A 72089-nucleotide genomic window follows, 5' to 3' on the forward strand; every position below is an offset into this window, starting at 1 on the left:
CCAAAAGTATTCATCCTCGCCCCTCACTTAGAACGCTTACTAAAACTTTCTGGTTTGACTGCCTACTATAACCACTTTTATGACTATCCACAACTCCTGTTGGCCTTCATTACATAACATGTGAGACCTTTAAAAGTCATCAGAAGCAAGAACTAAATCTCAAAATGGACAAGAAAGAGTCCACAGTGATTAAATATCTGACAAGCGAGGTCGATGCACTGAACGAAAACTTCTTTTCCTGTTCCACTTTCTAAAATAAAACTAAGTCCATGGCCATCAGCACAAGGTCACTGCAAACTATTTTGGCTGCTATCTTTCATATGAATATCTTGTATGTAAGATGGGTGAAAAGAATTGACACCAGAAGAGAAGCACACTACACTGGACATTCCCAGTACACTTCTGACTCGTTTCCAGGCTGCTCCAAACAATTTCTCCTGGAGATGAGACATGGTTCTTCTTGACTACTTGGAAAAGAACTAAGCTATCAATGGGGAATACTGCAACAGTAAAGAAAGCAGTCAAAATGAAACACGGAAGAAAACTGTGAGTGAGAATGCAGCAGCTGTAGGCTAATGCTCCTATCCATGCAGAACAGGTGCAGTTACCTGAAGTGGGCAATTGTAAGCTTTGAATAATCACCACTTGCTCTTTTTCCCAGCCTGCCATCTACCCACTTCAGCCCTTAACTGCACCCACGCTTTATCGGCTTCTTAAACTCAAATCCAACCCGTGTGGTCACAATTTTGCAAAGCAATTATAAAATCATCCATGCACTGGAGCGTCTGGAGACCCAGAATCCAATCCTGTCATTTTCTCCCAGAGGGATCGAACTCTCCTCTCTCGCAAAGTCTATAGATGCACCTTTTATAGTGCATTTTTCTGACAAAATATACTGTGCAACGGAAAATCTAAACGCAAAAATAGTAAAAGTATTAGTACTTAAAGATTTTGTTTCAGCCATTGTCAGCGGTCTGTTTAAATGGAACAATCTATTCCTCTGAAATTTCTAAAATCCATCCAAAATGCATAAACGTACATAGAAAAAGCGAACTGTAATCTAATCCTGGAAAGATAATTACTTTTGCAACAAAAATCACAAGTTTTAAATCTATACCTTCTCTAAACAGAGAAGCAGCCGATGAATTTTATTGTCAAAGAAAAATGTAAAACGAAAATTAAAAATCTCTTCAAACTTGAGACAAAGTGATGCATTTTCCACCTCAGCTAAATTATCGTTGTTTCTAACTCAGAAAAATGGCGAAATTGGAAATGATTAATTATTAATTTAGCAATAACTTTGTATGTGGGTGCAGCAGAAAATCTATACGTATGTGAGTAGTAGATATATGCGTATATATACGTGGGTGTATGTATATATATATATATGATATATATATATATATATATATATATATATATATATATATATATACAATATATATATATATATATATATATATATATATATATATGTATGTATATTATATATATAAGATAGTATTTTAAATTTATTCATAACATCCTTATACTGTCAAATACTGAGCCACAAATAACCCATTACCAGCGAATTCACTTTACCTTTGGAATAACTTACACCCAAGGGAATTACACATTACGGTCCTCCTACCCTGACCAGGATTCGAACTTGTGCCTTTTAAGGTTGGAAGTATGATAACAATGAGCATAACCACACAGCCATCAAGAGAGATTGAATTTAATTTTTCCTCTGCTCAAGTCGAAATCTCTCTCTCTCTCTCTCTCTCTCTCTCTCTCTCTCTCTCTCTCTCTAATGGGCTACACACGTCTGATTTGATGCATTTTGGATGAATCATAATATTTTAACTACGGAAACAAGCCACAGTGAAGTTACAGTTGACCTTTAACAGTGGTGATCATCAACCTCACTTTCACCAACACGAATGCACAATATATTTAAAAATGCGATTTCATATTTCACAACAATAGCAGTAATCGGGCGTCGTCCGTCACTGTGAATATATCCAGAGATATACACCACCATATATATATATATATATATATATATATATATATATATATATATATATATATATATATATATATATATATATATATATATATATATATATATATGTATATATGTATGTATAACTGATGGTTGAAATAACAGTACATATCTGACAATGGTATCTCATGACTCCTCTCTCGTATTCGACAAAAGGTTTTCCGTAATTTGTGACCTTTCTCTCGTGTACAGTATGGGTAAGACATCGCAGTCACTTGTGTTGCATAAGGGGTCTCTCTCCCCCTGAAACACCAATATCATTTATGGCATTCTACGGCACTCCTAGAGTGTGCCACCGCCAGATCAAGTCCCCCTCGACTATTCTCGAGAGTTCATAGCTCAGTAAAAATAAAAAATGAATAAACAAACATAAGCCAAGACTGAGCTGCTAAAGTAATAACTACGACTCTTTTCAAAAAAAAAAATAATAAATAAATAAATTCGGCAGTACACGGGACAGATTTTAGTGTTCAAAGATGACCGAATACGGCTACAAAAACCGAAACGGCAGTGCACAGAAATTAACAACACAATCAATACATCATCCGTGATTTTATTCCTCTTTACATTAAAAAGATCAATGAGGACACAACCTAAACGCCAGGTCTTACAAATCAAAAAGAACAATATAACATTATGCTCATAAAATAAATTCCTGATAATACATTTTCATGCGGAGCGACTCGTTCGGTAAAAAGTCAGCTTTCTAATACAAAACGTTTCGTCCACAGGTTGAAAACTGATGACATAAAGTCGTGCTGAGGGGAATAAGATTAATGCTAGTACGGTATTATTTTTCTTTGAGGGACAGTTTACCATTTTTGGCTATGCACATTACTGATTTAGATATTATTTAATCTAACCGTCATTTGCCGTCTGTGATGTAATGTTACCTCCACGTACATTCCAAGTAGTGCCATACTTTACATGTTTAATAAAGCTATCCAAAGCTATTCACTCAAATTTCTGATCTAATTATTCATCGTCATCATCATTCCCAACGCTTATTTCTTCCCTGCGCTTTCATTTCCACAACCTTGACTTATCTCCAGCCCCCCTTCCCTCATCCAGCAGGTCTGGGTCTTCCAACTCCTCTGGCGATCAGAGAACCCTACGAAGTGTCACGTCATTTCTGATTGGTTTGTGTGAAGGACGTGTCCTAGCCGGCTAAATTCCCCTTGCCTCATTGTCGAATCTACACATGAAACTTCACTAAGTCTCTCTCATGACCTCATATCTCAACCTCTCCTACCACATGAGGAGAAACATTCTTCTCCAGTCCTTACAGTATTCTCAAATACAAAAATCTTTTAAGATCAAATTTCTACGCAATGCCATGATTCATGGCCGTCTGACAATATCGATCGTATTAGACCAGTTTCCAATCTATTTCATTCCTAAATTTTATCCAGACTGCGCAATGTCGCTAAATTCCATCTCCAGAGAACCTGCTTCAAGATGACACGGTTCCTAAATATCTGAAAAATTAAACCTCTTTAATTCTTTCTCCTTCTAATGTTATTTCATCCTTTATACACACTCTGACCATATTATTTCTATTTTTCTTAGATTTATACCAAGTACCATCGCTACAGATACATGATGCATACTGTCAAAGCATGCCTTGTACTTAATGTGGTGTTACGCTGAATACAACAGCATCATATACGTAATATCCTTAAGTTTTCACATTTTGATTATCATTCCAATCTAAACCTTTTCTTCCATCTATGACAACTTTCTTCGTTTTAAAATCCATAAGGTTAAACAGCAAAGGTACCATCACATTCCCCTGCGGCACCCGACTCTTTCAAGTAAATTCACTTGACAAGACCCAGTCATATAAATTTTGCATCCGCCTCGTTCACGGACGGTTTCAACTAGTTTTAAATATCTAATGGGAGTACGTTATAATACTAGTCTGTGATTCTCTCACACGGCTTCTAGTGATCAACGCTGAGCCATTAATTGCATATTAGGATATTTCTTTAGTTGAATTTTTTTTACATTTATATAATTTTCGCATGTTATATCATCTCCCCACTTTAATATTTTTCCATATACATTATTTGTGCATACGTCTCCATGACAGTTACGAATACACATTTAAATATATGATGGCTGCTTTTATTCTGTTACACGTACATTTATTCACAACTTAAGTTTGGGCTAAATCATTTTTCTCTTCCCCTGACAGCCTTATGGGAACAATGAGCTGTACAAAAAATAGTGCCACAAAGAGTACATTCGGGGCAGGGACAGTGCCGTGACTTATTATACCTTAATTCGTGTATTTACTTTTTAGGAGACCAACATAGTTTTTGGTATATATACACATATATATGTGAATGTATGTATGTATGTTTGACATGAACGTATGCTATGTGTGTGTATATATGTGTGTACATATATTATATAAATAAATACGTATATTAACTTTATCACGTACACAATTGTTCTGTGCATTAGTAGAATTACTAAAAGGACCTCATTCAAACTCGATGGTATCTAAACTCCATTAGTTACCATACAGTTTGATTGAGGTCCTTTTAGTAACATTGTATATATATATATACATATATATATATATATATATATATATATATATATATATATATATATATATATATATTTATATATATATATATATATATATATATATATATATATATATATATTATATATATATATATATATATATATATATATATATATATATATATATATATATATATATATATATATATATATATATATATATAATACTAAAACTGCTCGTAGACTTTTCCTGATTATTATTAGTAGGGTTAATTTAGATGCGCCACGTTCAGTGGAATTCCTGTTGCTGTTTCAGTTATGTAATAATTATTGTAACTAATGTGGTAAATAAATTATGGAACTGTTTGCGTCTTTCTCTGTTGTTTGTCGCCAGAGAGGTTTAAATCGTTCATTTAATCATTTTCTTATGATATCCCGTCCTGAATGAATATAGCTTCGAAGAAGGATATGAGCACGTTTGTTACTATTATTACTTATATTCCTACTGATATTCTTATTTTTATTAATGAGTATACGCAAACTATTCGATATATATATGAGTATAGAAATTTATTTATGTTCCATACACGTGATTGTGTATTGATGATTTATATATATATATATATATATGTATGTATATAAAACCGCACATACGCGCGGGTTTGTAAGGGATATAAAAAAAATTGCTGTCAAACTTTGTCTGACCTCGTTAAAAATGGACCTTTTGTTGAAAATAAAAATATTCTGTAATAATAATATTTGACGTTTTTGTTAGTGTTGTGTAGAATTCACGGGATTTCAAATATATTCATTTAGTGAATAAAACTACTCATCTGTCAGTGTAAATTTTCGACATCAAGTGACCCGCCGGTCACGGGTGGTCTAGTTATAAATATACTGTATATAAATGCCCTCAACTCACGTAGGCTACGCTACAGTTCCCCATTAACAATAAACAAATACACGTTTACCAATCAAAACATATCAGTGAATTGTCTATCCTAAATTACTTTCTTCTAAGTCCATTCCTTGGCTGCGTAGCTTTCTACAGTTCCCACCTAAAAGCTCCTCTCTCTCTCTCTCTCTCTCTCTCTCTCTCTCTCTCTCTCTCTCTCTCTCTCTCTCTCTCTCTCTCTCTCTCTCACCAAAGAGCACAATCATCTCTCTTTCGCAAAGGCCCCACCTGAGTTCTAATGGCTGCAGGTAAAGTACATTCAACTCTTTCCCCGTCTTTATAGACTCAGTGGACACGGGATAAAGTAGGTGGTAAGTGATGAAAAAAGTAGGAATTAAACCGTAAGGAGGCATTTGACCCTTCTCAGAAGGTGGGAGATTATATCACCGAAGATTATTACGGGGAAGAGTGGGTATTCCGGAGATTACCAGCTCAGTTTGTACATCCTTTCATTATTTTTATCACTTTCTTCACTGTCCGAATGGTAGACTGTGGTATCATTGGTAGGATTAAATACTTACATCAGAAATTACGAGTAATCAATTTTACATTGACATTCAGAACAATAGTAACGATAATGATACAACATTAACATTTAGAACAATAGTAATGATAATGATACAACATCAACATTTAGAGCAATAGTATTGATAATAGACAACATTAAGACAACAGTAATGATTTAGTAAACGAAAAATAGAGATAAAAAAATACACTTTTCGAGCACGCTTGAATTCGGACAAAAGAGGTGCGTAAAATCCCACAGACGCAGCGTAAACAAACAAAAAATGTCTTTCCCCTGGCTGTGGAGTTCAAAACTGCTCGATAGCTGCAGTTTATTTCTATGATGATTTAACTGCTGAGTACGTCACTACACGGTGATTAAAGATACCAAGACTCGCGATGACAAACGTCGCGAAAGATAATTGCAAAATAGCGATTATTTCCATACGCGAAAAGATGTCATCATACCCTAAGCATCCCGCGTTCATTATATATCCAAACAAACGTCTGTTACCATATTCCCCGTCAAGCCATATTTACAAAATCATTAATCAGAGATACCTGCCCATTTGCAAACGATGCTGAGCCTGAGAATGAACCAATATTTTGATTTCGTCTTCGTTTAATAAATGTAAGAATATCTGAGAGTGAAATAATAAGTCACAAAAATATTTTTTATCTTCATTGGTATAATATTAGAATACAACATTATCAGTTAAATAATCATCATTTATAATTACCACTGAAGTAATTACACGAATAATAACGACACACATTATTTCTAACTTCATTATTATGATCCTTTATAACTGCTCCTACAGTCATTCTTAATCATTAATCATTAGCGGAGTCAAAAATTGGCTGTTTTATATCCCCGACGTCAACACTGATGGGGGCGGGAATTCGCCGCTTCTAGAATACGCTGCAGGTGGCGAGGGAAACCGTCGCTTACTGCTACGGTTTTTCTCCGTCCTCGAGTTTTTTATCACTCTCCTCTTGTGGCGTTTACTTGCGTCATATCTAGCACCGTTCAATGTGTTCCTCCGCAAGTTCCTCGCTGGGTGAGCGGGTTCCGTTCTCAGCTGCCACTCTGTTGGTCGCGAGTTCGAATCTCCGACCGGCCAGTGAGGAACAAGAGGAATTTGTTTCTGGTGACAGAAATTCATTTCTCGCTATAATGTGGTTCGGATTCCACAATAAGCTGTAGGTCCCGTTGCTAGGTAACCAACTGGTTCTTAACCACGTAAAAATAAATCTGATCCTTCGGGCCAGCCCTCTCTAGGAGAGCTGTTAATCAGCTCCTCAGTGGTCTGGTTAAACTAAGATATACTTAACTTTGCTCTGCTTCTGCAAGCCTTTGTCTAATCCTCTAGGAGAATTTTTAACTCTATATATATATATATATATATATATATATATATATATATATATATGTGTGTGTGTGTGTGTGTGTGTACATGTGTGTATATACATATATATATATATATATATATATATATATATATATATATATATATATATATATATATATGTGTGTGTGTGTGTGTGTGTGCATATATACTCTATACGCGTGTGTTGCGCACCCTCAAATATTAAGCCACAAACATAGTTTTATATCGAATTCAATATTGTTGGTATGACAACGCCCGGCGTGTACAAGCAACGAAAAATCTTATACTGATGCATATGTATGTTACTCTATTTTTGTTACTTAAGATCAAAGCTACGCCATTGCACAGAGTTAACTGAATTATCACCATTTTTTTTCTGTTAGTAAACGTCGACAGGAATATCCATAAATCCATCACTTAATTATTTCATAAATACAAGGACGCAGTTCCGTCTACCCTAAAGACTTCCTTGGTGTTTAATAGTTAATTTGACAAACGTTTACGATGAATAGTTTTTACTACAGCCTGCGAACGGAGATGTAGTTTCTAACTTCCTAAACTAAAACATGGTCTCTGATGACCTGGTAGGCAGGATCGGTAAACATTGTGTACTCTCTCTCTCTCTCTCTCTCTCTCTCTCTCTCTCTCTCTCTCTCTCTCTCTCTCTACCGGTTGCATCTTGGATCGAAGGAAGGCTAGTTATTTTTTCTAATTTGATTTAGTTCCCTTCATTTTATTTTCCATTTTCCAGTTCTACCGTTCCATTTTATGTTTCCTAAGGCCAGGTAAATATCTGTATGTGCATTTTATACACCTGCCTTTCCAATACGCACAGAAACCTACAGCAAAACCCAAGAGACGTTTAAGTAACGGTGGGAATTGGAAAATCCACAATTATATCCGAGAACGGATTAAATATGCGAACTTCGCGTGGGAGATGACATATTTACAGAGGCGTTCGCATTCCCACTGAATTCTCGAAGAAGCATCTTTGCATGCCAGTTCTTCCTCATTGCCTGCGGCGTTAAAAGAACTAACGGGAAATGCCTTGGAACGTTCCTGGCAATAGTGGCTGAGAGAGAGAGAGAGAGAGAGAGAGAGAGAGAGAGAGAGAGAGAGAGAGAGAGAGAGAGAGAGTCTGCATAACCACCTTTTTTCCTCGGCATTTTCAAATACTTTTATATATAAATATATATATTTTCAAATATATATATATATATATATATATATATATATATATATATATATATATATATATATATATATATATATGTATATATATACAAATTAAAATTTGGGCATTACTCATCCGGTCTGGGTCATCCACTGTAAGACCCGTTTGCTGGACTAATCAAAGCCATCATGCACCCTGTACAAGAACGCTAATATCCGTGTTGTTTTCAAGCAGAACGCACATAATGTCATTTTAACTGCACATTACTTCTTTGTGGTGATTAAGCAGAAGAGGGAAAACGAAATGTGAAAGGGGATTATGAAAAGTGAATATACATCGGAACTGTGGCGTAATAAAGAAGAAAATGTGTTTTTCTCCGTAAAATCATCAAGTCTGAAGCTGTGCTAAAGACTGAAATCTTTTCAGCCTTATTTTGATGTGGCCCAAGTTTTCTAAAGTTCTAAGTCAGCCCTCACAAGGTGTGTGAAGCAGCCCAGACACTTGAGACCTCCGCTAACTATTGAAACGTTCAATTAATTATTATATCTGTTGGTAAATTGGATGTCTCGTTTATACTGATTCATCTAATTGCAGATCGATCGCTCGACGCTGAATTTATGTTTCTATGTTTTCTTAATGCACGGAGTTCCTTTTAATCTAATGCTCTGCAGGTAAATATATTTCAATAAACCTGTTTGATTTTACTTTCATATTTTTACTGATGTATAAATCCCCTTTTGTTTTTATTTTGATATGATTCTTTTGTGACATTTTAGATTATGAAATTGTACTGCGTTTCCATTTTTCCTGATTTGACCTCAGGATTTGTGGATGGTACCACGCACCAGATATTTTCAGAAAGACACAGAGAGTAATTCCGTCAATTGTAAAGAGGAAACCTACGAAACGAAAATAAAAATTAATGTTACAGGATATTAAAATGAAAGAAAAGAAGACAAGCGTCCATGAAATACTGATTAAAGTCTCTAAGATTCTAGAAAGGCTCTGGAAACTCTGATTGATATTCTGAGGCGTCTGGAACCCAGCGACTCGCAATGTAAAATCCTCTCTCTGTTCGAGAGACTGTAATATTCATGTCCCTGAATAAAACAGTAGGTTAACAAGAGAATGGCCTCGGTATCAGTTCCGTGCTCTTTCGAAAACTGTCAAAGTGCAGAGAAAATTCTGAATAGCCCTAAGCTATTGGGCACTTATGTTATTGTTGCTAAGAGGTGCACAGGTTGTTTCTGCTAGGGAGGAATGTGTGTGTGTGTGGGGTGGGGGTGGGGGTGGGGGAGTTGCAGCCCAGTACATTGCATGGTCCTTGGGCGAAATCACAGTTGACAGCAATCCCATTAGACAAACTAGTTTGCACTCTCTTTCCTGCCTTGACTCTGCCGAAAGAATAGAGTGAAATTTATAACTCCTAGTCAGAATCCACAGGTTCGACAATTGTGTGTATACATACATACATACATACATACATACATACATACATACATACATACATACATACATACATACATACATATATATATATATATTATATGTATACATACTGTATAATATCACGCAGGATACTTGCTAATTATTCTTGTTGTTCCAAGGTTAGGAGGAATGCAATCTGAATTGTTCAAGCAGTACACAGTAAATTCCTTTCATTTTACTGTGTGTACTGGAGAAATTCAAAGCTGTTGAGCAATTAATAACAGCAAATCATTCGGTTATCTCAGCCCTTTGTAGTATGTTTGCTAAAATTCTCATTGTTTTATTCTTAAACCTATTTTTACTCTAAAGTTTATCCTTTTCATATCTTTTCTCTTTTTTCTAATTCTTTTCGTTTTGTTAAAATTACTTTTCTCTATATATATACATACCTTTTTTATATTTTTTTTCCTTTTATCTAATTCTTTTCTTTTGTTCAAATTACTTTTCTTTATATATATATATATATATATATATTATATATATATATATATATATATATAAATAAAAGTAATTTCAATATAAATATAATTAGATAAAGAAAAGTAATTTCAATAAAAATAGAATTAGATATATATATATATATATATATATATATATATATATATATATATATATATATATATATATACGAAAATACCAAAGCATAAACCTACTGCATGACGTTTAAATTACAAGCATGTGCGCCTCATTCCCTAACCATAAACGTAAGCAATAGAAAACACGCCGGGCGCAAAAAAAAAAAACTTTCCATTTGTTTCCAGATCCCCATAAATCTCAAAGGACCGAATTATCCCAAAATGAAGGATGGCGCTACCATAAACAAGAGGAGGATTTGCAAACACAAGAAAACTGTCACAGGGGCCATCATTATTCACTCGCTTCGAATTTCGTTTACTCCGTAATTACGAAGAGCAACGTTGGGAATGTATCGGGGAGCCAAGCTGGTGGTAGACTGGACGCGAGGCTGCTCGTTTGCCAGCGAGTGGTTTTGTAAGTATAAATTTGAACACGTGCAATCATAAATTATTCAGTTGTAAATGATGTCACGCTGTCGACGTAAGAAATGACAATTTCCCAGTGACGCTGTCGACGTAAGAAATGAAAATTTCCTAGTGACGCTGTCGACGTAAGAAATGAAAATTTCCTAGTGACGCTGTCGACGTAAGAAATGAAAATTTCCCAGTGACGCTGTCGACGTAAGAAATGAAAATTTCCTAGTGACGTTGTCGACGTAAGAAATGAAAATTTGCCAGTGACGCTGTCGACATAAGGAATGAAAATTTGCCAGTGACGCTGTCGACATAAGAAATGAAAATTTCCCCGTGACGCTGTCGACATAAGGAATGAAAATTTGCCAGTGACGCTGTCGACATAAGAAATGAAAATTTCCCCGTGACGCTGTCGACATAAGAAATGAAAATTTGCCCGTGACGCTGTCGACGTAAGAAATGAAAATTTCCCAGTGACGCTGTCGACGTAAGAAATGAAAATTTCTAGTGACCCAGTGACGCTGTCGACATAAGGAATGAAAATTTGCCAGTGACGCTGTCGACATAAGAAATGAAAATTTCCCCGTGACGCTGTCGACGTAAGAAATGAAAATTTCCCAGTAATTTCAAAATATAAAACTGCAAATATACAAACAAAATAAGATGACATACACATATATATATTATATGTATATATAATTATAGATATGCTTACAAAATCTCAGTCGACATAAGAAATCAGAAACGATGCGTTTAAACGTGAGAGCGCTTGGTACTGAACCTCTGCCTGTCCCGTGATATGTATATATTTAAATGGACAATGCTAAACATCTTAAAAGGTATGTATACAGTTACACATGGGTGCATAAATAATGAGAAAGTCTTTTATCTCATACCCTCGCAATCGGTGCGTCCAAACGAAATCCAAACATGTATCAGGGTTCCTACACTCTAAGATACGAAGATTATCCTTAATTTTTCACAACATTTCAGCAATGGAGTCTAATAAAAACGTTTTTTTCGACTGTATCAGGTTTCTCTCCTTTCGAGTTGCCTGTTGTTTCAAACATTTACCAGAAAAAAAAGGGTATCTGCTTATTTCTCTTTCGTGCTCTTTCATAATATGTTTTGCCCACTTGCAGATATTCACATCAGAAAATCGGTTCCTAATTCCATTTCTCGCCTGGCCTTTCTTTTTCACGACCACGAGAGAGTACTGCTTTTCTTTCCACAAGATTGCTGAATTTTCCTATCGGAGAACTGATGTCCTTTACTGCCAAGTCAATGCTGCTTTTTCTCACCGAGGCTACTTTTATTTCTTCCAAGAATGCTACTTTTCCTTTCACGATATTTCCAACTTCACTTACTAAATGTACGTTTTTTTTCTTCTTCTTCCTGCCTTCAAAATTAAGTTAAGTATACCTTAGTTTTACCAGACCACTGAGGAGCTGATTAACAGCTCTCCTAGAGAGGGCTGGCCCGAAGGATTAGACTTATTTTACGTGGCTAAGAACCAACTGGTTACTTAGCAACGGGACCTACAGCTTATTGTGGAATCCGAACCACATTATAGCGAGAAATGAATTTCTATCACCAGAAATAAATTCCTCTAACTCTTCATCAGCCGGCCGTGGGAACTGAACTCCGGCCCATCGAGTGACAGTCTGAAGCTCAACCGACTCAGCCAACGAAGGGCTATCCCTTCTTCAAACTCCTCCCGACATTCCATCGAGTACTATAAATCCACGGCACATTGTCCTCCCAAAACAGAATATGTCGACAAGAAAGTAAATGAGAAATCGCCCGCCTCCCACTGCCTTCTCTGAACCGTTCAACTTTCCTCCTTCTCAAAAGCAGAGTTTTCAAAGCGCCACCTCAGAACGGAATGCCATTAACACTTTTCCGTGGAGATCTGTGTTTGATTTGGGCAACTGCAAGTTTTCCGTTTCGTTCTCTATTTTCTCTGAAGCCTGCTCTTTATGTATAGAGTGCATTACAGAGTTGAACGTCAATGGATAAAACGTATGACAAGGCTATAGGAGGGATAATTTATTAATCATTATAACATTTTAAAAGGCGCGGCATATTTTGAAGATATCGTTCACATACGAGTTAAGTGAAAAGTCGAAGATAAACTTTCATAAAACACCATAAACATAATTAAGTTCCAGAATAAAAAAAAAGAATGCGACCGCAAGAAAATTATGTACTATACAAATACGCAATATACGAATTACGCAATACACAAATTCATGCAATATACACTGAATAAGCAAAATCACTCTAGTCTGACAAACGAGCACTTAGGAATCGACTGCTTTCAGGAATTCCGCTGATATGAAAGAATGATGCCGAGAGGACATTCCAACTCCCCTCGGATTGCTTAATTAAATAATAAAAAGATTTCCCTTTGCACTGACAGAGCGCGTTTAGCTATTTCTCCCAAGAGTGAGCTTCCAAGGACACGAACACGGGGAAATATTTCCCCATCATGCGATGTGCAATCAGGCAATCGTTTTCTCTCTCTCTCTCTGTCAAGTGGAAAGTGAGGAGAGGTTCTTCATGAGTGAAAAGTGGTAGTGATTCTCCCAGGTAAATTGACTCGGCTGTCCCATTAAAGACGGTGTTGACAGTACGTCCTTGGATTTAGCCACTGTCACGGAAATGACCTTTAGATATCACAAACAACAGCTACAAAACTCTCTTTGGAGAGTGAACGTCATCCTGACATAACTGACAAATACGAATTCATCTGCAAATAAAATCGCAAGCTCCATCGATCTCGTACGCTTTACTGGGGAAAATAATATCATGAATTACAACAAAACTTTCTGTCGAAAACGCAGATTTCAAAATGATTACATAAACGAAAATTTTATCCCCCTATTCCGTTACACAGAACATATTTCATATATCTTTTTATCGAAGGTTAATACAAGTTTCTCTCTCTCTCTCTCTCTCTCTCTCTCTCTCTCTCTCTCTCTCTCTCTCTCTCACAACCACAATGAACTATGAAAAAAAAAATAAAATAACGAAAAAAAAAAAAGCTAGCGGTTTAGAAAGCAGCATAATTTAGGCTGGGTTGTGTCAGAATCCAAAGTATCAAGTATCTTACAATAAAGAAATTAATAACGATGAAAACACCAGAAATTGTTACGTGGTTCTGGAGTTCTCTTCCCAAAATAATAATAATGAATAAATTTAAGTGCATCTGTTTTGATGGACAAACACTAGCATTGAGCGCCAACGTTACACGGCGTAAGGGCACTTAAAGGTAATTGCAACATCATACGATTTATTTAGAACTTTTTTAGGGCATATATTCAAAATTACATTTAATAATAATAATAATAATAATAATAATAATAATAATAATAATAATAATAATAACTGGGCTTTCGAATAGTTAACGAGCAGAGTTTTCAACATACTGGAAGCGGGGAAAGGCTGCAGTTTCACGCCAAAATCTAATTTCTTATTCTGACAAAGACTAAACAATCAGCGACCTCTAGTTAATCTGTGCAATTTCTCGCTTCTGAGAGAAAGGGAGAGCTAAACACGCGTCGATGTTGAAACGAAGCCTACGATGCGACAAACTCATATCTTGTGAAGAGACGGCGCGCTTTGCAGTACTGACTCACAGGGAAAAATTTAATTGTTTTAGTTTCAAAAAAAGACTCGGAGCTTAACACTTTCTGCTCCTGTGCACAGAGACCAGACACACTGTGCGTCCTGGTGAAGATATCAATATGTTTTGAGGGATATTGGGCCTACACCACATTCCACAAGACTCATTCATAAGCAGCAGGTGGTGACAAGGGAATGCACGGGCAGATAATCCACACGACAGCTGCGGGAGATTCGTTATCATACGGGTAGGATGGACATCTGACGAGCAACGTTCCTAGGAGTAATTACACAGCAGAGTGCTGACCTTCTGTAAGCAAGATTTTCACTAAGACGTTCGTGTATTCCCGATGGTCTACAATTTAAAAGAGCTACATTCAGAGGATACACAATTAAAAAGATTATTTTCATATAGAAAAAAATAGATTTCACATTCCCGATAGTCTACATTTCAGTAGACACAGTAATAAGATGCAAAATTAAAATTATTATTTCCATATAGTCTAAAATTTAACAGGACTACAGTAATAGGATGCAGAGTTGAAAGGATTATTGCCAACAGGAACAGGACCGGGAGGGGGAATTATATAAACCGTAGCGAAATGGGAAATAAAAAAGTAAATGATAAGTTTAAAAAAGAAGAAACTAATCAAACAAATTACCAAAATTAAGGCAGCGACGAATTACCATACGAGAAACCAAAACAGAACTCTTGCTATCTAGCCAAGAGTTAAACATTTGGGCACCCAATCTTCTAAACGCGGAACCAGAATGACAAACTCAGTCAAGTTCCTCTGAATACACAAACAAGACGAGCAAGTAAACATACGTTCACAAACAAGCTACAAGCTTCAGGGGATCACTTCCAAGTGTAAGTTGCTGAATTCAATGCACGACAGAATAAGCAATTGGGAAGCCAACCTTGTCATTTGTAGGAATCTCTGGTTTCGTAATCGTGGTTTGACTAGCTAGCTGTGTGCACGTGCGTGCGCGCGCGTGTGAATGCGTACACAAGAGGGAAAGCGAGAGAGATTAACCTGGGTAATATAGATAAGACGTTAAACGGGCTGTCAGAGGATTAACCTGACTATTAAACAAAGAAGAGCGGCGGATATTAAACTGGCTATTCGAGGGAGATAAAAACGTATGACGTCAAGCTTGGAAAAGAAACTATTGCCAGGTTATGCAACACAGATTTCTAATGCTATCTGCCAGTTTACTTCTGGTTTTTATCTGTGCTGACGTCCCGATTGCTCCCTTCTCCAAACGGAAGCCTCGTTCTTCAAGACTTAGTCATCTCACCGATGCTTTTCTCGACAGAAATTTGCCTCTCCCCTTATTCGAGCTCCCGGCGCTTATTCAACCCATCGTTCTTCCAGCTAAATTAACCTTCCAGCCCTATTTTCTTTTATCTCTCTCTCTCTCTCTCTCTCTCTCTCTCTCTCTCTCTCTCTCTCTCTCTCTCTCTCTCTCTTTGGCATTTATCTCAGTGTAACGTTTCTTTACCTAATTTAAGGGTCCTCTTGAAGCTTTCTCAAACTCAGGGACGATATTTTGGTGTTTTCAAATCCCGGGATTTTCAATTTAATATCTTTTGTATAATTTACATTCAATAATGTATAAAAAAAAAAAAAGAAGCCCTGGGGAAGAGAGATTTCAAGATTCAAGAGGAGCTGCAGTGAACAAGTTCAACTACAACCGGGTCCTAAGTTTCTTGCAACATTCTTACACCATGAAAATAAAACAAACCATGAAAATAAAACAAATATATATATATATATATATATATATATATATATATATATATATATATATATATATATATATATATGCATTAAAAATAAAACTAATATCCTTTTCATTAATTAGGCAATTCAATATAAATGCACTTTATAATTTTTTATCTCATTTACAAAATGTGTTCTTATTGGGTCCGGTACGTTTTCAGCTCTTTGAAATTATCAGAGAGAGAGAGAGAGAGAGAGAGAGAGAGAGAGAGAGAGAGAGAGAGAGAGAGAGAGAGAGAGAGAGAGAGAGATTCATGATGTTCGTTACATAAAATGTACTAGTGCTGAAGGACTAACAAGTTCACTAGGACCAAAGTCTACTCTCACGAAAGCAGCTAAAAAGAATGTCATCGAGATTGTTTCCAGAAACTGCACTCAGCACCAACACCGGGAAGGAACTGCCAATTGTACACTGACCCACAAAACTTCACAGAGCAATGGAACAGACTCAGGGTCCAATAGAAGGGAATGTGGTTTCTGACATATTGGGAAAGAACTCAGTTGATTTGAGGCAACGGGAGAGAGAGAGAGGAGACATCATTTGGAGAGGAAGATGTTTCGGGCATCCCCCTCCCCCCAACTCTGTGCCACCTACTTCAGTTGAAGCTGAAAGGGCTCTCTCAGCTGCCGGGGGCTTTTCATCACCAAACTAGGGACAAGGCTGACAGACTAAACGTATTGACGGCTTAAGCTTCCTGAAAAGTTATTTTATGAGCAACAAAGCCTGACTTCACAAAAGGATAAGATGGCAGTAAGGACTATTATGCTCATTACAGGGCTAAGGACTATTATCTGCTCTTCCCTATGAACTATGACGACCGTAACTGGACTGACGTTCCCCTTATTCTTTCAAGTATTTCATTTCCACCGAGAATGTGCTAATGTTAATCAAGTATTGAACAATAGACTTTGACATACTGCGTATCATTTTACTCCTTACTAAGTTAATAAAATCGTATAACTCATATCAATCTCTTTTCAAACTTCCAGTTTTAAACATGATAAAGTACCAGTACATACCATAGAGATTTCCTCAGTTGAATAAAAATACATAATATATAGTTTGAAATTCAACAAGTACCAGGATATGATTTTCATGGGGTAACACCGCCAAATCAAAGTCCTTCAAAAGAAGGCATCGTGTTTACCCCATATAAAAATGGGAAAAAACACGTTAAAAACGAAGAATTAATTTTGTAATTACGCCTAATGCCGGAAAATCCCGGGATTTCCCGGGAAGGATCAAACTTGTACCGAAATCCCGGGATACTTAAAATCTCCTGAAACGAGAAACCCTATTCAGAATAGAAAGGTCTTCCAACGCCGCAAAAGACCTTGTCAATATGCTACTTTGGGTTAGGACTGAAGAGGAGAGTGCCCAGATATTTTCCTCAAAAGTGAATTAATTAGCAATCAAGAATGACACTAGAATGTTAAATGAGTTGCCTGTTGTTAAAGAAACATTGTCAGTGAGAATGTGCGTATTGGGAGAGACGCAATGTACTAGACGTACTGACAATCACATTTAGAGTTTTGTGAGTGTTCGACTTTACTTCCCACCACGAATTTTAGCCAAATCTGTGTTCACAGAACCAGCAACCCACAGGATTACAATCAGGCGTTGGAATCGATGCAAATTGTGTGCCCTCATTTGAATAAGCAACCAACTTGGTTGTACGGCAAACCACGTATGTGTTAATAACATAAATAGTGGTTGGCCAAAAACGTGGCCCTGAAGAACACCAGAGATTACATTTCAGTAGAGACTGTCAGTCTATATTACAACTGCTACTAAGAAATGCTCCTCCAACTCTCATCTAACGAAATTTGAAAACCAAGGCTCCATGGCTGAAAGTTAAAGTTAAGTATATCTTAGTTTAACCAGACCACTGAGCTGATTAACAGCTCTCCTAGAGAGGGCTGGCCCGCAGGATTAGACTTATTTTACGCGGCTAAGAACCAACTGGTTACCTAGCAACGGGACCTACAGCTTATTGGGGAATCCGAACCACATTATAGCGAGAAATGAATTTCTATCACCAGAAATAAAGCAGCATCACAATGAAGACCACTCATACAAATTTCCGTACGACGCTGAAGATTGAATGAATTGCATCACATGCGGCCGAGCCCTTGAGAAAGCCAAATTGTAAGCTGAGAACATGATATTTCATCAGCGACATTCAGACGCTTCGCCAAGCGATGTTGGTAAAGCTCGAGATGATGTTATTGGATATTCAAAAACTGGGTGATTGCAAGCAAAAAGCTGCCACTCCAGATTTCTCTAAGGAAGTTACAACAGCTTCTTCTCCAACCTGTGCAAAATGACGCCCCTCTAGCTAACTTACAACAGACAACTGATGATTCAGGGCTTCAGCAATCCGCAGTTTTCACCAAAAACAAAGCTCAGTATGAACTGATACGCTTCTTTAAATACTTTTCTCTTTTCTGACCATTGGCATAAAATAATTTAAAAATACTCAAAAATAATATCTACGCTCAAGGGACCGATTCCCAAGTAATTTCATTAAAAATAATTTTTATACAGCTTTTTTTTATTGCTGTATAATAGTTCAAACAACCATTTCATATTTATATATATATATATATATATATATATATATATATATATATATATATATATATATATATATATATATATATATATACACACGAGTTGTCTTAACTATTTAATGAACATGTATACTTTGTCTTGGATATTTTAAAACCACTTTATGCCAATGAATAGAGGAGAGAAAAGCTTTTTTATGGACACCGTTTAGATAACATACTATATGCGGAGTCTTGTCAAGTGGATCTGCAGTAAACACTGAGGTGCTGCAGGGAAATGCTGTCACCTTCGCTGTTTCCCGTCTCGTGGGTTTTATAATAAAAAAAAATGTTTGGAGATGAAACAGCGGTAATATTTCAGTGACATTCTTTGAGTAACAAGTCGTTGAAGGCGATGAAGGTGATCATGACGAATTTATATATACATATTTATATATAAATATATATAAAAAAAATACATATTTATATACATATATATATATACAAATACATATTTACATATATATATATATATATATATATATATATATATATATATATATATATATATATATATATATATCCACTGGGACGGTTACCAAATAAATTTTATATTCAAATCATTTCGTGGATTTTTTCTTGCTTTTTAGGGATCAAAGGCGACGTTCGCCGAATCTCACAGGCGTTAATTATCTCGAAAGCTGGAGAGCAAAAAATAAATCACCAGGTCTCTGCTTGCATGTTGCGATGAAAAATTTTATTTGAATGCAAAATTCAAAATGAATAGAAACTTAATAGATACGTGATAAAATCATAGCAGAAAAAGTGCAGAATTTATTGCGTGCAGTCATATTTACGAATTTTAAAAAAGCATAATTTAAATTGCTATAAAATAAAAATAAAAAAGTATAGCTGTAAGATAACGCCCGCATAAATTAATCGCTACGGTAACGTTGGAATGAAAAAAAGAATTTAGATAAGATGCGTATGCTACTTTCATAGTCATGCAAAACTTGGTATTTCTAAAGCTTGCGTCATTTTTTAGGAATTTCTCCTCAGAAACATCCTACAAGCTCTTATTCCTAAGAGGAAATTAACATGGGTCGCTGGAGAAAGCTACGGTGTGAGTTTTTTTTCACGAACTTGTTTGTGGTCGTTTCAAATAAAGTTTATTTCAAAAAGAACCTACAGTGATTGTCTCTAGGAAACCTGGCCAGACATATATATATATATATATATATATATATATATATATATATATATATATATATATATATATATATATATATATATATATATAATGTATAACTGAATCATGAAAAAATGGAACGTGATGAATATATAAATAAAGACAAAATCCACGAAGGAAAGAGAAACACTGGAGTGCTGCGAGGCCTTTCGACTGTCGTCCTTTACTTAGCAGTCTGGATTTTATCTTTATATATATACTGTATATACATATACATATAATATATATATGCTCAAACGCACACACACACGCACACACACATATATATATATACATTTATACATGTCTATATATACACAAACGCGGACACACACACATATATATATGTATTAGATGGAAAATTTTGTTTTTTCATTACTAGGAACAGTTAGACTTGCCTATTTTACACTCACAAATCACGAAGTCACTAACTGTCAAATGAAAATTCTGAACAGAGACCGCAGCCGAACAAGACTCGGCCCACAAACCGCCCACTTCATAGAAATAAATGCGGCATAATCCACGAGACGTTGCCAGCACATTATGACTTCGTTCAAGGACGGATTAGCTAAGATGTGAAGACTGAAGCAAGCTAAAGGTTAAGAAGAAACCGCGGAAACAGATCAAATTATCAATGACAGGAAGCCATGCAATTTTGGCTGACAGGGACCGATGAAGATCCTTCGGTATTATCTACAGCGAGCCACTCAGGGGATACTGTAGGCGGTAGCCACCGACGGAAGTTCTAGAAGTGATCCGTGAAGACTACGTTGCGCACTTCTCAATCATGCTTGACAGCCTTTCGAAGAACGACTCGACAAACACCGATTTAACCCTTCATTCGTCTCTGAAATCTCTCTCGAATTGTAACACTGAAATAATTAGCACTTTTCAACGAGTGTTTTGCGTGAGAATATTTCTCCTGGGGATCAAGAAAAGGCCATATATTTCCTCTTTGTTGTAAGCCCATTTCTAGTACCTGAATCATCTGTTTTCAATATTCCACATTCATATTCTCTACTGCCAGAGTTGGTTCTTCATTGGAGGGGTGGGTAGAGCTCTGGGCTAGCGCGCCGTTGGCCCAGCGTTCGACTCTCCGACCGGCCAATGAAGAGTTAGAGGAATTTATTTCTGGTGTTAGAAACTCATTTCTCGTCATAATGTGGTTCGGATTCCACAATAAGCTGTAGGTCCCGTTGCTCGGTAACCAGTTGGTTCTTAGCCACGTAAAATCTTCTTCTCTTCCCTTCGCCTAGCTGCTATGTCTTTAGTCCTGGCTAATTTCTTAAATCGCGATTTCCGCAATCCTTCAATATAAATAAGCAAGAACTGCTTCCGCCGTATAAATTTACGTGAATCTTTGGGTGTTCTATAACGAAAGTTAGTGGGTGAGACTGACAGACTAATGACTTCGCCTCAGCCCAAACCCGAAGGGAATAAATAGGAAAGGAGGAAGGAAAAACGGTGGTGTTAGAATTTTCTCCTCTTGATATAGGAAACAATAAACTTAACGAAAATTATAACGATGGTTATCAAGATTCATCGTGGTTCCTTAAGTGTTATTTATGCTGTTACAACGTCATATAAATCTGGATGCAGTTCCTTTCAATGTCAGAAATAATTTACCAATTATATGTCCAATTGTCTTAAATAAAAAACAACTTCAATGGGCCGAGCAATGCATTGCTTCCTCTTGACGCAACACAGAGACAAAAACGCTCAAAAATTAAAAAAACAGGACTTCGTATGACGGTTTAAATCTCCCTCCCCTGAGGCGAACGTGTTTCCTAACGGACACAGAATTACATGAAAAAAAAATGTCCACATCAACGAAAGAAAAGTCTGGGCAAACAGACATGGAAAAAGCATGTGATAGCGACAGAGAGGCAATGTGGACCGTCTCGATGACGTCTGGTATAAGGATAAGTAGTTTCAAGCCATTCATTTTTCTATGACGAAAGCAAGGCGTGTGTTAGGTTCTGTATACTGGAGAGCGACTTGTTTGGTGTGAACATGATTTCGGTGTCTCCATGGATGGAGTGATGCGAGGCGTTGGGATAGTATATTAGAAGTAGATTCAAATTCGTGGGATGAGGAAAATATGTCTTGAATACACGACCCTACAGAGAACGCGGCTTCCGTCACCTGATCAGTTCAGCACTCTCTTGACCCGCACCACTGTCTGGCCCGAACAAGATTTAAATTCACTCACACTTCGAGTCATTTTTTCCTCGCATTTTCCCTTCGTGGTCAACAGTATTAGCAGACAAAACGTTCTTTCCTTCTCTCAAAGTTTCCATTTGTAGCGACCCATGTTAACAGATTAGCCGTCCTTTCCATTACAGCAACCCAGTCATCTCTATTTTTTCCCCTCACATATACTAATACATTACAGCGAACAATGATACCTAGGCGTTACCAGTACTCATGCTCAGGATTCTTTCAGTAATTATTTTCCGTTCCTAAAAGGGAAAATTATTGATACACGCTCATCCTATTAAAAATACCTCGTCCGGGGCAGTCCTCTTCAATCTTAAAGCAAGAAAGAACCTATTTACTTAATAATTCAAGACGCAATTAAGTCTTCAAGGATGTCAAATTTTAATTAAAAGCGGCGGAAAGAACGCGCCTGATCAACAAAGTGAGCTGTGTGCTCCTACCTGAAGGAAAGAAGGTAGCCGTAAAGTATTTCATTAAAGGCGAAGCATTCAGATTTCAAGGATACCCGCTTCAATTCAGGTTAATGGAGAAAACTCGCCTTATAAACAGAGCAAGTGACTATATCTTTTCTTTAAAAAAAAAAAGAAAAACAAAAGTGTTAAAACGCGGGAGAAAGAAAGTAGTTCCCATACTAAAACAACAGAGGGGAAACTTGTTTACATTCCCAACACAATACGAATCCAGGGTAACATTTAGGAAGGGAGAAGTTTTATACGCGGCCCCTTCAACAACATCCGGCGCTCCCCAGCACCCAACCCCGCCCAAACTCCACGCCCTCTCACAGACCTCAAGGCTGAAGAACAGACAGGAACGAAATGTTTCCCTCCTGGTATTTCAGCCTCCATTTTTATATTCTCGCTGCACGCATCGAAATTGAAATGATGATAAAAGACAATCGCGCACGAGAGCTCTGCAACTGTTAGGGTTTTTTGGCCACTTAACGCCGCGACAAAAGACAAAAATAAAAAGAAATGGCCAAAAATAAATTGGATAATCTGAAGGAAAAGTAAAATAGACAGGTATCTAGATTACAGGTAAACTTGAAGCCTTAATGGGTGTTCTCACATCATCGACAGCAGCCAAGGGCGAGAAACAACAGCAGCTTTGAGATGGCACCTTAATTTATTTCATGAACGTCATCAGAGTCATCATAAGTGGTGGTAGTAGTAATAGTATTTGTAATCCAGTTGAAAAGTTAAGTACATCTTAGTTTAACCAGACCACTGAGCTGATTAACAGCTCTCCTAGGGCTGGCCCGAAGGATTAGACTTATTTTACGTAGCTAAAAACCAACTGGTTACCTAGCAACGGGACCTACAGTTTATTGTGGAATCCGAACCACATTAAGACGAGAAATGAATTTCCATCGCCAGAAATAAATTCCTCTAATTCTTCATTGGCCAGCCGGAGAGTCGAACGCTGGGCCAACAGCGTGCTAGCCGAGAGCTCTAGCCACCCCTCCAATGAAGAACTTGTAATTTACTTTATGACAGTAATCCAGTCATAAAGTAGATTTCTCATCAACAAATATATTTAAGAACTTATTAAAACTGTCAACAAAAGATTACATAAACGTCAAACGTGAGAAACGAAATGATTGCACAAACATCAAACATGAGAAACGAAAAGATTGCACAAACATCAAACATGAGAAATGAAATGATTGCACAAACGTCAAACATGAGAAACGAAATGATTGCACAAACGTCAAACATGAGAAACGAAATGATTGCACAAACGTCAAACATGAGAAACGAAATGATTGCACAAACGTCAAACGTGAGAAACGAAAAAGATTGCACAAACGTCAAACGTGAGAAACGAAATGATTGCACAAACGTCAAACATGAGAAACGAAATGATTGCACAAACGTCAAACATGAGAAACGAAATGATTGCACAAACGTCAAACATGAGAAACGAAATGATTGCACAAACGTCAAACGTGAGAAACGAAAAGATTGCACAAACGTCAAACGTGAGAAACGAAATGATTGCACAAACGTCAAACATGAGAAACGAAATGATTGCACAAACGTCAAACATGAGAAACGAAATGATTGCACAAACGTCAAACATGAGAAACGAAATGATTGCACAAACGTCAAACATGAGAAACGAAATGATTGCACAAACGTCAAACATGAGAAACGACATGATTGCACAAACGTCAAACAAGAGAAACGAAATGATTGCACAAACGTCAAACATGAGAAACGAAATGATTGCACAAACGTCAAACATGAGAAACGAAATGATTGCACAAACGTCAAACGTGAGAAAAGAAATAATTGCACAAACGTCACGCGTGAGAAAGGAAATGATTGCACAAACGTCAAACGTGAGAAACGAAATGATTGCACAAACGTCAAACGTGAGAAACGAAATGATTGCACAATCGTCAAACGTGAGAAACGAAATGATTACACAAACGTCAAACATGAGAAACGAAATGATTAAACAAACGTCAAACGTGAGAAACGAAATGATTGCACAAACGTCAAACAAGAGAAACGAAATGATTGGAAAACGTCAAACAAGAGAAACGAAATGATTGCAGCCAAACGTCAAACAAGAGAAACGAAATGATTGCACAAACGTCAAACACGAGAAACGAAATGATTGCACAAAATTCAAACGTGAGAAACGAAATGATTGCACAAACGTCAAACGTGAGAAACGAAATGATTGCACAATCGTCAAACGTGAGAAACGAAATGATTGCACAAACGTCAAACGTGAGAAACGAAATGATTGCACAAACGTCAAACGTGAGAAACGAAATTATTGCACAAACGTCAAACATGAGAAAGAAATGATTGCACAATCGTCAAACGTGAGAAACGAAATGATTGCACAAACGTCAAACGTGAGAAACGAAATGATTGCACAAACGTCAAACGTGAGAAACGAAATGATTGCACAATCGTCAAACGTGAGAAACGAAATGATTGCACAAACGTCAAACGTGAGAAACGAAATGATTGCACAAACGTCAAACGTGAGAAACGAAATGATTGCACAAACGTCAAACGTGAGAAACGAAATGATTGCACAAACGTCAAACAAGAGAAACGAAATGATTGCACAAACGTCAAACGTGAGAAACGAAATGATTGCACAAACGTCAAACATGAGAAACGAAATGATTGCACAAACGTCAAACAAGAGAAACGAAATGATTGCACAAACGTCAAACAAGAGAAACGAAATGATTGCACAAACGTCAAACAAGAGAAACGAAATGATTGCACAAACGTCAAACATGAGAAACGAAATGATTGCACAAACGTCAAACATGAGAAACGAAATGATTGCACAAACGTCAAACATGAGAAACGAAATGATTGCACAAACGTCAAACATGAGAAACGACATGATTGCACAAACGTCAAACAAGAGAAACGAAATGATTGCACAAACGTCAAACAAGAGAAACGAAATGATTGCACAAACGTCAAACACGAGAAACGAAATGATTAAACAACAGTCTTATCGGCGTAAAGAATTTGCACATCATAACAAGAACGGAAGGAGAGGAATAGGGCAACGAAGGAAAATAAGACATGAGCCAAGTGAAGAACTGATGGAAAAATCGCAAAAAAGACTCGATAATCAAAATCCGGAAACGATACGTGACACAATAAAAATACGCTGGAACAGAGTTCAAATGAAAGCCTGCAAACGAGCAGAAGAAAAACCATACTGACAAAAGAGAGTCTGGCAAGAAAAACATGTCCCAAAAATTGCGAAGGAAAAACTAAACCGAGAGAGAAAAGGATCTCCGCGAAATGTTCAAGTAATGACCAATACCGAACTCGCCCCGTATTTTTCCATTGAGGGGTAATCGTCGTTAAATTAGTCCTTAATTGCGCTCGATCCAGATTTATAATTGATGGCAACAAAGCCTCATTAACGACTTTAATTATTCGTTCGTTTATTTCCTACGCCGGCCCGATCCACCGACACCTACCACCCGACCCCCAAACCCCGCCCCCGCCCCGACCCCCTTCGAACAACTTCCATGGGGAAAAAAACAGTGGACAGGAAAAATAAACCGTAAATGAACCAGTAATCAGCTCGGCGTTGTAATCGTGTCGGCCGAGTTTCTTCTTCTAATCAATCACCAGCTATTATTGCTTCATGTTTCTTATTTCCTTTCTTTTTCAACCTTTTCTATTTGTTGACAGCTATCGATATATACATATATATATATATATATGATATATATATATATATATATATATATATATATATATATATATATATATATATATATATATATATATATATATAAAGGCGACCAGGAGGATTCCCAACTTGGCAACCTGTTTAGGAAGATTTGAAATTACACATACATATATACATAAAGACGTAAGCACGCATATGCATATATGTATGTACCGGTCATTGTGTGTGTGTGTGTAGTGTGTAGTGTGTGAGACATGCTATTCTAAATTATTTTACATATAAAACGATAATCGACGGGCTTTCGTGAGACTTCACTTAAATATAAAATTCTCCGTTAATTTCTACAAGAAAGACTCCATGGGTAGTCAGTGCAAAAGTTAAGTATACCTTAGTTTAACCAGACCACTGAGCTGAATAACAGCTCTCCTAGGGCTGGCCCGAAGGATTAGATTTATTTTACGTGGCTAAGAACCAATTAGTTACCTAGCAACGGGACCTACAGCTTATTGTGGAATCCGCATTATAACGAGACATTAATTTCTATCACCAGAAATAAATTCCACATTATAACGAGACATTAACTTCTATCAACAGAAATAAATTTCTCTAATTCTTCACTGGCCGGTCAGAGAGTTGAGCGCGGGCCCAGCAGAGTGCTATCCGAGAACGATACCAACCCGTCCAATGAGGAACTAATGGTCAGTGCAGCACTCATACTTCAACCACTGCTGAATCGCGAATAAAGGGTGTCTGTGCAGAAAAGCGCATCCGCTGATTCACACACCTCTGCACAAAACTCATCCGCCAGGGTGTACAACTCCCTACACAGACGAGACTATGAAGGCCCTTGCTTTCAAAATCTCTTCCATTGCTTGTTTTCACCGCTTGTAAGTCTACTCTCTTCCTTCCTCCTGACGCTTCTTGCTCATACAGTTTTCGTCAAACTATTGTCTTCCATTCTTCCCACATGACCAAGCCACATAAAAATTCAGTGATCTTCGCACCTCCATATTTCTCAACATGTCAATCCTTCTTAAACAATGTGTACTGCCCAAATATTTCATTTCAGCTGCTTCAACCATTTTCCATTCAGAATGAGGCTCAAAAATATTTTAATCCTGTCAGTATTCTATTTTCTTTTTCTCATAATGGATCCACAGCAAGTACCTTTTGTCATCTGTCTTACCTGATCAATTCAATACATAACTTACATCTTCCCTCGACAAATGACTAATATTATTTCCCTAAAAAATATAATACATGCATTCACCTCCTCTCTCAGCTTTTTACTTTTAAAAAAGAACAATCATTCTAAACAAACACCTTCATCAGTAATCTTCTCATACTCCAGACATTCCGTACATACCAAGGTCACCTTCTAAATAATACCACTTCGTCATCTCATTTATAATCTCCACAAAACTTGGCACATTTGTTTTTTAACCTTAGAACTAGTTCCTCATTGGGCGGATGGCTTCCGTTCTCAGCTAGCACTCTGCTGGCCGCGCGTTCGAATCTCCGACCGGCCAATGAGGAATAAGAGGAATTTATTTCCGGTGATAGAAATTCATTTCTCGCTATAATGTGGTTCGGATTCTACAATAAGCTGTAGGTCCCGTTGCTAGGTAACCAATTGGTTCTTAGCCACGTAAAATAAGTCTAATCCTTCGGGCCTGCCCTCTCTAGGAGAGCTGTTAATCAGCTCAGTGGTCTGGTTAAACTAAGCTATACTTAACTTAACCTTAGAACTGCTAATTCCAATGAGCACTTCCCAAATAATTTTTTAAATGTACTAGTACATCAACTGCTTCCACACTTTCATCATTCAAATCTGCTTCGCCTCCATCAATGCAGAAAAAAAAAGTATACCTTACTTTAACCAGACCACTGAGCTGGTTAACAGCTCTCCCAGGGCTGGCCCGAAGGAATACATTCATTTTACGTGGCTAAGAACCAACTGGTTACCTAGCAACGGGACCTACTGCTTATTGCACAATTGGATTCTCTACTGAATAGCATGACTCCATTTGCATCTTTTATTCAGACACATTTCCCGTTAATTTTTCTATATTACTTTTCTCATTTTTCTGTGTCACTTTCCATCTGATTACCTCGCCCCTGAGTTGAGGTTGCCTTAGTAGAGGTACGTGGGGTCCCTTTGAGTGAAATGCTCTCGAATTAGCGGATGGATAACAGGAAATAAAGCAACCAATTTTCATACGCCGTTTTGAAAGAAAATCATCAAACGAACAAAAATATAGGAAAGACAACCCCACAAACTACTTTAACGCAGCAAAGAAATAAGTATGTGCATCCGTACACACAACAATATATATATATATATATATATATATATATATATATATATATATATATATATATATATATATATATATATATATATGCATAGATACATGTGTGTGTATGTATGTATCCGACAGGGTTCTGCATTCCCTGGGTGTTTTCGAACCCGCATGTGATAGGAAGAGAGCTTTTACCATTACCCCACCACCCTTCGTGGTATGGTGGTTAATATATTTATGTGTGTGTGTATATATATATATACACACACACATATATATATATATATATATACACATACAAACATATATATATGTACATATCTATAATATACGTATGGGTATGTATCCACGTATATATGTTTATATATACGCATGTATCTTGACAGTGCCAAAACAGTACGCCCGGCCATAATCTCAGACGGCCATAAGTAATTTAATGAATTCCTTTTCAGAGTTTATTTTCCTTAACTGGGTCCTTCAGGCTCCTCTTCAGCCATCCGGTGGAGTCCTCGCTCAGAGCCTGGAGAATTGCGTAGGTCTGAAACGACGACGGAGAATGCTTCCAAGGAGTCAAAACAACATCAGTGGGTCACTAACAACATCGTCCGGAAGAAATTAACGCGGCTTAATAAAGGCCCCGTCAGGAATTAAAAAACCTTAATAAAGGACCTACTACTTTCTCTCCAGGGCCAGGAAAGGGTGGCCCTCCCAACGCCTTCAAAACTCCAGACCCTGAACAAGGACCCTACCGGAAGCCTGAAGAGAAGCTTGAATGCCATAATTAAGAAAATAAATTCTCAAAATGGGTCCATCAAATTACCTGTGGTCATCGGAGGCTACTGGCCGAGTATATTATAGCGCTGTCAAGACCTATAATCCAGGTAACTCGTTGCGCCCTGTAATTGAGCAAGTTTGAAATATACTGTATATATGTGTGTGTGTGTATGTGCGTGTGTATATATATATATATATATATATATATATATATATATATATATATATATATATATATATATATATATATATATATATATATATATACAGGCACAGGGTATACATAAAACTAGATGCAAAACAATTCCTTCCAATGAGAATCAAATCTCGGTATCCAAACATTTGACAGCACAGATCCCGCTAGAATACTGATGAACAAAGGTACCAGGCTTGTCGGGAATGGAAAAGCTATGGATTCGCGGGAGAAATGTTCAGCTGAAACTCTGCTGCTACAAATTGCGTCTCCTCTGAAATATGTACAGACTTATTGGTCTACAGTTCCTAATTTCGCCTCTGGAAACGTAAACACAGCCTCTCTCCCTACAGAACGTTTATGTCAACGACACTGAAAAGGCAGCCTCAGGTATTCTCTTGGTAACTGACAGTTTGTGGAATGTCTGTCGTGTTTTTTGTGAGCACTGGAAAGAAAATGAAACATTGGAAAACGGAGGCGCTCGCATCGTAAGGGCAGAGACAGTGAATATTTTATACCTGAGGGACACTCACTACACGGTCATCTGAATCTGTTAAAGGCCAGTGGTTCTATGATGTGAAGAAAAAAAAGGGGGGGTGGGGGTAAAAAGGAAAACAGTGAGAGACAGTTACGTCCTGTAAAGGAATGAAGTTTATAGGAATCGAGAAAAATACAAACATGTATACATACTTGGTCTTACACACACACATACTATATATATATAAAATGTATATTTAAAATATATATATATATATATATATATATATATATATATATATATATATATATATATATATATATATATATATATATATATATATATATATAGATGATTATTATCACTTTTGTACGTGATTCATTTATCACACATTACCACAGGTGAAAAATAAGAAACGGGGTGTAGGTCCTGACCGGTTTCGACTTTATTTCCAAGCCATTGGAAATAAAGGTAGGTAGGTAGGTAGGTAGACAGATAGGCAGTTGTTATTACAGAACCTCGTTCCCCGGAGATTCCCACTACTCGGAACCAACTGCAAAGGAATGCTAAGGAAAGGATGTTTCACAGACAATTTCCGGAACAGAATGTGATGCTCCCTCGCCCTACTTGGCCCGCCCGTGTTTTTGAAGATCCTTTTATTCTTGACGTTAATGATTTCATATTTTCCATTTTTTGAAAAATAAGGAACAAGGGCATACACTGAGACAACATATAAAACCCCTATAAAACTCCTATTGTAATGTCTTGGACATTTCACAAAGGTAATGAATACGGAACGTGAAGAGTTCTGAGTGTCTTAGGCACAGACGCGTCTCAAAAAGACGAAATTTAGGACAAAATGACAAGAAAAAACTGCTGAATAAAATAACTGTTGAAGGAACTCAAGTGCGATGTTTTGCTTCACAAAATATGCTTCGGGGATAATATTTGATAACTGGATTGAATCGTGACTTAAAAGGCATTGGATCAGGGTATGATGGCACTGGTTCGGAATGGAATAGAGTTAGATCAAATTTGAGTAATATTGGGTTGGAAAAAGTTAAATATACCTTAGTTTAACCAGACCACTGAGGAGCTGATTAACAGCTCTCCTAGAGAGGGCTGACCCGAAGGATTAGATTTATTTTACGTGGCCAAGAACCAGTTGGTTACCTAGCAACGGGACCTACAGCTTATTGTGGAATCCAAACCACATTACAGCGATTAAAGAATTTCTATCACAAGAAATAAATTCTTCTTATTCTTCATTGGCCGGTCAGAGATTCGAACTCGGGCCGGCAGAATGCTAGCTGAGAACAGAACCCACCCGCCCAATGAACAATGAATCAAGGTTGGAAAGCATGTGTTTAGAGAGAATAGCGCTGGATTAAAATGGAGTATTACCAAATCAGGATAAAAACTATTGTATATGTATATACTGATGAGTATTATGCTACCATGGTGAAGTATACCAGGGTCGAACACTACGTGAACAAAATTATATTCATTGCATCTGTGAGTTCCTCGTTGGACGGGTCGGTATAGTTCTCGGCTAGCACTCTGCTGGGCCCGCGTTCGAGTCTCCGACCGGCCAATGAAGAATTAGAGGAATCTATTTCTGGTGATACATTCATTTCTCGCTGTAATGTGGTTCGGATTCCACAGTAAGCTGTAGGTCCCGTTGCTAGGTAACCAATTGGTTCTCAGCCACGTAAAATAAGTCCAATCCCTCGGGCCAGCCATCTCTAGGAGAGCTGTTAATCAGCTCAATGGTCTGGTTAAACTAGGGTATACTTAAATTGTATCAGCCCTAGGAGAGCTGGTAGTCAGCTCAGTGGTCTGGTTAAGCTAGGGTATACTTAAATTGTATCAGCCCTAGGAGAGCTGGTAGTCAGCTCAATGGTCTGGTTAAACTAGGGTATACTTAAATTGTATCAGCCATAGGAGAGCTGGTAGTCAGCTCTGTATCAGCCCTAGGAGAGCTGGTAGTCAGCTCAATGGTCTGGTTAAACTAGGGTATACTTAAACTGTATCTGCGTGATTAGAAATGTATCAATTTAACAGTATCGCATTAGCGATGGAAGACTATCTGGCTACCATGTAACACTGCTAGATCAGTAGGACTTATGACAACTGACCAGGATACATAGTATTCTCATGGAGGAAACAGAATGATGTTGGGTCTGAGTAAAATGGCACTGGATATATTTTTAAGAGTGCCTGATGAGCGAGGAAAGTCAACGTTCCGAGTGGAACAGTATTGGATCATGACAGAATTCCGATGGATCAGAAGGGAAAAACTGGATAAATGTATAATTGTGAGTCAGGGTTGTATATCAATGAACAAATCTGAATAGTACTGGAATAACATGGACAGGTATTAGATAAGTATTTAAAACGCTACTGCTCAGCACTGGATCACAGGGAAACGGTACGGAGTCAGAGTTGACTCTGAATCAGGTTATGATCGTGATCAATCAGGCAGATTAGCAGACCAAGACAGGACTGATTTTGATTAGGCCCGAATAAAACTGAATTCAGTCAGAATAGCGAGGGATAAAAGTGGAAAAAGGTACAGAATTAATATAAGATGCAGCTGGAACATAAAACATTGGTATTGAAAGTTGAATAATATTGGACCAAGACAAAACAGTATTGAGTCAGGTATGAAAGTTCTGCATACTAATGGATAAACATCAGATAAGACAGCATTGTTGCATCAAGGTGGTCTGCTATCGGATCAAGGTGAGATGTGTTACATCAGGGAACAACTGCACTGGAATCAGTTGGAACAGTTTTGGATTAGGTAGAAATGGCCCTGAATTTGAGGATGAATTTAGAAAAGGAAAGAACAGTGTTGGATTAAGGAAAAATATGACTAGATTAGGGCAAAAGTATTATTTGTGGGAGGTATGCATCTGATTAAAACTGGATAGCAATGAATAGCAGTGACGCAAAAGCAAAGATTTTAACATACATAATCTGATCTCGTACAGGGAGGCACCGACACCTCATTTATGTGTGAAAACTTCAGCCGGCATATAAATACTGAAACAAAACAAAACATTAAGTAAAACTACTGGTTAAAAGAAAATTAAAGAACGAGTATAATAAGAAGCAATAAAAGGAACTTACGTTAGATTACGTTAGCTTAGGGGTGAGGGGAGGAAAAAGTTAAGTATACCTTAGTTTAACCAGACCACTGAGCTGATTAACAGCTCTCCTAGGGCTGGCCCGAAGGATTAGACTTATTTTACGTGGCTAAGAACCAGCTGGTTACCTAGCAACGGGACCTACAGCTTATTATGGAATCCGAACCACATTATACCGAGAAATGAATTTCTATCACCAGAAATAATTTCCTCTAATTCTTCATTGGCCGGTCGGAGAATCGAACGCGGGCCCAGTAGAGTGCTACCCGAGAACGTTACCAACCCTTCCAATGAGGAACTGGTGAGGGGAGGAGACAGGAGTCTCTTCGACTGTGGGATGGGAAGAGTAGTGTGATTCAATTAGGTTAAACTAGGAAAGGGTAGGGTGGTAAAGGTTAGGATAGGTCAGGTGAGGGTCATGGTACAGTACTTCAATCAGAGTTTAAGGAATGCTGACTGAATAATAATGAGCTCATTTGCTGCTCTGTCGACAGAAGTGAAATCGACTGAATAGTGTAAATCTTAAGCCTTTTTTGGAAGCATGATTGATAACGACTTATTATCAAAAGCGTATTTTTCCCGGCCCTTTGGGAAATATATGGGACAATGGTTGGTAAAAACGGCACTTCTCTGGTGTTTCAGTAAATACGAGAGATGATAATTCAGCAACAGATTGTTTCTCCAGCATTTCAGAAATTAATAGATACTAAATTATCGATAATGTACTTCTCTGACATTGTAGGGAGTAAAACGAATACTGATTGATCAATTCTATGTCTCTGGAGTGTCAGGGAGTACAAGGAACACTGATACATTAACACATTAACTTCGCCAGCTTTCAATAGGTCTACATGGTGTTCAATGATCATTTGTGCACTGCTCTGGGAGGAACAGTGCAATTTTGGATATACTGACACATTAACTTCGCCAGCTTTCAATAGGTCTGCATGGTATTCAATGGTCATTTGTGCACTGCTCTGGGAGGAACAGTGCAATTTTGGATATACTTTCAACACATTAACTTCCCCAGCTTTCAATAGGTCTACATGGTATTCAACTGCTCTGGGAGGAACAGTGCAATTTTGCACTGCTTTCTGGGTATTCAAGGAACAGTGCACTGCTCTGGGAGGAACAGTGCAATTTTGACACATTAACTTCCCCAGCTTTCAATAGGTCTACATGGTATTCAATGATCATTTGTGCACTGCTCTGGGAGGAACAGTGCAATTTTGGATATACTGACACATTAACTTCCCCAGCTTTCAATAGGTCTACATGGTATTCAATGATCATTTGTGCACTGCTCTGGGAGGAACAGTGCAATTTTGGATATACTGACACATTAACTTCCCAGCTTTCAATAGGTCTACATGGTATTCAATGGTCATTTGTGCACTGCTCTGGGAGGAACAGTGCAATTTTGGATATACTGACACATTAACTTCCCAGCTTTCAATAGGTCTACATGGTATTCAATGATCATTTGTGCACTGCTCTGGGAGGAACAGTGCAATTTTGGATATACTGACACATTAACTTCCCCAGCTTTCAATAGGTCTGCATGGTATTCAATAGTCATTTGTGCACTGCTCTGGGAGGAACAGTGCAATTTTGGATATACTGACACATTAACTTCCCAGCTTTCAATAGGTCTGCATGGTATTCAATGGTCATTTGTGCACTGCTCTGGGAGGAACAGTGCAATTTTGGATATACTGACACATTAACTTCCCCAGCTTTCAATAGGTCTACATGGTATTCAATGGTCATTTGTGCACTGCTCTGGGAGGAACAGTGCAATTTTGACATATACTGACACATTAACTTCCCCAGCTTTCAATAGGTCTACATGGTATTCAATGATCATTTGTGCACTGCTCTGGGAGGAACAGTGCAATTTTGGATATACTGACACATTAACTTCCCCAGCTTTCAATAGGTCTACATGGTATTCAATGGTCATTTGTGCACTGCTCTGGGAGGAACAGTGCAATTTTGGATATACTGACACATTAACTTCGCCAGCTTTCAATAGGTCTACATGGTATTCAATGATCATTTGTGCACTGCTCTGGGAGGAACAGTGCAATTTTGCCAGCTTTCAATAGGTCTACATGGTATTCAATGGTCTTGCTCTGGGAGGAACAGTGCAATTTTGGATATACTGACACATTTTCTGCCACCATAGGTCCCATGGTATTCATGATCGACTGCTCTGGGAGAAACAGGCAATTTCCAAGATGCTGAATCTTTATGGCATGGTATTCAATGGTCATTTGTCACTGCTCTGGGAGGAACAGTGCCTCATTAATCCCAGCTTTCAATGGGTCTACATGGTATTCAAAGAAAATGAGCCGAGAAAACAGCAGAATCTAAACTGGGAGATTACAACCCCAAGTCGCCTAAAGAGGACTAAGGCACGTTTACAGATGGTATTCAAAAACTCTCCTCACTGCTCTGGGAGGAACAGTGCAGATCGGAAAACTAACTTCAGCTTTCAAAGTCTTTAACCTCTTCACTACACGCAAGCACTTTCAATGTTGCCAGTTCAGCTTCCAATACATCTCAGTGGCCAGGCGTAAATACTTGCATCTGGAGAATGCAGGCATTTCTCGTAGCTTCCATCTGACCAGAATTAATTTATACAGTTTGTCATTAAATTGCATTTGGCTGTCCTGCCGTTACCTAACATCCTGAAATCAGTCACCAGCTCATCTCCCACAATAAAGCTTTTGCTGCTGATTATGAAAGCACTATTACTTATGTTTAAATGCTTTATATCATCCCTCCGACGCTAAATACCACAGGGCAAGGTGGTCAAGTTTGTACAATAGAACAAGGATGGCAGAAAAGAATTTGCTAGATAATGGTCTAGAAAGGCATATATGCACATAGGTCTTATGATATAAAATGAGAGATTATGTCTGAAGACAATGCAGGCATTTCTCGTGCTTCCGGTGACCAGAATTAATTTATACAGTTTGTCATTAAAAATTTGGCTGTCCTGCCGTTTATCCTGAAATCAGAGGAGATTACTAGTCATTTGAGAACACTTGGGGAGCTGAATGCTGAACACAGAAAAGGGCCAATTAAAAGATTTGCTAGATTAAAAGAAAGGCATAAAGGTCTTATGATATAAAATGGAAGAAATTCCACCTGAGACGCTGCAGTGAAGTAGTGAACGTGCAAGTCTTTTGAATGGGAGACGTTCTAAGGGATGCGAGAGAGAAATATGCTTTCTTCACGCAAAGAAAAGGCATTATGGGTAGCTAAACTAAAACAATAACAAACGCTAAGCAGTGCTTTGTAAAACTTGAAGGCATACGGTAGGGTTTACATGGATAAAGTCATACAAATAACGCAAAGGACTGATACAACAAGAGTGCCGAGGATTCAGACAAGGTATATAATATGTGGCTCGAGTATCTGTTTGCAAAGAATTGTGAGGAGTTTGAGCGAAAAGAGAAAAAAGTTGTATAAAATACCGTTGAAAAGGTTCATACGTAAGTGATGACAAGGATGGTGAGAAAAAATGGTGCAGGGGATGATTTGTCACAACTAAGAAGCTTTAACTGCGACAGGAACCCTCCAGTTAGTTTTAAAAATAAATAGGATTTACAAAAATTGTAAGTATACCTTAGTTTTACCAGACCACTGAGCTGATTGTACTGTGGGTTTATGGCTATTCACCATTTTCGTAGAAGGTGATGAGATATGTGGGTGCAAGTCTGTGAATGCTGCGGAGTGGCCAAAAATATTGTTACCTAGAGATCATTTGAAAGTGTAAGTTTGTTTGGAAAGTGTTCTGCACAGGGGGTTCACCCAAGATTCAGCAGTTGATGTATGAATGTGGCACTGGACATTCTCTTGCTTGTTCTCTGGAACCATCCAGTTCCTCACTGGACGGGTGGGTATCGTTCTCGGCAAGCACTCTGCCGGTCCCGCGTTCGATTCTCCGACCGGCCAATGAAGAATTAGAGGAATTTATTTCTGGTGGTAGAAATTCATTTCGGATTCCACAATAAGCTGTTAGTCCCGTTGCTAGATAACCAATTGGTTCTTAGCCACGTAAAATAAATCTAATCCTTCGGGCCAGCCCTAGGAGAGCTGTTAATCAGCTCAGTGATCTGGTTAAACTACGGTATACTTAACTTTTTCTGGAACCATCCTTGACGTTGTATGTATATATATGCATGTACGTATACGTATATATATATATATATATATATATATATATATATATATATATATATATATATATATATATATATATATATATATATATATATATATACAACCTGGTTCCATTTCCTTTCCTTGACATCCATCAATTAAAGTGACCTTGATTAACGAGCAGCCATGGAAATGAAGACAAAAAAACCCACGTGTAAACGTTGCAATTCATCATGTTTTACGGATAATCAGCCGAGCAAGACCATCAGATGAGACGTTTTTGTCGGCGCCCGTTCTACACAATCAGCATCGCAGGATACGCTGCAGTCAATAACGAGATTTGTTTCGGGGGCTGGGGGGGTTGGGGATGGGGGTAGGGGGGGGGGTGAGATCTGGAATCTTCGCAGGGACCAGAGGCTTGATTCGGATGCAGTTTGGTGGGATTCCTTGGCTACGCCCGGGGGCAGAACTGCCACTGCACTCGTCTCTCCCCCAAAGTTCTTCTTCTCCTTCTTCTTCTTCTTCCTCTCGGGAATCATACATCGAGATGTAAATATAGCTTTTCCTAATGAGATCACCCAGCGAAAGACGAGGAGTCAATATTAGCGTTGATAACAAGGTAAACTGGATTTCCTTGACCTGGTATGGTCGACAGACTTGGAACGGGAGGCGAACGGAGGGGGGAAAAAGGAAAACGAGATTTATGCTAAAGATTTTAACAACACTGAGGAGGGTGGATATTGAGAGAGAGAGAGAGAGAGAGAGAGAGAGAGAGAGAGAGAGAGAGAGAGAGAGAGAGAGAGAGAGGCAGGCCTGTATCTAAAAACAAAAAACCGTTATTGATAAAGTCGACCCTCAGACGTAGCAAAACCGTTATTGATAAAGTCGACCCTCAGACGTAGCCTGGAAAGATGCATTCGGCTGGCCGTTCCATCTGCCGTCAATTAAGGAACATTAGAAAAGAAATTGAAAAAAGTTGAAAGTAAAAAAAAAAATGTAGGGGTTAAAAAAAAAAAAAAAAGTCCCTCTATCTTCCGAAAGGAAAGTGATTTCTCGGAGGACCTTGCGAGAGATTGTAACATTGTAACGGAAGGAGATTCCATTAGTGAAGAGGCGATTGCCTTGAGGTATTTTCCCTTCCCTTTGATCTGCCCTCAACTCATTCCGAGCAGTTCAAAAAAGACTAATTATTACTTCAATATTGACGTTAAACTCTCGGAATACGTTGCGTTCCGTTGCGTTCAGTACAAAAACACTGGTTCTACAAAGAATGTTAACATCTCATTATTCAAGTGGAAAGATCCACATACATGTCACATACAGCGTGTGTACACACGCGCACATACACGCACACCGCGTATCTATGTATGTATATATAAAAGGAGCCCATAAAAAAAAACGCCAAAAGGTAAAAAGTTAATGCTATATTTCAGAGACCAACTGTCTCCCTCTGCAGGCAAGTATATGAATGAAGTCAGGAATACAGGCGGTATTTATACCAAGAAATCCAGAGGTCACCCGTTACGTCACTCCAGTTGGTGGCTGACCTCTGGAACTCTGGTATAAATACCGCCTGTCAGTGTTCCTTAGTTCATTCATATACTTGCCTGAAGAGGGAGACAGTTGGTCTCCGAAATACAGCATGAACTTTCTACCTTCTGGCTTTTTGATGGGCTCCTTTTATTAGACAGAATTCTGTTTTAACAGCAAATATATAAATATATATATATATATATATATATATATATATATATATATATATATATATATATATATATACACAGATTGCAAGAGTGTGTGTGTAATTCCTGTGACCGAAGGACATGAAAGCGTTCGCGGTGGTTACCCAACCGGCACTTTTAATAACATCCTAAAACACGCGTGTGTTTGTTTTCGAACGGCAGCGTGTTTGCAAGCGCGCAAAAGCAAACCAGAACAAAACTGAAGCGAAACAAATGAAGCCTGGCCCAAATTAATTAACAGTTCATCTTGTGGGGGGGGGCAATAATAACATTGTAATCGGCTATCAAAGCAAACGAAAATCATTGGACTTACACCGGAAACACATCTGCCATTACCATTGCTAATTAGGGGTTTGGGGGGGCAGATTAGCGCAGCCTGGCGTTAGGGTGAAGGGGATTTTCACCGCCCCCTTCCACAACGCCCCTTTCCCCCCCCCTAAAATATATATTCATGATAATGACAGATTCTTGTAAAGCCGAGCTGCAATCTGCTGTGTAAAAGAGGCAGAACTGGTCTCTAAAACCAAGGGAAATCAGATTTCATCTGAACTAATTATTATAACTATTTTCTCTTTTCCTTCTTTAATATCCTGAGAATTCCCTATTTTTGCCATTATTACCCATTCCTGACTTTTCCGCCGGGAATGGATAACAATAGCAAGAATAGCAAATAAGCAGAAAATAGTCAAGATTTGTATATACGAAAATAATCATAATAACTGACTCAGAGCTACAATATATCACCATACTATCACCTAAATCTCACCATACCGAGAGGTATTTTAAATGAACAATAATCAGTGAGAAAAATTAGGCATTATCTAAAAACTGGAAATTAACATCACTGACATAAAACGAAAATCTGATGAAGCCACGATCATCAAGAGAGTCTTCGACAAAAATCTCGTTAATAATAAAATGGAGGAAAAATTAGGAATGAAAAGCCTGAATTTATGTGACTAGAGAAAAATGTCAATAACTAATTAGGTGAAAACAAAACAGATGTTATAAAACTTCCTAACTCAGAGTCAGAACTCGGGTCAGCGGTCTGCCGCAAGAAAGTTCTCATATTTATATTTGCTGGTCGCAATGGCCCCTCAACTTCTGATTTCTTTACACTTTTTTGGATCATTTATCTGGTGGAAGTGGCTAGCAGGTAGAACTTCATTTAATCACACACACACACACACACACACACACACACACACACACACGCACATACACACATCCATGTTTCAAACCCTGTCGGAGACGAAGAATTTATCAATTATAATTCCCCTTGGGCTAAAGTTATTCCCAAGGTATAGGGCACTGGATATCAAACGGCATTTGTGGCTTAATATTTGTGAACAAAAGAGTCAAGTGTGCACAGGTGACAAAACACTATATATATATATATATATATATATATATATATATATATATATATATATATATATATATATATATATATATATATATATATATATATATATATATATATATATATATATATATATATATATATATATATATGTGTGTGTATATATATATATATATATCACAGGAAATGCGCATGATAAAGTATAAGCGTAAACCAAAGGAAATAACAGTGAGGGGATCCTTACCAAGAACTTTCGCGTTTATTCACGCATCGCTGGGCACAAATGTTACACAGTTTAGAAAAATGCACGTTAAAGACGAAGAAGAAGAAGAAGAATAAAGTAAAGTAAGAGAACTAAAAGATGATCATCTGGGACAATCCGGTCAACAACTGAAAACGACATGCTTTGCTTATTATCAACAACTTTTCTAATTATAAAACCAAGTTTAATCAGGCCATAAGGAAAATTTAAAACACTAGTGTCTGACTTGACAAAACAAGATTCAATGACGTTCCATTTAACCGTGTCGCCGCACGGAACGGTGGACACTGCTCCATCCACTTGACATGATGATTCTCACATGCGTACAAATAACGCATTCGATATTCGGCCACTTCTCACAGGACACTGATGCTGTTTGATTCGTTGTGCGGTGATTTTCCAGTTTGTCCTTGACATTTTTATCGCGGTTTTCGCAGGAATTTCGAAAATGCAGCCAGAAATAGCCCGAGGAGAATTTTTTATTAATAACCCTTTAACGTTCAAATTCCTGACAACCACATTAATGTCGAAAAGCTTTCAAACCCTAGGAATCTCTATAAACCTTTCATCGTAAACATATACACACACACAAACACATACAGTTCCTCGTTGGGCGAGCGGGTTACGTTCTCAGCTAGCACTCTGCTGGCCGCGAGTTCGAATCTCCGGCCGGCCAATGAAGAATAAGAGGAATTTATTTCTGGTGATAGAAATTCGTTTCTCGCTATAATGGGGTTCGGATTCCACAATAAGCTGTAGGTCCCGTTGCTAGGTAACCAATTGGTTCTTAGCCACGTAAAATAAACCTAATCCTTCGGGCCAGCCCTCTCTAGGAAAGCTGTTAGTCAGCTCAGTGGTCTGGTTAAACTAAGATATAATTAACAAAAACACATGAATACATAAACATCTTCAAGAAACAAAATAATTATTTGGTTCCTTTGAAATGGAGGCAGAGGTCTTTTGAACCTTCCGTATTATTCAGGTCTTCTGTGGAAGTGATTATATATATATATATATATATATATATATATATATATATATGTATATATATATATATATATATATATATATATATATATATATATATATATATATATATATATATATATATATATATATATATATATATATATACTGTATATATGTATATATATATATATATATATATATATATATATATATATATATATATATATATCTATCTATATATATATATCTATATATATATATCTATATATATATATATATATATATATATATATATATATATATATATATTAAACAAGGCTAAACGTTCACGCGAGTGCAAAACCAATGTGCTCAGAGGCGTACACTCAGACAAAATCATCCGAACATCCATGAGGGTGACCCTCATTCAGAGTAAATAAGGAATCCATTAGGACAGAAATATTTCACCTCCACGCCTTGCATGGATGAAAAATGAAATTTTATCAAATGACTTTGAGCATGTCCGTGTCATTGTATTTAAAGATGCAGTGTGTGTGCGTGAGAGAGAGAGAGAGAGAGAGAGAGAGAGAGAGAGAGAGAGAGAGAGAGAGAGAGAGAGAGAGAGAGGCAACAGTTGACCCAAGCTAAATTTATCCGTCACAGTGGAAGAGATAAAGGGAAAGTCCTTGAACATCTGAATTACAAATCACGATTCGGAGTTAAGGCCACCTATACCAGTTTTCAGGTTTCCATTCGGAAAACGGGTTTTTTATGATCCGGTTATCAAAACCCCATTTTTAATGTCAAAAATGTATATTTTTTCTTCTCTCGTTGAATTCAGTGCTCTATGTAGGAATTATACAACAAAAACAGTATTTCTATTCTGCCTAAAATAAAATAGTTTATATATATATATATATATATATATATATATATATATATATATATATATATATAAATATATATATATATATATATATATATATATATATATATATAATATTTTATCATATGAATTTTTTATCACACCGTGATTTATATACAATCATGAGGCTACAAATGTCGCTTAATATCAAATTCACGCTACCTCGGGGGTATCTCCGATGGAGAATCAGCACCGAAGGGGAATTTATATAAGTGATAAATGAATTAGTACCACCAGGACGCGAACCCTTGACATGGATCCATTCAGCAACTCCAGTAGACGTTACCACCGCGCCACCATATATATATATGTGTATGTATTTATGTATGTATGTATGTATATACACAATACATATATTTGTAGAGTGTATGCAAGTGTAGCACAGAGAAAAATGAAGAACTTGGTATAAATCCTGACTGATTACAGGTATAGGTTTTGTAAGTCTATTGCTCCTCCCAAATTTTTCTCACTTTTTCTAACTGTATATATATGTCATTCCAGCATATATACCAAAAATTTCAACCACTGTGTTTCAGTCCTCTTGAAGATACTGTGGAACTACTAAAAGAAAGGTCCGGCAAAGATTTATACATAGTGTTTCAATTTCCACCTGTGATACATATGCATATATGCATAACGTTCTGATGACTTCAATATTATGTATATATATATATATATATATATATATATGTATAACTGAATCACGAAAATGTGGAACGTGCTGAATATATATAAATAAAGATAAAATCCACGAAGGAAAGGGAAACACCGGATTGCTGCGAGGCCTTTCGACTGTCGTCCTTTACTTAGCTGAGTAAAGGACGACATACAGTCGAAAGGCCTCGCAGCAGCAGTCCAGTGTTTCCCTTTCCTTCGTGGATTTTATCTTTACACATAGGGATTTTATCTTTACACACACACATATATATATATATATATATATATATATATATATATATATATATATATATATATATATATATATATATATATATATATATATATATATATATATATATATATATATATTTGTGTGCTTTCGAGTGCCTAGATGTGTGTTCATCTGCTTATTCCATAGACGTCTAAGAATTGCTGACAAACACCAATAACATTTTGTGGAGAATTCGGCTATGGGTTAATACGATCTTAAAATGGGTCCGAATTCAACGGTTATCACGAGTCATGAACACTGATATATTAAGATAAATCTGGATCAAGGTCCGGATTAGACCCTTTTCATCGGATTTAAAATTATTTTCCCAAATCTGAGCTGGATCTGGATTCGGAGGACTAGCTTTGGAATGTAAAAAAAAGTTAATTCAGCAAAGATCCTGGAGTTTTGTCGGGTGGAAATCAACTTTTACAAAAGGCGAGTCGCGGATCGCGGAGGTTTTTAATCCGGATTTCAAAGAGAGGGTGTAAGCCTGCAAAGAACTGGTTTGGATTTTGAGATATATTCGAAAACTGGTACAAAACACGGATACTTTTCAGTGTGCTTCTGTTTGATTTGTGGAAGGGTGGCCTGTGCAGAGAGGGAAGTCTGAAAAATCAAATACAGGATTTTTTTTGTGTTAACATAATGGGATGGGAATATATATCTATATATTGTATGTATATATATATATACATATATATATATATATATATATGTGTGTGTGTATGTGCGTGTGTGATTGTGTGTATGTGTATGTATATCAGCTTATATCTGCGATATAACATTATCAATATATATATATATATATATATATATATATATATATATATATATATATATATATATATATATATATATATATATATATATATGTATGTATGTATGTACGCCTACGAAAATTTATAACCAAAACCGATGCTTTTTGTTGACCCTTGAAATAACATGAATATGCTGAAGAGTAATTGAATGCAATTTACTTTTTACTCCTACCCACGAATTGGTTTAACTCGCGTGGTTGTTTTCTATATAAAATTCAGTTTTGTCAGTATCTATATTCTGCGTTATACTGTATCCGAAATAAAAAGTAAACATGAAAACATTTACTTTTCTAGCTGTCTGCTTTTATGTAGACGCCTCTCCAGCCCCCTTTTTATTTATTTTTTTATTTATTTATTTATTTATTTTTTTGCAGTTACATGGCTGCCAGCTGTTGTTCAGTCAGACTAGATCAGCGTGAACTGGTGCAACAGAACAAAAGTCAGTGAAGCCAGAAATTTTTAAGCTAAAATGGAAAATTTTAAAAATATCTTCATATCTCATATCCAGAAAAAATGAAACTATCAATAAAAGTTGGCAATAAATGATTTATCAGGAAATTCAGCTTCCTCTGCTAATGTGGTCATTCTGATAATTCCGTCAACAATTTTCTCATCGAGAACCTTGAAACAAATAGTTACCCTCCTCATCCCGGCACTCGTAGAGGAAGCAGTTTACCGAGACTAGGTCACTGGACCAGCAAATGCCATCCAGTAAGACTGTGCGCCCAATTTCCATATGACAAAAGACAGTCTTCCATCTCCGTGGCATAACTGTGTACCCATAGAAGAGTTAATTAGGCATTTTCACACATTTTCCGGTTACTTCCAACAGACTCCAACGAGAGTTGCCATGCCTCGTTTATTTATTCCATTTTACTAAAGAATGTTACCTTAAATAGGGATTCTAATTCTATGAAATCAACACGTTTTAGAATGGGTGACAATTATGCGATCAACATTTTTGGACCTTTCAAACGATGAAAGTTGCAGTAAGCATTTTGCTTGCAAAGCGCCTCGACCTTTCACATTTTGATATTTCATAAATAAAAATGTAAGAGTTTGTTTGCCTTGTGTTTGTTAAGCAGCCCAGAAGATATTATCGAAAAAAACTGAACCTTTTGCAAATATTTGCAATATTCTTGTTAGAGGTTCAAGAAGCATTTTACAATATTGATTCCCTATAATCATGTAAAATAAAACTTATAATTATCTTAATTCAGTATGTATATATATATATATATATATATATATATATATATATATATATAGTGTATGTATGTATGCACGCATGCATATATATATATATATATATATATATATATATATATATATATATATATATATATATATATATATATATATATATATATATATATATATATATATAGTCTATATGTATATTTGTATACATAGTATATATATATAAAGTATATATGTATATTTGTATATATATATATATATATATATATGAATATATATATATATATATATATATATATATATATATATATATACGTCAAATGAGTGTGGAGGTATTTGCGACATACAAACTTTCGCAATGTTTAACAAATCTCGCAGGTGGAAGATATGTGTCTTGAGTGTTTGATAATTCAGCACTTAGCATACAGTGACACGTGGATTGGAGGTTAGCGTCAGCATAGACTGATCGAAAAGCCTGGGGTCCAATTCGAGGCGGATTTCTGGGTGCACCACTGAAATACTGTCTGTGTGTGCGTTGTGAAAACCGCTAAGTGTTGAGGGGCTTGTGAAAGAGTGCTCACTCCTGTGTGAAAGACCAGATTGGAAGGACGTGTTGAATGCTTAGGAATTGGAGTCCCCAGTCGCTGGAAGAGTGAGTAAAAACTTAGAAAATGACTAACCTTTACAGACCTGATTATTTCGGTGATTCTTCCTTTACCATTATCTAACATTTACCTCATGCGTTTGTGTGTGTTGATGAACTGGGTGAACCCTGATTTTTAATGGAAATGATTCTATTCTTTGGAAGAACGTTTCAATGGAACCATGGCGAAATTGGGGTGGTCACCCATCTACACACACGCGTGTAATGCAGCCACTGTGGGAAGAGGTCACTGGAAAGGAACTGTGACCAAAGGACTTATGACTACATGGAGACTTATCGGGGTAGAGAGTGAAATGGGGAAGAATCCCATTTATAATTTTGGTGTTTGCTAAGATGTTTTGTTGGGGAGATATTCATTTATCATTTACATTCCTTTTTTGTGCTTTTAGCATTTTTTTTTTTCTTATTGACCATGTTTTTACCTTATTGTTTGTTAGCTTTACAGAATAAAGTATTTTTGGTAAGATAGGTTTGATTTCCACACCATAGACAAAATAGGTGCAGGGGTTTGCGAGAGAGAGAGAGAGAGAGAGAGAGAGAGAGAGAGAGAGAGAGAGAGAGAGAGAGAGAGAGAGAGAGAGAGAGATCTCGAAGGTCAACGCTACCAGATTGATCAGCGCCTGCCACTTCATCAGGTAAGTGCTAAACAAAGTTGTATGGGTTTTTCCATACAATATAATATATATATATATATATATATATATATATATATATATATATATATATATATATATATATATATATATTTATCATGAAGCTACAAATGTCGCTTAATATCAAATTCACGCTACCTCGGGAATATCCCGGATGGGGAATTATCACCGAAGAGGAATTTTATAAATAAATGGACTGGTACTGACTGGTCTCAAACAAGTATATCCAACGACTCCAGCATCGACGATCTACCCACTGAGCCTCAAGAGAGGTATAGATTAATGCTGGAGTCTGCTATACTTGTTTATCAGTCGAGTACCGGTCCATTTTGACTTATGAATTCCTCTTCGGTGATAATTCCCCATCCGGGATATTCCTGAGGTAGCGTGAATTTGATATTAAGCGACATTTGTAGCTTCATGATTGTATATAAATCACGGTGTGATAAAAAAATTTCATATATATATATATATATATATATATATATATATATATATATATATATATATATATGTATATACAAACTAGAAGGCACACCTTCGTTAACACCAAAGGAATCAGTTATAGTCTTCACCAGATCCTCTCAGCTGTCCACGGGAGACCTTAAGGAGAGAAGATTTCCACTGCACGAGTGTTATCTGTTTATAATGAACTGAATGTAACAAAAATATTCAGACACACAGCCATTTTGAAATCTAATCAACTCTTCTTTGGTCCGTAGGTCATGCCTTAACAAAATTACATTGAAATCCATCGATAGGTTTATTTAAATATATTGTGAGCAGGATTATAACCAGCACATGAACAGCACCAACAAGCCACACTAATGAATATTATTTTAGCTTTGTCTAACTTCGTTTGCAGAAGTAAACATATTCTATCAGTCTCTTTCTGTTCATCTTCAACTAATTTATCCAACGATAATATAATCTAGAAATATAAAATATAAATGGAAGATATTTTCTAAATGTCATTTGATTCATCTAAAAGGTGACAGCGAAGTTTGACGTTACCAAAAGGAAACATTGCATGTGTACCTTCTTAACAACCATTCCCTTCTTCCTCTTAGTTCTAACCTTCCACCTTTATTCACCACAGTTCCTACTACCCTCTTGCCTACACTCCATTCTGTAGCCCCCTCCCGGGCAGTTGAACACGAAGGAAACAGTATTGATGGAAGGTTCTGCTCTAAAACTGTTTCCTTCTTAATATTTCACAGACAATGAAGAAGACATGGAAACGAATAGAGAGAGAGAGAGAGAGAGAGAGAGAGAGAGAGAGAGAGAGAGAGAGAGAGAGAGAGAGAGAGAAATCAAATTCATCATCATCACAACAATAAAAGACCCTACAACCTCATTTAAAACGAAATAAATCTGGCCTGTAAGTCGAAGGCGACCCACGAGATAAAAAAAAAAAAAAACTCGCAAACAAAATGTATTAGATGAAATAACCGATTCAGATTTACATTTTTCAGTCAGGAGTTTTTTTTTTTTATTCTTTTTTTTATTTATTTTTCTTAGACTAGCCCTCGAAAGGCACCACAAGAATTGCAAGACGTCAGGAAAAAATTTATATTTCTAATATTTCTGGAGCAGCTCCAGAAATATTAGAAATATTGCAAAGTGACTCTTTGATGAAAAATCTCGTTTGTGAAACAATATCCACAGCAAAAAATTACCACACCAAAAGATTAGCTTGCAAAGTTGCTAGTTGACAGAAACGATCATTTATTGTCTGACTAAGTAACGAAAACAAATAACTCAACAAACCAAACTAGATTAAGAAGTGACTTATTTTTGCACAAACTTGAATGAATCCTTTACAGACAAAATCACTTGCAAAGCATTCTGACAAAAATCTCCCTTGCGATATAGCTTGTTTACGAGTCTGACGTGAAACGACTTGCTAATGGAAATATTAATTCATAAAGTGGCTCTTTATGGATAATCTCACTAACATGTGACTTTAATAAATACTTATGGGTGACTTGCTCATGAAAACTTTGCTTGCGTAGTGACTTCACAAAGTCGACACACCACTGAAAATACGGCCTATGAAATAATCCTTTTTGGTCGTCACTTTCAAAACGACCCATAACCGAAAAACCCTTCTCAAATGGCTCATCATTGGCAGAACCTTTCATGCAGTGATTTCTTATCAACAAGCGACCATAAATGAGACAGACTTTATACAGAGCCCATTAAAGGAAAAACCTCACTTTCTTACAGACTAGCTCAGAAAACTCAGACCATAAATGAGACAGACTTTATACAGAGCCCATTAAAGGCAAAACCTCACTTTCTTACAGACTAGCTCAGAAAACTCAGATGTAAAGATCTCCTTATATAAGCAAAGATACGAAGTGACTCGTTAACGGTAAGACTCGCTCGCTAGCCGAGATGAGGGGGGTCACTTCCTCTTTTCCCTCCCGCGCGTCTGATTAATCTCGGAGTCGACGAAGACTTGTGGATACTACGGTCATAAAGCGAGTGAATCGAATCAAAGCAACTTTCATTGGACGGGGAAACTTTTTCAAAGAGCTCTATTAGAAGACTGGTTTTCCCAAGTCGACAAGACCCAGGGATGATGCATTCCCGGAGCCGAGGAAGATTGGGCTTCTCGGCAAAACTCTCCCAGATTAGAAGGTTGAGAAATAGAGAGGAAAAGAGAGAGTACGCTGAAATACACACACGCACACAAACGCACACGACCTTTCACTTACGTTTTATACATCTATATATGCTGTATATATGTGTATGTATATTTATTTTATATATTTTATTCTCTGCCTTTCTTTATTTTATTTCTAGTTCAGTATATATATATATATATATATATGTAATTCTTTGACATCAACGCCATTTCAATTTTCTCTCTGTTCTTATTCACAGTACAACCGCTTTGAGGTTTTCCTCCTGTTACGCCTTTTAAGCTTTCACTGTCGATTTCCGTTTCAGCGCTGAATGACCTCATTAGTCCCAGTGCTTGGTCTTTGGCCTAAGTTCCGTATTCAATGCAATTCGGTGAGAGCAGAAAGATAAAAGGAAAGGACTGAACTACAAACTGGAGAGAGACAGAGACTGAGAAACTAGTTCTCGAAAAAGTTCTAGACTTGACTTGAGCTTCCCAGAGGAAAAGATTGAAACTCGGCAAACGCAAGAATAAAAGAAAGAAAAAGAAAAAAAAAAAGCGTCTCTCTTGCAATACAACACCGTTATTCATGGATGACGTCATCAGAGAAAATATGAGAGAATTGGTGTGAAAATTCTCCATTCCGTGACGTAAGATTGAACTGTCCGGAATTCTTCAGCGCAGATGAAACGTCACTGACTGACTGTGACTGAGTTTGGACTTATGCTGCGCTGCGTGTTATTGCGCGTCTCACCTCAATTTAAGGGGGCGGAATTCCCCATACTGTCTGCTGCCTTGATTGCAAGGTGCAGTAATTTCCTAATTTGCGGATCAAATTAAGCTAGAACTTACCGATCCCTGCCGAAACCTGCAGGTTGATAAATAATGCGTTCATACAAACTCTCACACACACACACACACACACACACACACACACACACACATATATATATATATGGTGAAAACATTGGCTGAAGAGAGATAAGTTAACATATTTCGCTTAGGGTTCAAGTACTGACGGCAAAAACTTCATCTCAGAAGACAGAACAGAACCCCTTTCCAGTTGAGAGAGAGAGAGAGAGAGAGAGAGAGAGAGAGAGAGAGAGAGAGAGAGAGAGAGAGCTGGGAAGCGGACACTCTGCCGGGAAAGACGTCAACAGCAGTTTGGTTTAAGAGTTACCTCCAGATTCGTTGCAGCTGAATGTTTGAAAGAACAAAAGCAGTTGCAAAGAGAGAGAGAGAGAGGGGAAAGAGGGAAGCAGATTCCTCGATTAGTAAATCTAAATGTCCTAAGATACAAATATATATATATATATATATATATATATATATATATATATATATATATATATATATATATATATATATATATATATATATATATATATATATATGAGAGAGAGAGAGAGAGAGAGAGAGATAGCAGAAGTAGGATGCTTTAATTCGTATCAGTATTTCACAGTATTACACACAGGAGGAAAAACACAAGTTCTTTATTACAAAACGACGCACATTATACCAATAAAAACGCAGGCCTGTAAAAACGATATCGGAAAAACATCAAAGGCACATCATGTAATTCAGTTACGAAATAATTACATAAGTACGCTTGAAATTGCATTTCGCTGCTAAAATATTAACAAATATAAAATAAAACTTTTATCTATCTTTAATTTAATTAAACTGAACATATTGCAAATATGAAATATAGCAAGAGAGAGAGAGAGAGAGAGAGAGAGAGAGAGAGAGAGAGAGAGATAAGCGCAAACTCACACGAGGTTCGTTAAAAACTGAATTAAACTACAATTAACCTCAGAGACCAGAACAGTAAATTAAATTCCTCGTCGTCGAATCTTTCTATAATGACAAGCTCCTAATCGAAATAACGGGAAGTGAATTTAAAAAAAAAAAATATTCCCCTCCGGCAGAAATTCGAAAGTTCCAGCAACAACAATGACAAAAAAAGGTGGGGAGGAACAGGTATGGCAAACATTGCCAATATTAATTTTGTATCGGAGTTTCGGACAAAATATTCAATCAAAATCAATGAGCACAAACGTCACTCAGCCCTCGGACGGCGGTCGGGGAATATAAAGTCTGCAAAGGGCAATGACTTGATGGGCAGAGGGCAACACGCAGATGAACTGACAGAGAGAGAGAGAGAGAGAGAGAGAGAGAGAGGCTTTCTCGTTTCGGAACGCTGATTGCTCATGCTTTTAATTTTAATTTTTTTTTTTTTTTCAAATCTCGTTTCACCTCCTCCTGGCCTCCCACTAAGACCGCTTTAGTCAACTAACCACCAGGTGCGTCTGGTCCTTTCGTCAACAGGAGCGAATTAGGTCTCACGGGAAATGGTTCAGAACGCCCCGTCCACGGCAGGAAAGTCGAGTTCAATTTTTGTCTTTGTATAATTATCTGAGACACAGGGAGTGACTATAAATTTAATGAAAAGTAAAAAAAAAAACCTGTAATGACTGAAATATCAATCTTCAAACGTCGAACTCTCATACGACAGACAAACGACAAGAGAGAAATATTCCGCTGTACCATTCATTCTAATCGTCTTTCAATAACCGCAGCTCTAAAAGTGGATTTTCGTGATCTAGGCTTTTCCCACAGATCAGTGTTCGTTGTGCTAATGAATCCCAGACCGTTCAGTGCCTGCAAATTTGAACCTGGATGTATGCTCTGGGTTTTATTTTTTCTTTTACAGGTCAGCGGTGGGTCCTCAACCACTGCCGAACGAGGCCTTTACAATACAGTAGTTTCATTTTTGGCTGTAAAGAAATTCGACGCAGTTTCTATTGTGGAGTCGGTAGGTTCGACCTCCATTTTGATCCACGAGTCTTTTTCATTTTCGTTCAGAGTGGAGAACAGTCTGTGTTTTCTTTGTTTTCGTTTTTCGCGCCAGCACGACACTGCTGTAAGGGTGCCAAATGAGATTACGAAAATATAATACACTCTCGCTGTAGAGCCAATGATGAAATGCCCTCCGCAGAGGAAAGTTAGTCATAAAAATTAGTATTTCATTTTCTATTACAAAGTAACCTGAACCTTGGTGTACATTTTCGCCGTGAAACTACAGTTATTTAATGCGCAGAGTACTGAACTTCATACTTTGAAATATAACGCTATAATTTTAATTAAAATTTCTACAAATTATTTTAAAAGTATATAAGTTAAATAACTGTTTTCCCATTTCCTCATTAACAAAAAAAATCTGTTTTAATTTTCTCTCTTTTAAAAAACAACAGGTAAAAAAAAAACTTTCAGAATAACGTCGTCACATGTTTCTGCAAACGAGGAGTAGCCAGAGGCATTCGCCAAAAAACGTACTAATTCTCGAAGCGAACAAAAACGTGCAAAAATATAATTCAGTGTAACAAGAAGGCGCAGAATGTGATGGAACTACTCAAACGAACAAACGGGGAACAAAATAGGAAGCACATAACAAGATGAACAGCGAACAGCTTCCCGCTTCTGATGAGGACAGAGCCACGCGTGCAATGAATATGGACACAGCATTCGTTACCAGACACAAACCTCGATCAGTGAGAAGAGAAGGCAGAATTATTACTACTCTCTCTCTCTCTCTCTCTCTCTCTCTCTCTCTCTCTCTCTCTCTCCCCTTTATTATCACCGACGAGGATAAAAGTCGAATCAATTAAACCGAGAATGATTATGAAATTAGGCTCTCCACGAAAATTAGGATCGAAATGGAATGAGGCTTCCGTGTGCGCTTCCAGACTCGTCTCCCTGTACTGAGGTGCTTCCGCTGAAACCCCCAACGGTAGAATTAATATTGGCTCGAGTCATTTACGTTATTCATCCCGGAGTGGGGTTGCTAACACGACAAGTTCATACTTGGCTTTAATTGGTCACTGTACAGAGAAAGAACTCCAGGCTGAAGTCTACTGTAGAAAACAGAACACGAAAATTCTTCCAGCGGTTTTCAGTAACTGGCTTCAAAACTTTCCAAACTCTCAAGATTCCTTCTGTTGCACTTTCACAGACAACTTTCCAGACTCTCATGATTCCTTTTTTTGCACTTTCACAGACAACTCTCCAGACTCTGAAGATTCCTTTTTTGGCACTTTCACAGACAACTTTCCAGACTCTCAAGATTCCTTCTTTTGCACTTTCACAGACAACTTTCCAGACTCTCAAGATTCCTTCTATTGCACTTTCACAGACAACTTTCCAGACTCTCAAGATTCCTTCTATTGCACTTTCACAGACAACTTTCCAGACTCTCAAGATTCCTTCTGTTGCACTTTCACAGACAACTTTCCAGACTCTCAAGATTCCTTCTGTTGCACTTTCACAGACAACTTTCCAGACTCTCAAGATTCCTTCTGTTGCACTTTCACAGACAGCTTTCCAGACTCTGAAGATTCCTTTTTTTGCACTTTCACAGACAACTCTCCAGACTCTGAAGATTCCTTTTTTTGCACTTTCACAGACAACTCTCCAGACTCTGAAGATTCCTTTTTTTGCACTTTCACAGACAACTTTCCAGACTCTCAAGATTCCTTCTGTTGCACTTTCACAGACAACTTTCCAGACTCTCAAGATTCCTTCTATTGCACTTTCACAGACAAATTTCCAGACTCTCAAGATTCCTTCTATTGCACTTTCACAGACAACTTTCCAGACTCTCAAGATTCCTTCTGTTGCACTTTCACAGACAACTTTCCAGACTCTCAAGATTCCTTCTGTTGCACTTTCACAGACAACTTTCCAGACTTTCAAGATTCCTTCTGTTGCACTTTCACAGACAGCTTTCCAGACTCTCAAGATTCCTTCTGTTGCACTTTCACAGACAACTTTCCAGACTCTGAAGATTCCTTCTGTTGCACTTTCACAGACAGCTTTCCAGACTCTGAAGATTCCTTCTGTTGCACTTTCACAGACAACTTTCCAGACTCTCAAGATTCCTTCTGTTGCACTTTCACAGACAGCTTTCCAGACTCTCAAGATTCCTTCTGTTGCACTTTCACAGACAGCTTTCCAGACTCTCATGATTCCTTCTGTTGCACTTTCACAGACAGCTTTCCAGACTATAATGATTCCTTCTGTTGCGCTTTCACAGACAACTTTCCAGACTCTCAAGATTCCTTCTGTTGCACTTTCACAGACAGCTTTCCAGACTCTCAAGATTCCTTTTTTGCACTTTCACAGACAACTTTCCAGACTCTCATGATTCCTTCTGTTGCACTTTCACAGACAACTTTCCAGACTCTCAAGATTCCTTCTGTTGCACTTTCACAGACAACTTTCCAGACTCTCAAGATTCCTTCTGTTGCACTTTCACAGACAGCTTTCCAGACTCTCAAGATTCCTTTTTTTGCACTTTCACAGACAACTTTCCAGACTCTCATGATTCCTTCTGTTGCACTTTCACAGACAACTTTCCAGACTCTCATGATTCCTTCTGTTGCACTTTCACAGACAACTTTCCAGACTCTCAAGATTCCTTCTGTTGCACTTTCACAGACAGCTTTCCAGACTCTCAAGATTCCTTCTGTTGCACTTTCACAGACAACTTTCCAGACTCTCAAGATTCCTTCTGTTGCACTTTCACAGACAACTTTCCAGACTCTCAAGATTCCTTCTGTTGCACTTTCACAGACAACTTTCCAGACTCTCAAGATTCCTTCTGTTGCACTTTCACAGACAACTTTCCAGACTCTCATGATTCCTTCTGCTGCACTTTCACAGACAACTTTCCAGACTCTCATGATTCCTTCTGTTGCACTTTCACAGACAGCTTTCCAGACTCTCATGATTCCTTCTGTTGCACTTTCACAGACAACTTTCCAGACTCTCATGATTCCTTCTGTTGCACTTTCACAGACAACTTTCCAGACTCTCATGATTCCTTCTGTTGCACTTTCACAGACAGCTTTCCAGACTCTCAAGATTCCTTCTGTTGCACTTTCACAGACAGCTTTCCAGACTCTCAAGATTCCTTTTTTTGCACTTTCACAGACAACTTTCCAGACTCTCAAGATTCCTTCTGTTGCACTTTCACAGACAACTTTCCAGACTCTCATGATTCCTTCTGTTGCACTTTCACAGACAACTTTCCAGACTCTCATGATTCCTTCTGTTGCACTTTCACAGACAGCTTTCCAGACTCTCAAGATTCCTTCTGTTGCACTTTCACAGACAACTTTCCAGACTCTCATGATTCCTTCTGTTGCACTTTCACAGACAGCTTTCCAGACTCTCATGATTCCTTCTGTTGCACTTTCACAGACAACTTTCCAGACTCTCAAGATTCCTTCTGTTGCACTTTCACAGACAACTTTCCAGACTCTCATGATTCCTTCTGTTGCACTTTCACAGACAACTTTCCAGACTCTCATGATTCCTTCTGTTGCACTTTCACAGACAGCTTTCCAGACTCTCAAGATTCCTTCTGTTGCACTTTTACAGACAACTTTCCAGACTCTCATGATTCCTTCTGTTGCACTTTCACAGACAACTTTCCAGACTCTCATGATTCCTTCTGTTGCACTTTCACAGACAGCTTTCCAGACTCTCATGATTCCTTCTGTTGCACTTTCACAGACAACTTTCCAGACTCTCAAGATTCCTTCTGTTGCACTTTCACAGACAACTTTCCAGACTCTCATGATTCCTTCTGTTGCACTTTCACAGACAACTTTCCAGACTCTAATGATTCCTTCTGTTGCACTTTCACAGACAGCTTTCCAGACTCTCAAGATTCCTTCTGTTGCACTTTCACAGACAACTTTCCACTCTCATGATTCCTTCTGTTGCACTTTCACAGACAACTTTCCAGACTCTCAAGATTCCTTCTGTTGCACTTTCACAGAAAACTTTCCAGACTCTCAAGATTCCTTCGGTTGCACTTTCACAGACAGCTTTCCAGACTCTCAAGATTCCTTCTATTGCACTTTCACAGACAACTTTCCAGACTCTCAAGATTCCTTCTATTGCACTTTCACAGACAGCTTTCCAGACTCTCAAGATTCCTTCTGTTGCACTTTCACAGACAACTTTCCAGACTCTCAAGATTCCTTCTATTGCACTTTCACAGACAAATTTCCAGACTCTCAAGATTCCTTCTATTGCACTTTCACAGACAACTTTCCAGACTCTCAAGATTCCTTCTGTTGCACTTTCCACAGACAACTTTCCAGACTCTCATGATTCCTTCTGTTGCACTTTCACAGACAACTTTCCAGACTCTCAAGATTCCTTCTGTTTCACTTTCACAGACAACTTTCCAGACTCTCAAGATTCCTTCTGTTGCACTTTCACAGACAACTTTCCAGACTCTCAAGATTCCTTCTGCTGCACTTTCACAGACAACTTTCCAGACTCTCAAGATTCCTTCTGTTGCACTTTCACAGACAACTTTCCAGACTCTCAAGATTCCTTCTATTGCACTTTCACAGACAGCTTTCCAGACTCTCAAGATTCCTTCTGTTGCACTTTCACAGACAACTTTCCAGACTCTCAAGATTCCTTCTGTTGCACTTTCACAGACAACTTTTCAGACTCTCAAGATTCCTTCTGTTGCACTTTCACAGACAACTTTCCAGACTCTCAAGATTCCTTCTGTTGCACTTTCACAGACAGCTTTCCAGACTCTCAAGATTCCTTCTATTGCACTTTCACAGACAGCTTTCCAGACTCTCAAGATTCCTTCTGTTGCACTTTCACAGACAACTTTCCAGACTCTCAAGATTCCTTCTGTTTCACTTTCACAGACAACTTTCCAGACTCTCATGATTCCTTCTCTTGCACTTTCACAGACAGCTTTCCAGACTCTCAAGATTCCTTCTGTTGCACTTTCACAGACAACTTTCCAGACTCTCATGATTCCTTCTGTTGCACTTTCACAGACAGCTTTCCAGACTCTCATGATTCCTTCTGTTGCACTTTCACAGACAACTTTCCAGACTCTCAAGATTCCTTCTGTTGCACTTTCACAGACAACTTTCCAGACTCTCATGATTCCTTCTGTTGCACTTTCACAGACAACTTTCCAGACTCTCATGATTCCTTCTGTTGCACTTTCACAGACAGCTTTCCAGACTCTCAAGATTCCTTCTGTTGCACTTTTACAGACAACTTTCCAGACTCTCATGATTCCTTCTGTTGCACTTTCACAGACAACTTTCCAGACTCATGATTCCTTCTGTTGCACTTTCACAGACAGCTTTCCAGACTCTCATGATTCCTTCTGTTGCACTTTCACAGACAACTTTCCAGACTCTCAAGATTCCTTCTGTTGCACTTTCACAGACAACTTTCCAGACTCTCATGATTCCTTCTGTTGCACTTTCACAGACAACTTTCCAGACTCTCATGATTCCTTCTGTTGCACTTTCACAGACAGCTTTCCAGACTCTCAAGATTCCTTCTGTTGCACTTTCACAGACAACTTTCCAGACTCATGATTCCTTCTGTTGCACTTTCACAGACAACTTTCCAGACTCTCAAGATTCCTTCTGTTGCACTTTCACAGACAACTTTCCAGACTCTCAAGATTCCTTCGGTTGCACTTTCACAGACAGCTTTCCAGACTCTCAAGATTCCTTCTATTGCACTTTCACAGACAACTTTCCAGACTCTCAAGATTCCTTCTATTGCACTTTCACAGACAACTTTCCAGACTCTCAAGATTCCTTCTGTTGCACTTTCACAGACAACTTTCCAGACTCTCAAGATTCCTTCTATTGCACTTTCACAGACAAATTTCCAGACTCTCAAGATTCCTTCTATTGCACTTTCACAGACAACTTTCCAGACTCTCAAGATTCCTTCTGTTGCACTTCCACAGACAACTTTCCAGACTCTCATGATTCCTTCTGTTGCACTTTCACAGACAACTTTCCAGACTCTCAAGATTCCTTCTGTTTCACTTTCACAGACAACTTTCCAGACTCTCAAGATTCCTTCTGTTGCACTTTCACAGACAACTTTCCAGACTCTCAAGATTCCTTCTGCTGCACTTTCACAGACAACTTTCCAGACTCTCAAGATTCCTTCTGTTGCACTTTCACAGACAACTTTCCAGACTCTCAAGATTCCTTCTATTGCACTTTCACAGACAGCTTTCCAGACTCTCAAGATTCCTTCTGTTGCACTTTCACAGACAACTTTCCAGACTCTCAAGATTCCTTCTGTTGCACTTTCACAGACAACTCTTCCAGACTCTCAAGATTCCTTCTGTTGCACTTTCACAGACAACTTTCCAGACTCTCAAGATTCCTTCTGTTGCACTTTCACAGACAGCTTTCCAGACTCTCAAGATTCCTTCTATTGCACTTTCACAGACAGCTTTCCAGACTCTCAAGATTCCTTCTGTTGCACTTTCACAGACAACTTTCCAGACTCTCAAGATTCCTTCTGTTTCACTTTCACAGACAACTTTCCAGACTCTCAAGATTCCTTCTGTTGCACTTTCACAGACAACTTTCCAGACTCTCATGATTCCTTCTGTTGCACTTTCACAGACAACTTTCCAGACTCTCATGATTCCTTCTGTTGCACTTTCACAGACAACTTTCCAGACTCTCAAGATTCCTTCTGTTGCACTTTCACAGACAACTTTCCAGACTCTCATGATTCCTTCTGTTGCACTTTCACAGACAACTTTCCAGACTCTCAAGATTCCTTCTGTTGCACTTTCACAGACAACTTTCCAGACTCTCAAGATTCATTCTACTGCAATTTCACATACAACAAGACAAAAAGGTCATTAACCTGTCAAGCAATTTCCCCGAAAACAAAATTCCCTCATGCAAACAGTTTAAATTCACAGCAAAGAGAGAAGTAGCCGTGATCTAAAGATGAAAATAATTAGATAAATAATTACACACTACAATATACGCATACAAAATCCGGCACATTATCCAGAAAATAAATATCTAAGAAGATTGCACTCTTCCAAACAAGAGAACAAAGTATATACACCACCGCAGATAACGATACAGGAACGTTTATAAACAGTACCTTGTTTTCTGACAGCATCAGATTAGTATTCCGGTGTTGCCCAACAAGTGAATTTGTGCTCGACTGTCATTCACAGTGATTGACAGTCAGGAAGCAGGTCACAAACTCTTCTAATCAAGAGAACCTTTAATCTTGCTACAGTTCAGACTCAAAGTTCGTTCTACGCCATTTACTGATCCGACTCGAATCCCTGTCAAGGTCAGCAGTTACATCACACAGCAAGATCTGTTTGAGCTAGTCTGGACTTCCAGCCTTTGAGAAGGGTGTCTTAGAGGTGTCTACTCAAGTGCTAACTGTCGCATCTGACAGCATACTGGCTGTCAGGAAGTAAGAGACTAGATTCAGTCTATCTACACAAAGGCTTTTAAAGATAACCCTTTTAGCAACCACTAACTCTTACATACCATCGGAAAATCTGTAATTGTTGTAATCAACATTTTTGCTACCTTTAGGAAGTGACGTCAAATATAAGCATTTAAACTACTTTTTAGAAAAGGTGCATAATTACATCATATCCCGTCATAATAAAAATAATGATTTTCAAAGCTAAAGTCGATATAATGCATTGAATTTAGCAGAGAATGCCACAGGATAAGAAACGACCTTTTAGTTTCGTTATTCCATCAGTCTAGGGACTTTTAGTGCCGCTTGAACAAACACGAATTCAATAATAAGTAGCCCAAGATGAAAGATACCAAGAAGAACATCAACAGAGTGTCTACAGCTTCAAAGGCACCAGAAAGTAACGTAACTTTGTCTTCAGGACAGTTTATCAGATACCAAGAAGAACATCAACAGAGTGTCTACAGCTTCAAAGGCACCAGAAAGTAACGTAACTTTGTCTTCAGGACAGTTTATCAGATACCAAGAAGAACATCAACAGACTGTCAAAGGTGCACTACTACAGCTTTCAAAGGCACCAGAAAGTAACGTAACTTTGTCTTCAGGACAGTTTATCAGATACCAAGAAGAACATCAACAGAGTGTCTACAGCTTCAAAGGCACCAGAAAGTAACGTAACTTTGTCTTCAGACAGTTTATCAGATACCAAGAAGAACATCAACAGAGTGTCTACAGCTTCAAAGGCAACCAGAAAGTAACGTAACTTTGTCTTCAGGACAGTTTATCAGATACCAAGAAGAACATCACCAGAGTGTCTACAGCTTCAAAGGCACCAGAAAGTAACGTAGCTTTGTCTTCAGGACAGTTTATCAGATACCAAGAAGAACATCAACAGACTGTCTACAGCTTCAAAGGCACCAGAAAGTAACGTAACTTTGTCTTCAGGACAGTTTATCAGATACCAAGAAGAACATCAACAGACTGTCTACAGCTTCAAAGGCACCAGAAAGTAACGTAACTTTGTCTTCAGGACAGTTTATCAGATACCAAGAAGAACATCAACAGAGTGTCTACAGCTTCAAAGGCACCAGAAAGTAACGTAACTTTGTCTTCAGGACAGTTTATCAGATACCAAGAAGAACATCAACAGACTGTCTACAGCTTCAAAGGCACCAGAAAGTAACGTAACTTTGTCTTCAGGACAGTTTATCAGATACCAAGAAGAACATCAACAGACTGTCTCAGGCACCAGAAAGTAACGTAGCTTTTGTCTTCAGGACAGTTTATCAGATACCAACATCTTTCACTCAGAAAGTAACGTAACTTTGTCTTCAGGACAGTTTATCAGATACCAAGAAGAACATCAACAGACTGTCTACAGCTTCAAAGGCACCAGAAAGTAACGTAACTTTGTCTTCAGGACAGTTTATCAGATACCAAGAAGAACATCAACAGACTGTCTACAGCTTCAAAGGCACCAGAAAGTAACGTAACTTTGTCTTCAGGACAGTTTATCAGATACCAAGAAGAACATCAACAGACTGTCTACAGCTTCAAAGGCACCAGAAAGTAACGTAACTTTGTCTTCAGGACAGTTTATCATCAGATACCAAGAAGAACATCAACAGACTGTCTACAGCTTCAAAGGCACCAGAAAGTAACGTAGCTTTGTCTTCAGGACAGTTTATCAGATACCAAGAAGAACATCAACAGACTGTCTACAGCTTCAAAGGCACCAGAAAGTAACGTAACTTTGTCTTCAGGACAGTTTATCAGATACCAAGAAGAACATCAACAGACTGTCTACAGCTTCAAAGGCACCAGAAAGTAACGTTGCTTTGTCTTCAGGACAGTTTATCAGATACCAAGAAGAACATCAACAGACTGTCTACAGCTTCAAAGGCACCAGAAAGTAACGTAACTTTGTCTTCAGGACAGTTTATCAGATACCAAGAAGAACATCAACAGACTGTCTACAGCTTCAAAGGCACCAGAAAGTAACGTAACTTTGTCTTCAGGACAGTTTATCAGATACCAGAAGAACATCAACAGACTGTCTACAGCTTCAAAGGCACCAGAAAGTAACGTCCTTCTTTGTCTTCAGGACAGTTTATCAGATACCAAGAAGAACATCAACAGAGTGTCAGACAGCTTCAAAGGCACCAGAAAGTAACGTAACTTTGTCTTCAGGACAGTTTATCAGATACCAAGAAGAACATCAACAGAGTGTCTACAGCTTCAAAGGCACCAGAAAGTAACGTTCCTTTGTCTTCAGGACAGTTTATCAGATACCAAGAAGAACATCAACAGACTGTCTACAGCTTTCAAAGGCACCAGAAAGTAACGTAACTTTGTCTTCAGGACAGTTTATCAGATACCAAGAAGAACATCAACAGAGTGTCTACAACTTTCAAAGGCACCAGAAAGTAACGTAGCTTTGTCTTCAGGACAGTTTATCAGATACCAAGAAGAACATCAACAGACTGTCTACAGCTTCAAAGGCACCAGAAAGTAACGTAGCTTTGTCTTCAGGACAGTTTATCAGATACCAAGAAGAACATCAACAGACTGTCTACAGCTTCAAAGGCACCAGAAAGTAACGTAACTTTGTCTTCAGGACAGTTTATCAGATACCAAGAAGAACATCAACAGACTGTCTACAGCTTCAAAGGCACCAGAAAGTAACGTAACTTTGTCTTCAGGACAGTTTATCAGATACCAAGAAGAACATCAACAGACTGTCTACAGCTTCAAAGGCACCAGAAAGTAACGTAGCTTTGTCTTCAGGACAGTTTATCAGATACCAAGAAGAACATCAACAGACTGTCTACAGCTCCAAAGGCACCAGAAAGTAACGTAACTTTGTCTTCAGGACAGTTTATCAGATACCAAGAAGAACATCAACAGACTGTCTACAGCTTCAAAGGCACCAGAAAGTAAGTAACTTTGTCTTCAGGACAGTTTATCAGATACCAAGAAGAACATCAACAGACTGTCTACAGCTTCAAAGGCACCAGAAAGTAACGTAACTTTGTCTTCAGGACAGTTTATCAGATACCAAGAAGAACATCAACAGACTGTCTACAGCATTTAGGCATCCAGAAAGTAACGTAGCTTTGTCTTCAGGACAGTTTATCAGATACCAAGACTGCTTTGAACATCAACAGACTGTCTACAGCTTCAAAGGCACCAGAAAGTAACGTAACTTTGTCTTCAGGACAGTTTATCAGATACCAAGAAGAACATCAACAGAGTGTCTACAGCTTCAAAGGCACCAGAAAGTAACGTAAGCTTTGTCTTCAGGACAGTTTATCAGATACCAAGAAGAACATCAACAGAGTGTCTACAGCTTCAAAGGCACCAGAAAGTAACGTAACTTTGTCTTCAGGACAGTTTATCAGATACCAAGAAGAACATCAACAGACTGTTAGAACAGGTCAAAGGCACCAGAAAGTAACGTAACTTTGTCTTCAGGACAGTTTATCAGATACCAAGAAGAACATCAACAGACTGTCTACAGCTTCAAAGGCACCAGAAAGTAACGTAACTTTGTCTTCAGGACAGTTTATCAGATACCAAGAAGAACATCAACAGACTGTCTACAGCTTCAAAGGCACCAGAAAGTAACGTAGCTTTGTCTTCAGGACAGTTTATCAGATACCAAGAAGAACATCAACAGACTGTTTACAGCTTCAAAGGCACCAGAAAGTAACGTAACTTTGTCTTCAGGACAGTTTATCAGATACCAAGAAGAACAAGAAGAACATCAACAGACTGTCTACAGCTTATAACAAAGGCACCAGAAAGTAACGTAAGTTTGTCTTCAGGACATTTATCAGATACCAAGAAGAATAATCGGACAGACTGTGAGAAGAACAAACAACAGCTTCAAAGGCACCAGAAAGTAACGTAACTTTGTCCAGGACAGTTTATCAGATACCAAGAAGAACATCAACAGACTGTCTACAGCTTCAAAGGCACCAGAAAGTAACCCTTAGCTTTGTCTTCAGGACAGTTTATCAGATACCAAGAAGAACATCAACAGAGTGTCTACAGCTTCAAAGGCACCAGAAAGTAACGTAGCTTTGTCTTCAGGACAGTTTATCAGATACCAAGAAGAACATCAACAGAGTGTCTACAGCTTCAAAGGCACCAGAAAGTAACGTAACTTTGTCTTCAGGACAGTTTATCAGATACCAAGAAGAACATCACCAGAGTGTCTACAGCTATTCAAAGGGTGTAGGAAGTTCAGTGCACCAGAAAGTAACGTAACTTTGTCTTCAGGACAGTTTATCAGATACCAAGAAGAACATCACCAGAGTCAGTCAACAGCTTCAAAGGCACCAGAAAGTAACGTAACTTTGTCTTCAGGACAGTTTATCAGATACCAAGATGAACATCAACAGAGTGTCTACAACTTCAAAGGCACCAGAAAGTAACGTAGCTTTGTCTTCAGGACAGCTTATCAGGATAGTTCGATTCTCCGGCCGGCCAATGAAGAATTAGAGAAATTTATTTCAGGTGATACAAATTCATTTCTCGCTATAACGTGGTTCGGATTCCGCAATAAGCTGTAGGTCCCGTTGCTAGGTAACCAACTGGTTCTTAGCCACGTAAAATCAATCTAATCCTTCGGGCCAGCCCTAGGAGAGCTGTTAATCAGGTCAGTGGTCTGGTTAAACTAAGGTATACTTGACTTTTACTATTTTTTTGGCGCCTATTAGAACCCGGCAAGGTACAGCCGAGTGAATGAGAAATGATCCTCTTAATGATACTACATTATTTTTGCGTTGCTGTTACTGCATGACTCCCAGGAGCATTAAAAGGAGCTCCAGAACTGTAAAGCGAAGGTTTGCATCAGAGGTCAAGGTGCACAGCCACCTGCTTCGTTTTCTTCGTCTCCACTAGACCTAGTACCATATTCTTCGGTCACTGAAACTTCTCTTCTCTACACATGTCGATCCTGGGCACTGTTAGTGTTATCTGCATAACCACTGGAGTCCTATGAATGAAATTCCTCACCGAAACAAAACGAGAGGAAAAATTCCACTACAAAAAAAGCAGAACTCCGGTTCAAAAAACTAACTCGTAAAAATGAGAAAGTTGAAAATACGCGTTCACTTTGAACTTCCAATTCTTCGGCAGAATGTAAAAATATGCCAAAAATTATGAACTGCGAAATACTGCAATAATTCTTAGCGTGTCTTTTCCAGTTGGTCACTCTTCAAACGAAAGTTCACGTCAGCGTGAATATGTTTCGCTGACCAGTGAGTGAAAGCCCCTGGGGTATTTTTAAAAGCTCCGCTGCCCTTAATGTACTGGCCTCCTGCTTACTCCGAGTCTCGTCTCTTCAGAGACTAGACTCAAAAGCGAGCACAAGTCTTAAAAGACTATTAGAAGACTCCATTTCCATTCGTTTGTACGTGACGCCAATGGAACGGCCAAAACAGATGTTCATCGGAGAGAACAGATGCGATCAAAAGAACATAATACTTCCTCTGTTATTTGTGGAGTCTAGATCAATTCGGGAAGACAGTGGGGCTAAAATTCGGGCGCAAAACGAGTGGCTACCCAGCACCGAAAAAATCCAGCGACCGAAAAAAGGAAATATTTTAAACCTCAGTTAGAAATCCTTTCTAGAACACGTGCTAGTCATATTATATTACGCCCATTTATAAAAATTTAAACAGTAGTCTAAGGAATTCCTCTACTATACCTCTTACCTAACCGCACATTACAATTATATCAACATCATTATGGTATAACATTATTACTCGCGAAGAACCCACCCACACATGCAACATGGCAAAAGCCTCGGTAACGAAGCCTTAGATGGTCTACACAGCCTATTGAAAGATAGAAAAACGAAACGAAGATATAAATAAATCATAACTATGAAGTCACAGAATTTCGACAACAGAACCTCATGAAAGATGTGCTTCAAGATAAAGAAAAGAGATTCAACCCTCGATACTCCGAAGCTGAAAGTAGATGGGACGAAATGCGGAGAGGAAACCCCGTAGAGTTTGTGAAGCATCTCTCCCATTCCCCCTCCTTCCCCTTCGCGGCTTAGAGAAAGGATTGGCAAAACTTCTGATTGGTTTGCGCCACGATTCGGACGCAGATGCATACTCGAAGATCCAAAAGTCCCTTTGACCGGACTCATTGCAGTTGCCTTTGCAAGATAAAGAGGACTAAATTAACGAATACTTTCCAGAAGAAAGTTCCCTTGGAATTCGTCCGTTTTGCCTTAACGCAGCTGTTGAGGTGTTGCAATCATTATCTATTTACTGGGGGCCAAGTCAACTCGAAAAATTAAGAGAACCGTCAAAACATTTTGTCTAGGTTTTCTTTAATGGATCGTATCATAACGAAATGATAGTTTTACAGCAGTGAATCCTTTAGTGCCTTCAGATGTAATGCCATAACACAAAATAGACGTTTATAATATCCACAATCTAATTAACACGAGTCCAAATTAGCCAAGTGTTCCAAATCTATAAGTCAGCTGTCATGAATGAGGTGGGTTCACATCGATTACAAGTACAAGTAAACAAGTGAAAAATGCGCCCAAGTTTCTTCGGCGCAATCGACTTTTCTGTACGACTTAAAATGCTGTATGAAACTCTCAGCCACGGCCCGGTGGTGGCATGTGTTGTTGGCACCTATAGCGCTGCCAGATGCACGGTCATGGCTAACTTTAACCTTTAATAAAATAAAAGCTACTGAGGCAAGGGGACTGCAATTTGGTATGTTTGATGATTGGAGGATGGATGATCAGCATACCAATTTGCAGCCCTCTAGCCTCAGCAGTTTTTAAGATCTGAGAGCGGACAGAAAAAGTACGGACGGACAGACACATAGATATCTCAATAGTTGTCTTTTACAGAAAACTAAAAACCTGAATTCGACGGGGCATGAGTACAGCAAAGTCGCTCTTACCTTATAACCTCTCTGATGGCTCAGTGGTTATAGTCACTGTATCGTTCTTTCCCAACAAGGCGGCAGTTCGAACCCCACTCGTGATGAAGCACTTACCGCTTATATTTCCTCTGGGCTTTAAATTTACTCCCGAGGTACAGTGGAGCGGAATATAAAATTTAGGACAAAGGTCAAGCGCTGGGACCTGTGCGGTCATTCAGCGCTGAAGGAAACTGCGAGTGAAAAGTTTTAAAAGGTGTAACAGAGGAAAACCTCAAAGCAGTCGCACTATGAATCAATTGTTACGAGATGGTGGAAAGTAAGAAGGAAGAAAGAGAACAAGGACGGAGGTACAGTAAAAGGAATGAAAGGGGTTGCAGCTACGGGCCGATGGGACGCTGCAAAGAGAGAGAGAGAGAGAGAGAGAGAGAGAGAGAGAGAGAGAGAGAGAGAGAGACTTTAATGTCTTATCCCCTGAGGTGGAATGGCTGCAAATAAAACGTTGGTTTTCTGCTGATTTCTCTTGCAATTGCCTTCCACATCCGTCATGCACGACACGACCCCTTGTTCATCATGTCAGCTGTCTACATTCATTACGATTTCTGCGCATCAGATTTAAGCCATTTAGATTTTGTACACCAAGGAGTGAACCCTGCCATTCATTATGGCTCGGCTTTCAGTTATTTTACTGCGTTCTTTGTGTCGCGAATGAAACACTTTTTAATCCTTAGTTCTGTAGACGTGCAAAGGAAGTGTTAGGGTACTGTGTGGTTACTGTTACATTCGTAAAGTCTCTCTCTCTCTCTCTCTCTCTCTCTCTCTCTCTCTCTCTCTCTCTCTCTCTCTCTCCTACCTAATAAATCAATTTATGGACCTGAACAACTGCTCTTACAAATTTTATGTTGGGAAACAACACACAAATACTGAAACACTTTACGGATATCCATGAACACTTCTGAAACGTACCCATGAGAATAGCTATTACGAAACGAGATGAACAGCTATTTTAGTGTAAAAAAAAAATGCGTGAATCAAATTAAACTGCTATCGCGGGCTATAAAAATTTAAGAACTATTTTCAGTGTAAGCAAATACTGACGCATCATTCAAGGTACGATGCGAAACAATCTGATGCCATGACAACATTACAGGAAGTTGGGTAATTCACATTCTAGCGATAAACTTTCAGCTCTGATCCATATGGCATTTCTGCACAATAGGAGACCTGTGTTACACTAATGACTACGAAATTATATGAAATTCGGTCTTCTATACCGTTTCATATACATCAAGTCATAATCGTCTCCTAATGGGCTTATCGGTGTCCTTGACCAAAAATTCAAATTTGATCATTATCATTGTCAACGCTTAAAAGCAAGTTCTTTCCGCGACAATATGAGATGAAGCTACTTCTTTAACATTAAGAAGATCAACGAGCATCCTTACGTAAAATGTTATGAATAACAAACACCATACCTGTTCCAAGTAATGATTCTATTCGCTTATTATAAACACCATACCTGTTCCAAGTACTGATTCTATTCGCTATTACAGAGTACAAAAAAGCTTTAAGCTTCAAAGAATATACCTATCTATTCATCAGTGACTTTTTGTTTACGAACAAGCTTACTCCCTTAACGACAAACATTTCCTAAATGGTTTCTCACCCTGACAAAGCAACCCCCACCCTTGTTTCGACGGTGGAATGAAAGAAAAGAAACATTTCACTACAAAGAAATGTTCAGATAATTTGAATTACGCGCCTTTCATTTTCATACTAAATCGCACAGCCTAAATGAACCCATAATCGCTTAGCGACTTCGGTCGTAACCGTATGAGAGAAAATTCATATTGATGAAATTCGAGACTCGTCACGTAGGATTCTGAAACAGGAATCTCATAGTTACTGGCAACTGGCTACGATGGTCTAGTAGTGGAGCAGCGTAATGTGATTTTTGGCCAGAATCGTTCATTTGACGATACAAGCATGAAATCTGTATGAATATACTCTGTACGTCACCTTTTTTGAGAAAAAAAGTGCTAGCCATCAAAAATTCCAAGATGGCCGCCATTTTTTTTCAAGATGGCCGCCATTTTTTTTCAAGAGCCATTTTTTTCGAGATGGGCCATTTTTTCAAGATGGCCGCCATTTTTTTTCAAGATGGCCGCCATTTTCTTTTCAAGATGGCCGCCATTTTTTTTTCAAGATGGCCACCAGCAGACCAAAAAACAACCATAAACCATAAAAACGCCGATCTCTGTCCTTTTATTTCAAACTTTTGCTACTAAAAAGGGCTACTGATAAAGAAAGGCAAAGAGGATAAGCTCTTTCTGTCTATATAATGTCCCAAGGGGTTGCAAACTACAGAGAACAATCTTGCAGTCAAGTCAACACTGTTGTCCCTGAGGCATGGGGGATTCTGCAGTCAGCAATGGGGCAAACGGAAGGTTTTGCCACCAAAAAAACCAGTTTCTTTGGTGAGATGAAGCTCAGTATCAGAGCAAAGACTATTCATATATGAGAAGGAAAACTCTAAAGTTAAACTATGGAGGCAGAGCCAAGAGAGTGTCTGTCGCTCACTACCAGGGCACACTGGTGACGGACAGTGCTGCGAAACTCAGCGTGGGGGTTCTATTTCAGCTAAACTGCAAGTTTAGCATCCCAAATGCTATCTGATCAGCCCCAAAGAAATTAGATAGCTGCACCTGAACTAACAGGATGTGCCAGCACGGGAGAGCCGAGTTCCTCGTTGGGCGGGTGGGTTCCGTTCTCAGATAGCACTCTGCTGGCCGCGAGTTCGAATCTCTGACTGGCTGATGAAGAATAAGTGGAATTTATTTCTGGTGATAGCAATTCATTGCTCGCTATAATGTGGTTCGGATTCCACAACAAGCTGTAGGTTCCGTTGCTAGGTAACCAGTTGGTTCTTAGCCACGTAAAATAAATCTAATCCTTCGGGCCAGCCCTAGGAGAACTGTTAATCAGCTCAGTGGTCTGGTTAAACTAAGGTATACTTAACTTTTAACAGGAGAGCAGAGGCAAGGATGACGGGGGCTTTAACGTTATCCGGATGGCGTACAGATCGCACGGGATTTAAATGATATTGGATGAACGGTCGGGTTAGGTGTAGGACAACAGCTCAAACCTAACTGTATCCCACACATGAAAGTGAGCAAACTGACTGGAGTAAATGTTGTCTTCGTCAGGAGGACAAAAGTGATGAACGCTTATGTCACCTCTTAGCTCATTTCAGAGGAAACAGGACTCTGCTGGATATGTTAATCTTGCAAAAAATGTACCATTGTTTCATGCTCTTATTGCTACGCCAATATCATTTGATACAGCACGGTTAGATGATGGAGAAGGCATAGAAAATGCATTGATACGAAATAAAGAGAAATATTATAACAGCTGCAGAGCACAGAAGAGAACAGTGACTTCCAGTACATCAGGCACAGAAGAAAACAGTGGAAAAAAATCAAGAACCTCAGACGCTCCAAAGGTACAATGTTTTTTTTGTGAAGAAGAGGATGAATTATGTAATTTAAGACAAGCAGCGGAATGAAAGGCTCAATCAATGTGCCAAGACCCTAAACCGTGGAAAGCTCCTTAAAAGAATCTAGTGCTGGTGATGTTGTTGCTCAAGAACTGAAATATTACCCACGATGCTTTGGCAGACTTATACATCTCAGAGAGAGAGAGCGTTAAAGCAAGAGAGAATCGCCATGATCAATGGAAAGAGATATCCTGTGGCTTTTTCTGACCTTGTTATCTACATCATTGACAGCAAGGTTATTAATACCGAACCATCACCTGTAATATTCAGACTTGCTGATCTAGCTTCCCTATACAAGCACCGGCTACAACAACTAGGTCTAGACTCCCCAGACGTCAACACCACTAGGTTAAAAGAGCAGTTACTCTCTATAGGATCCCTGAGCTTGTGGCCCACAGGAAAGGGCGTGAGAAGCATACAGAAAAGACACTGGCACAATTCTGTCTGATGCTAGCCAGTACAGTGAAGCTATTCGTCTGGCTAAAGCTGCAGATATCATCTGAAGAGAAATGCTTGCTCATAAGACAAAATTCAGTCAAGATTTACAAGAAGGGATTGGAAAGGAAGCTGTTCCACAGGCACTTCCACAGTTTGTTTGCAGCATTGAGCATGCTGTTGACATCAGGTTCCATCTGGACCATGGTGTTGTACTGTCAGATGTTGCTATTGCAGAACTTTTACAATAAAACTGCTACTCTAAGTATGCAGAAGGATAAAAAAACCCGCAGACATGCAATATCTAAATGCTGCCGGGAATTGACTAAATGTGGGAATGTCAGGTGGCTAGCACTTTTTTTTAAAGTCTACCCCCAATGAGTATTTCTGCCGAATTTCATGCTTGTATCATCAAATAAACAACTGCATGGCTTATCTGCTCCATTATAAAACCGAAGAGCGAATAAATTAATTAATTCTATATTCGTAGCGGTCAAAAGACGTACATTCAAATCCAAAAGTCGCCAGGCACTCAAATTCTTGAGGTTCACTGACCCCTGGGTCTCAACAAAAATATACTTGGCTGTGGAATGTAACAAGACTTCATGTACGGAAATACTTGGCGATTTCTGTATCATGGAAACCTAACAAGGAGTTATTCTAATCCCAAGTCTCAGCTTGTATGACCCTCATTCAACAGCGAGAGTCGAGAGGCGGAACTCCGGAAATGGCTTCAGTTTGTTCTGACTGTGATGAATAGATTAACTCGGATCATATTTCCGATGTCTATTTTGCTTTGCCACTTTCTCTCGGGATTTTTTTATCCTCTGAGAAAAGGGGCCTTCCAGACCAATTAGCGAATTCTTCAATGTAAGTGTAAATTACACTACTTAAAAGAGAGTAACTTACTAACTTATCATTAGACGGCCAGCATGG

This window comes from Macrobrachium rosenbergii, chromosome 24 (genome assembly GCF_040412425.1).
Source record: "Macrobrachium rosenbergii isolate ZJJX-2024 chromosome 24, ASM4041242v1, whole genome shotgun sequence".
In the NCBI taxonomy this organism is placed as follows: domain Eukaryota; kingdom Metazoa; phylum Arthropoda; class Malacostraca; order Decapoda; family Palaemonidae; genus Macrobrachium; species Macrobrachium rosenbergii.